The 72,089-nt window shown below is 42.5% G+C and overlaps 1 protein-coding gene across 2 annotated transcripts; it reads left to right on the top strand.

Moving 5' to 3' along the window:
- Positions 1-25,590: 25,590 nt before the first annotated feature.
- Positions 25,591-62,603, top strand: LOC129826567 (secreted frizzled-related protein 1-like). Of its 2 annotated transcripts, XM_055887451.1 has the most exons (3): positions 25,591-26,385; positions 37,789-37,869; positions 60,986-62,603. In XM_055887451.1, exons 1-3 carry the CDS (start codon positions 25,860-25,862, stop codon positions 61,309-61,311), a joined length of 933 nt encoding a protein of 310 aa, XP_055743426.1. In that variant the 5' UTR covers positions 25,591-25,859; the 3' UTR covers positions 61,312-62,603. The 2 variants fall into 2 exon arrangements, with proteins under 2 accessions (XP_055743426.1, XP_055743428.1); XM_055887453.1 differs by lacking the exon at positions 37,789-37,869.
- Positions 62,604-72,089: the final 9,486 nt, after the last annotated feature.

The following is a 72,089-nucleotide window of genomic DNA, read 5'->3' as shown; positions in this document are numbered from 1 at the left end:
CCCTGTACTTACCGTGGAGAGCGAGAGTACGGGCAGACACCGTGTTACGCAGTAGTGCGCACGGTGTCTCCTGTACGTGTGCATAGCCCGGTTCGGTACATTCCAGCTCCATGTATCGGCCGGGCTAGACTGAGCGTTGAGCCGTATGTCATGAAGCCGGCCCAACGCATCTGGTCACCAGTGCGTCTCCTCGAGCCGGCGTACATGGCACCAGCCTTACGCATGGTGTCCCCGGTTCGCCTACATAGCCCGGTGCGGGTTTTTCCACCTCCCCGCACTGGTCAGGCGACGGGGAGCATACAACCAGGTAAGGTTGGGCAGGCTCGGCGCTCAAGGGAGCCAGTACGCATGCACGGTCCGGTATTTCCGGCGCCACCTCCCCGCCTCTACCCAGTACCACCAGTGCCTCCTCCACGCACTAGCCCTATGGTGCGTGTCTCCAGCCCTTTACCACCAGTGCCTAAACCACGCACCAAGCCTCCTGTGTGTCCCCAGAGTCCTGTGCGTCCTGTTGCTGCTCCCCGCACTAGCCCTGAGATGCGTGTCCCCAGCCCGGTACCACCAGTTCCGGCATCACGCACCATGCCTACAGTGCGCCTCAGCCGGCAAGAGTCTGCCGTCTGCACAGCGAGGCCTGAACTGCCCGTCTGCCAAGCGCCATCTGAGCCATCCGTCTACCCAGCGCCATCTGAGCCATCCGTCTACCAAGCGCCATCTGAGCCATCCGTCTACCCAGCGCCATCTGAGCCATCCGTCTGCCCCGAGCCATTAGAGCCGTTCGTCAGTCAGGAGCCGCTAGAGCCATTCGTCAGACAGGATCTGCCAGAGCCGCCAACCAGACAGGATCTGCCAGAGCCGCCAACCAGACAGGATCTGCCAGAGCCGCCAACCAGACAGGATCTGCCAGAGCCGCCAACCAGACAGGATCTGCCAGAGCCGCCAACCAGACAGGATCTGCCAGAGCCGCCAACCAGACAGGATCTGCCAGAGCCGCCAACCAGACAGGATCTGCCAGAGCCGCCAACCAGACAGGATCTGCCAGATCCGTCAGCCAGCCATGAGCAGCCAGATCCGTCAGCCAGCCATGAGCAGCCAGATCCGTCAGCCAGCCATGAGCAGCCAGATCCGTCAGCCAGCCATGAGCAGCCAGATCCGTCAGCCAGCCATGAGCAGCCAGATCCGTCAGCCAGCCATGAGCAGCCAGATCCGTCAGCCAGCCATGAGCAGCCAGATCCGTCAGCCAGCCATGAGCAGCCAGATCCGTCAGCCAGCCATGAGCAGCCAGATCCGTCAGCCAGCCATGAGCAGCCAGATCCGTCAGCCAGCCATGAGCAGCCAGATCCGCCAGCCAGCCATGAGCAGCCAGATCCGTCAGCCAGCCATGAGCAGCCAGATCCGTCAGCCAGCCATGAGCAGCCAGATCCGTCAGCCAGCCATGTGCCGTCCCTCAGTCCGGAGCTGCAGTCTCTCAGTCCGGAGCTGCAGTCTCTCAGTCCGGAGCTGCAGTCTCTCAGTCCGGAGCTGCAGTCTCTCAGTCCGGAGCTGCAGTCTCTCAGTCCGGAGCTGCAGTCTCTCAGTCCGGAGCTGCAGTCTCTCAGTCCGGAGCTGCAGTCTCTCAGTCCGGAGCTGCAGTCTCTCAGTCCGGAGCTGCAGTCTCTCAGTCCGGAGCTGCAGTCCCTCAGTCCGGAGCTGCAGTCCCTCAGTCCGGAGCTGCAGTCCCTCAGTCCGGAGCTGCAGTCCCTCAGTCCGGAGCTGCCGTCCCTCAGTCCGGAGCTGCCGTCCCTCAGTCCGGAGCTGCCGTCCCTCAGTCCGGAGCTGCCGTCCCTCAGTCCGGAGCTGCCGTTCCTCAGTCCGGAGCTGCCGTCCCTCAGTCCGGAGCTGCCGTCCCTCAGTCCGGAGCTGCCGTTCCTCAGTCCGGAGCTGCCGTTCATCAGTCCGGAGCTGCCCCTTATCCTGGTGCTCTCCCTTATCCTGGTGCTGCCTCTTAGTCCGGAGCTGCCCCTCAGTCCGGAGCTGCCGTCCCTCAGTCCGGAGCTGCCGTCCCTCAGTCCGGAGCTGCCGTCCCTCAGTCCGGAGCTGCCGTCCCTCAGTCCGGAGCTGCCGTCCCTCAGTCCGGAGCTGCCGTCCCTCAGTCCGGAGCTGCCGTTCCTCAGTCCGGAGCTGCCGTTCATCAGTCCGGAGCTGCCCCTTATCCTGGTGCTCTCCCTTATCCTGGTGCTGCCTCTTAGTCCGGAGCTGCCCCTCAGTCCGGAGCTGCCCCTCAGTCCGGAGCTGCCCCTCAGTCCGGAGCTGCCCCTCAGTCCGGAGCTGCCCCTCAGTCCGGAGCTGCCCCTCAGTCCGGAGCTGCCCCTCAGTCCGGAGCTGCCCCTCAGTCCGGAGCTGCCCCTCAGTCCGGAGCTGCCCCTCAGTCCGGAGCTGCCCCTCAGTCCGGAGCTGCCCCTCAGTCCGGAGCTGCCCCTCAGTCCGGAGCTGCCCCTCAGTCCGGAGCTGCCCCTTAGTCCGGAGCTGCCCCTTAGTCCGGAGCTGCCCCTTAGTCCGGAGCTGCCCCTTAGTCCGGAACTGCCCCTTAATGCAGTGGGGTTAATGTGGAGGGGGGTCATTTGGAGGAAGCTAAGGAGGCGGTTAGGGACTGTGGTGGGGTGGGGACCACGACCAGTGCCGGAGCCGCCACCGTGGAAGGAAGCCCACCCAGACCCTCCCCTAGACTGTGTAATGGTGCGCCCGGAGTTCGCACCTTAAGGGGGGGGTTATGTCACGCCCTGGCCTTAGTATTCTTTGTTTTCTTTATTTTTTTTGTTAGGTCAGGGTGTGACATGGGGAATGTTTGTGTGTTGTCGGTTTTGGGTGATTATATGGTAAAGGGGGTGTTGGGTGTAGTGTATAGGTTTGTGTTGAGTGCATGTGTCTAGCTGTGTCTATGTTGGTTTAGTTGTCTAGGAGAGTCTATGGTTGCCTGAATGAGTTCCCAATTAGAGACAGCTGATTTCTGTTGTCTCTGATTGGGAGCCATATTTAGGGTAGCCATAGGCTTTCATTTGATGTGGGTAATTGTCTATGTTATACGTTTGTAGCCTGTATGTGCACTTCGTTCATAGCTTCACGGTCGTTTGTTTGTTTTGTTAGTTTTGTAAGAGTGTTTTGTTTTCGGTTCTCCTTCTTCTTAATAAAAAGAAGATGGCTTATTTTCCTACTGCTGCGTTTTGGTCCGTCAATCCTCCACACGATCGTGACATTATTGAACTAGGCAAGTCAGTTAAAAACAAATTCTTATTTACAGTGACAGCCTAGGAACAGTGGGTTAACTGCCTTGGTCAGGGGCAGAACAACAGATTTTTACCTTGTCAGCTCAGGGATTTGATCTAGTGACCTTTCTCTTACTGGCCCAACACTCTAACCACTAGGCTACCTGCCGCCCCATTACATGGTCCTAAATTGAAATCTCCCCTTTCCTCTGGCTACCTTATCATATAGCGCTGTTGGAACCATTGGAATATTGTGCTTTCTGTGCTTAGAAGTATTCCATTCCATCTGATTTCACGCAATGATTACCAAACAATAAGAGGCCCAAGGAGCCAATGGTCAGACTAGTCCTCGGGCAGAGTCATCATCCGTGGCCTCAGCGGCGGTTACAGTATGTTCGCTTTACATGTCAACATTTCCTCTGCTTTGTTTAAAACCTCCCTGAGGTTTTCCATTCTACTTAAAAGCTTTCCAAAAGGTGACGGGACCACCACCTTGAGACAATCAAGTCCAAAGGAACATGCTGACAGCAGTTCATGGTTGCTTGAAATGGTACCCTATTCCCTATGTAGTCCACTACTTTTGACCATGGCACATTTTGGCTCTAGGAAATAAGGAATAGGGAATAGGGTGCAATTTGGGACACATGACATATCATGCAGGAGTTGTTGCAACATGAAGAGCAATTTTCCCATCTTTTTAACTATACTTGTTGTTGTGGGACCTTGGCTGCCAGAGGTTGAGGCTATATAATATATTACAGTATATTGGCTTATCTATACCAGAGTACGGCAAATAGTATGTCAAATAGTGAACTTGAGTGGAGGCCCATCCACCATGAGACATTCGTTGGAAAATGGAGCACAAAATGAATCAGCATGTGTGTTGTGTGTTCTGTCTATTGTACTGTATTGGATAGAGGAACTGCCAAATGGCTCTGTCTGTAAGGATTGTTTGTAGGGCTTAGATCCGTAAGAAGCCAGAGAACTTACCATGAATTCTGCATCAAAGACTTGGCCTTGGATTGAGCCTGTCCATAAGCCGTATTATAGATGAACAGTACGAAGCCTGTGATCAAGCATTTGGAGATAGAAAGGCTTGGCATACTAAAACCGACCGTCATTTTTATGTTCCTTGTTCAACTCTGAAAAGGTCTGGGAGCAAAGGAGGAGGGAGTGTATAACCTCAGTTTGTTATTATGTTAGGTACAGTTTTTGAGGTCAAACTTTTAGGTGTTTATTTTTTAATAGGCCTTCTATGCATGCTACCTATAGAACCTCTATGCTGACTCATAATTTGAAAGTGAGTTGGAAAGGAGAAGGACATCCTTGTTCACACAGCTTACAAATGCATGCCACCCCATGAGTTGCGGGCAAATCAAGAGAAAGGCCTAATTAATTTGTGTATGGTCATGGAAATCCCATGTACAACGACCCTGAGATTAGACTGTTTTAGGCTGTCTCCTAAACAAACCGAGGGAAAAGCCTAAATGTCTAGAGCTGGAGTGAAGGCATGGGTCGAAGAAGAGGGGGCGTATATTCAAGTGAAACCTGCCCAAACAAAGACTCCCTGTTTCTGGGACCAGACATCCCCCACTTCTCCAAGCAAGATAAATAAATAAATACAAATGGAAAAAGAAACCACATACGCCCACTGAAAAGGTTCGTAAGAGAGAGAGTGACAGACAATTGAAAAGACAAATTGTTGCATTGTCTTTCATTGGGGGTTGCAGGAGAGTTGATGCGCAAAGGTAATTAAGAGGAGATGAGAACCAGGGAGCTAAAGGTAGACAATGTGTCTGACCCCAACTTTTAGGCCATCCAGAGGAAAGAAAGAGAGGGGCTGAACTGAACCAATGTCTGTCTTACCTCTTCACTATAGCTTAGCCTATACTGGTCGCCTGGTGACACAAAATGTCTTAGTCTTTTTTTCCCTGAGGGTTCTCTTTCTCACTTTCAATACTCCTTTTTCTTTCAACACCCCTCCTTCAAAAACCCCACAGGCTTTTCTCTGACCGAGCTGAAAAACGCTGACGAGATATTTGTCCTGCAGCCACTCACCCATGTTTGATTTAATTGCTTTTCCAGCCCTCGGTGCCATAGCACTCAGCAGCTGTGTCTTAGGGGACCGTGCTGCCTGCCTGAGGGAGAAGTACTGTTATTTTGACAGTCAGGCGAGGAGACAAGGTTGACCTGACCCATACTCAATTGGCTGGCTTTCCCATGGTGCTCAAGGGCTGGGAATGACTACCCTGGTCCTGTTGTCCCCATAGCTCAGCCAGTCAGTCAATACTGCTTGCATGGTGGAAGCCTCTTGTGTTTGAGAGACACTGCAGAGTGAAATGGAACCAATGCTGTACTTTAGTCATCTCTCTATAGCGCACATGTTGAGCATTTTGACTGTGTGACATTTTATGCGAGACATTACACAGATGCACACAAAGAACTTGTTGATAACATACAGTAGTTACAGGTACAATACATATCAATGGATTCATCTTTGATCTAAGCAATTGACACAAACAACTTTAACTGTGAAGTTACAGTATATGAAATGTGATGGTTGCAATGAGCTGCAGTGGAATTTGCATGTCCAAGAAAATGTTTAAGTGTTTCACACTTTCAACACTGTAACATGATTTCTATCAAGTATAGGGTGGGGAGTGGGGTAGGTAGAAACATCCAGTGGTGGGGATGACTAAACTCAAGGCAACATGCTTTCCTTGTTAACTGCAATGGGTTCCTAATGAAACCACATTGGGGTTGCTATGTAAAGGAAAAAAATAAAAAAAGTTGGAAGGATGAGACGTTCTCAATTTCCTTTGGTGTTACTTACCAGCGTGTGACAAAATGTCCAGTAAAAATCTGCTCTTGATTACTGTCTTAACTCTGCTCATATGTGATGTTGCTGTAGGATGATGAGGGGAATGATGCTATTACCAAACTGGCCTATGACATCATTATTTGCTTCATGTCACCAATTACTGATCACAGTCTGCTGTCCTGATAGAGACACTCATTTTTGAGAGGGGCCAATGTGCTATGTAGGTAATAGGGTGCCCTTTGGGACGTACTCTTGAAGACTGCTTTTTATAGCACTGGAAATTGACTGTTTTCTATATAAAGCAACAGTACTATATATCACATATACTGTGTACAGTTTGGAGCGAATAGTACAACAATACTAACTCTACCCCCTACCAGCAATGCAATCAGTACAGCAATTAATAAAAGTCAGAAATCATTTGTAGTTTTCCGTCAGTGAGAAAACATGATGAAACTCTCTCTCTCTTTGTGTGTGTGTGATTGTGCATGTGTGCGCGTGTGTGCATTAGCATATGCCCCAGCTGATCTTAAACAAACAGTGTAATCGGAGAAAATTAGCCAGATCGTGTTAGTAGGGTGCAGACAGGGCTGGTCGACCGACCTGCAGGATTTAACTGCTGTTTTACTGTTCTCAAGTTGGCAGGGCCATTCACTGTGGCCTGTTTCCTCATCCTATGTGTAGGAAAACTAGTAAAGACACCATACAATCACTTATTGGGGGGGAGCTCAAATAGCCTGGGGCTGGGGGTGAGGGTTGGGGGTGGGCTGGGTTTGCTTATAATTTACAGGGCTGTAGTAGTATTAGACTCATGGTGAAGGATGGGGTATAATCGATTGCATGAAAAATGACACTACATTTGTTTTAGGGGGAGAGTTGTGTTAGCCTTACGCTGTCACAAAAGACCCATTCATGTGAATGTTTATGCATGTTAATGTTAACCAGAGTGCCCTGCAAGCACTGCTTTGTGTCAAACAGACAGCGTGCATGTGACAGAGAGGGGAGCCTAGAGACCAGAACTGTGGTCTAATGTCTTTGCAGAATGCACTGGGCCAAGGAGCCATGGCACATATCTCTCTGGCTCTGTCCACACTCACTCACATCATGATCATGCTCTGTGCATTTTAGTGTTCAGCTGCTTTCTACTCTTACATGGGCCTTTACACTCTTTGACAGTGAGTGAGCATTCCCTGAATTCTGATAAAACTACCTCAAACTCAAAACCTGTATATTTTTTATAGTGAAGAAAATGTTGTAATCTGTATCATTATAACAGTGAGCTGAGCCTGAATGCAACAAATTATTTACACTGAAATCAGTAGTAAGGAAAGGTACAGGAGCTAGGCAGTAAAAATGTCTCTCCTTTATTTATTGGCTGATTTCAACTTAAAGGAATGTAGCAAGATTCAAATTACTAAAAAGTCAATAAATGATAAATATAAATATAATAAATATCAGATGAAAATAAATACATCCAAATATGGCCATGAAGAGCAAAAGTAATTAAATATTGTCACGTTCTGACCATAGTTCTTGTGTGTTTTGCTTGTTTTAGTGTTGGTCAGGACTTGAGCTGGGTGGGCGTTCTATGTTGTGTCTAGTTTGTCTGTTTCTATGTTTGGCCTAATATGATTCTCAATCAGAGGCAGGTGTTTTGTGTTGTCTCTGATTGGGAATCATATATAGGTGGCTTGTTTGTGTTGGGGTTTGTGGGTGGTTGTTTCATGTCTCTGTGTTTTCTCTGCACCAGCTAGGACTGTATCAGTTTGCCACATTTTTGTTATTTTTGTAATTGTTAAGTGTTCACTGTTTATCATTATTAAATATGTTGAGCACCAACTACGCTGCGTCTTGGTCCGATCCCTGCTACACCTCCTCTTCTCATGAAGAGAAGGAAGGCTGCCGTTACACATATAGATGGATGTCAAAAGGTACAGTCACCCCCCCCAAATTACTACCACCACCACACTGTTCTCTGAGGCAGTTAAACCTTTCAATGATACCCATCCCGGATCCGGGATCCTCCTCATCAAAAAAGCTGACTAGCATAGCCTAGCCTAACGGGACAGGGATATCATATAATATAATTTTCATGAAATCACAAGTCCAATACAGCAAATTAAAAATAAACATCTTGTGAACCCAGCCATCATTTCCGATTTTTAAAATGTTTTACAGCGAAAACAATATGTATTTCTATTAGCTAACCACAATAGCCAAAGACTCAACCGCATATTTTCACCATGTTTCTAGCGCATAGGTAGCTATCACAAAACCGACCAAATAGAGATAAAATTAGTCACTAACCAAGAAACAACTCTTATAACATGTTATACAATACATTTATTTTTTGTTTGAAAATGTGCATATTTGAGGTATAAATCATAGTTTTACATTGCAGCTACCATCAAAAATATCACCAAAGCAGCCAGAATAATTACAGAGAGCAACGTGAAATACCTAAATACTCATAAAACATTTATGAAAAATACATGGTGTACAGCAAATGAAAGATAAACATCTTGTGAATCCAGCCAATATTTCCGATTTTTTAAGTGTTTTACAGCGAAAACACAATATAGCATTATATTAGCTTACCACAATAGCCAAACACACAAACACATTTATTCACCGCATAGATAGCATTCGCAAAAACCAGCAAAATATATAAAATGAATCACTAACCTTGAACAACTTCATCAGATGACAGTCTTATAACATCAGGTTATACAATACACTTATGTTTTGTTCGAAAATGTGCATATTTAGAGCTGCAAACCGTGGTTATACATTGTGAAAATGTATGTCAGGAGCTATGTTGTACAGCAAATGAAAGATACACTGGTTCTTAATGCAACCACCGTGTTAGATTTAAAAAAATAACTTTACCATAACAAACAGCTTGCGTTATTGCGAGACAGCGCCCGCCAAAACGGCGGAGAATAGAAATAAAATTTTCCACAGAAATACGAAATAACATCATAAATTGTTCTTACTTTTGCTGAGCTTCCATCAGAATCTTGTACAAGGAGTCCTTGGTCCAGAATAAATCGTTGTTTGGTTTTAGAATGTCCTTTTTTCCTGTCGAATTCGCGCCACAATGCTAGCCAATGTTGATGACGTTCCCGTTTTCTCTCGACGCAAAGAACGGAAAACTCCAAAAGTCCCAATAAACGTTGAATAATCTGATACAACTCGGATTTGAAAAAACATACTTTACGATGTTATTATCACATGTATCAAATAAAATCAGAGCCGGAGATATTAGCCGTGTATACCGAACGCTTATCAGAAGACAAAATTGGAGGTGCTTCGCGCGCCTAGGTAGAGAAAGAAAATTCCTGACCTGCCACTCCAAAAGCTCTTGTTCGATCTCAGATCAAGCTAGACACCCCATTCCACCTTCCACTGCCTGTTGACATCCAGTGGAAGACGTTTGAAGTGCATGCATATCGATAAATATAAGGCAATTGAATAGGCAGGCCCTGAAACAGAGCCTCGTTTTCAGATTTTTCACTTCCTGTCTGGAAGTTTGCTGCAAAATGAGTTCTGTTTTACTCACAGATATAATTCAAACAGTTTTAGAAACTTGAGTGTTTTCTATCCAATAGTAATAATAATATGCATATTGTATGATCTAGAATAGAGTACGAGGCCGTATAAATTGGGCACGATTTTTAAAATAGCGCCCCCCTATTGACAAGAAGTTTTAAGATACTTTATGTGGAGAGGGTTAGATAACCAGTGTCTGGTATTGGCAACCCCTGATAGCATACTGTGCTTTGTGCTCAACTTAAATATATATCACATAAAATGCATGGTCTCAGTGATTTCACCATGAATCAGGATATTGTCACAAATAGCTCAAATTTTCATGCCTAATTAGGCCTAAATGTGGTTACTTTAAATATTTATGTGTGCGGATCAAAAGTACATCCCAAATCAATTATAAGAGCATTTCACTTCAGAAGACGTCATTCAAGCTGACTTTGCAGTGAGGTCAAGGTCATTAATTATTTAAAGTAAAAGAGAATATGTTCGAGAGGATTTTCTTACTCAATAGGCCTACAGTACATCCACTTTATGGTTTCTGTTTCAGAGTGTGATTAGATTTGTTCCAATTAATTCTGTCAATTCGAGTTGTTTCTTTCACATTTATGACTTTAACATGTAAACTAACTTGACCCATCATTTCCACAGAAATTGGGAATTGATATCATAGGGCCTTATCGAGTACCACAGTATGAAGGGTGGAAAAAACGTTTTCCTGTTTGACCGCTAGGTTTTATGGGTATTATGACACCTCCACTGTGGGGCTCCATTGGTGAGTCAATCTACACAACAGGCAGTAAATCCAGCTAGCACATTACGTTCTGAAAACCATATGTTTCTTATAGTTTGGTGAGAGAGGTATTTTTCTTGCTTCTTCTCTTTTGGGGTAAAGTTGATTCAGATCCAAGAACAGAGAATGATGCTTGTTGGCTTCGTCTGCATGCTCTTTTTGTATCTCGTGGCTGTAACGTTAGGGTGTAATTGACTTTCACTTCCTCTCCAGCTCCAGGGCAGCAGGGTCATTCGAGTAGGCTTGATTAGCGCAAACACACACCTTGCCCAGAAGGCCAGCTCAAAGCGGCTCAGGGCTCAACCCAGTTAGCATTTATAGTGCAGGCATTCCGCTAGCGGAACCCCTCGACAACATTCCTGACTTCCAAATACATCCCCATGCAACTTTTCCAGTTGTTTTTCACCTCGGCAGTTGTTGATACCCTGGTGATGAACACAAATAAATATGGCGCTAAGAAACAGGAAGGCAAGACAGAGACATGGAAGGACATTTGTATTTCAGATCTGTTTTGCTACCTTTCTATGGTCATCTACATGGGGGTGGTGAAGTTGAAAAGACTGAAAGACTACTGGAAAACTGCATCTATCAACTGCCTTTCCCATCAACGGTCATGTCTTCCAAAAGGTTTCTGACAATTTCACGGGCTCTTCACATTAGTAACCCAGAAGTTGATAAGGACAACGAGACAAAACGAGGCACGGCAGGGTTTGATAAGCTCTGCAAGATCAAACCTCTCTACCACGATATCGTTGAGGCATGCAAGACCTATTTTCAGCCCGCCCAGAACCTTTCCATAGATGAGAGAATGGTAGTCTCAAAGGCCAGAATTGGCCTAAAACAGTACATGCGCAACAAACCGACAAAATGGGGTTACAAGCTGTGTGTGCGTGTGCATACACGTGCAATGTTTTTGTCTATGAGGGGAAGAACACTTGTGCGAGCGGTAAGGGACTCAGTTATGACTCTGTGATGCAGTTATTAGATTTCCAGCTGCTGGGGAAGGGCTACAAACTATTTGTAGACAACTTCTACACAAGCCCTACCCTGTTCACAGACCTGAGGAAGCTGGAGATGTGGGCCTGTGGCACCATTCGGACCAACAGAGTGGGCTTTCCAAAAACCAGGGTGAACGACATGCCTAAGCGGGCTGAGCGGGGTACCATGAGATGGATCCGTGAAGATGGCCTGCTCTTTGTGAAGTGGATGGACACTCGAGAGGTAGTCATGTGCTCCACTATTCACAAGTCCTTCGGTGGGGATCACGTTGTTCGATGTTTGAAAGGTCCTACAGGCGCTTGGACCGCCAGAAATGTCCCCATTCCAGCTGCTGTGAGAGCATGGGAGGTGTAGACCTATCGGATGCGCTGATAGGATACTACAATGTTCTTCACAAAACCATGAAATGGTACAAAACTTTGTTTTATCATTTTATTGACATTGCTGTGGTGAATTCCTTCATCCTCCAGAAGGAAATGGCCAAGAACTGTGGACAGCCCCCAATCTCACAGCTAGCCTTTAGGGAGCTGCTCATCCAGGAGCTTGCTAACTACAGCAAGAACACTGTAGCACCTTCTGTCCCCTCTACCTCTGTCCCTTCTGCTCCAACCAGTGGTACGCACATGCTGAAATTCATCAATTCAGGCAGGAATGTGCCTCAGGGAAAAGGGGGCGGCTTCGTTGTGCCCTGTGCCATAAGAAGTCCCCTGTCACCTGCACCACCTGTGCTGTGACCCTCTGTTTTCCACCAGAGAGAGACTGCTATGGGATATGGCATCAGGAGCGCAACATTGTGTAGAGGACTGAGAGTCTTCACATGATTGAACATTGACGTGTAAATAGTTACCCTTGTTATTTTTATTTTATTTTAAATATTCATTTTTTTCTTCTTGAATTTTTCAAATATATATTTTTTGTGGTATGTTAGAATAATTGTTTTGTATTTTGTATATAGTTATTTGTATCATTGTATCATTGTACCAATTCGGCCACTTGGGTACATTTGGGAAACTTGTGAGGGACACCTGGTTGACTTCATGCTCAATGGCATGTACCTCACTCATTCCTGAAGGTATCCATCTGAAACTTTGGTCAAATACTGTTGCCTACTTATGTTCTGATTTGAAATGATCCCCAGTATCATAACTGAATGTTTGGCCTTTCTTGTTGATTTTTAAAGATGCAACAACAGTAAAAGAACAAAAAACGTCTGTTGATTTCCTTGTATTTTCTTCTACCAGATCTATTGTGTTATATTCTCCTACATTCCATTCACATTTACACAAACTTCAGAATGTTTCCTTTCAAATGATACCAAGAATATGCATATCCTTCCTTCTAGGCCTGAGCTACAAGCAGTTAGATTAGGGTATGTTTTCAGGCGGACATTGAGTAAAGGGGGGCGGATATCCCAAACAGGTTTTAACCTGTTGAGGCTAGGGGGTGCTGTTGTCACTATTTATGGAAATCGTGTAATTTTTTAAACGGCTTCCTACTAAATTCTTGATCGTACAATATGCATATTATTACTATTATTGGATAGAAAACAGTCTATAGTTTCTATAGGCGTTGGAATTTTGTCTCTGAGTGGAACAGAACTCATTCTACAGCAATTTCCCTGACATGGAGTCAGATTTCACACATTTTGGCCCCTGTTCTGGAGTCAGTTTTAAGGCCACTGTTATTGCTATGAGCATACAGACACTGCTTACGTCTTCCCCTGGATGCCTTTACGTGATGACGATTTGAATGGTGTCGATTGCCCAATCACAGCCACTATAAATAAAAAAAACCTGTAGGTAGGAACTCTTTTCCAGCTGCGTCAGGCGCGCGGTGGCAACCGACCCGCACTTGGTCCAAGCATTAGTGTAGGGAGTAATATTTCTCCGGTCATGTTTCTACTCGTTATAGGAGTTAAAAACATCATAAGGTAGTTAATTTAAACCGTTTTATAGCAATTTATACCCGTTTAGTGCGATTTTGGGACATTTATTTCTGAGACACTGACAATGTGCATTTCTACATGGCAAGAGGACAGCTTTCGACCAAAAGACGATTAGACCCAAGAAAGGATTATTTGCCCAAGATACTGATGGAAGAACAGCTCAAAGTAGGAACAATTGTTTATGATAAATCGTGTTTCTGTCGAAAATTGTTAATCGCTTATGACGCCATTTTGCTAGACGTAGCTTCGCTTGGCGCAAACTGTATTGAAAAGTAAGGATAATTAAAAAAATGTAAATCCGCGATTGTATTAAGAATTAAATTGTCTATCAATCGCTGTCCACCCTATATTTTTTAGTCACGTTTATGAGTATTTATGTATACGACTAGATCACTGTCTAATGTGGCGCAGGACATTTTCTGACCAGCTGGGCTACTTTTCTCATTGTCTAACCATGATTTTGGTGGCTAAATATGCACATTTTCGAACAAACTGTATATGTATGTTGTAATATGATGTTACAGGAGTGTCATCTGAAGAATTCTGAGAAGGTTAGTGAAAAAATTTATATATTTTGGCGATGTTTACGTTATCGCTCTCTTTGGCTAGAATCAATGCTGGTGTAATGTTTGCACATGTGCTATGCTAATATAACGATTTATTGTGTTTTTGCTGTAAGACACTTAGAAAATCTGAAATATTGTCTGTATTCACAGGATCTGTGTCTTTCGATTAGTGTATGCTGTGTATTTTTACGAAATGTTTGATGATTAGTAGTTAGGTAAACACGTTGCTCATTGTATTTATTCTAGTCCATTTGTGACGGTGGGTGCAATTGTAAACTATGACATCTACCTGAAATATGCACATTTTTCTAACAAAACCTATCCTATACCATAAATATGTTATCAGACTGTCATCTGATGAGCTTTTTTCTTGGTTAGTGGCTATCAATATCTTAGTTTAGCCGAATTGGTGATAGCTACTGGTGTTGGTGGACAAAGAAAAGATGGTGGATTATGCTAATGTGTTTAGCTAATAGATTTACATCTTTACATATTGTGTCTTCCCTGTAAAACATTTAAAAAATCGGACATGTTGGCTGGATTCACAAGATCTGTGTCTTTCATTAGCTGTATTGGACTTTAATGTGTGAAAGTTAAATATTTAAAAAAAATAAAAAATTGAATTTTGCGGCTCTGCCTTTTCAGTGGGGGTGGGGGGGGGGTGTGCCGCTAGCGGCACCCCAGTCCTAGACAGGTCTACCCATCGTGTCCGATTTCAAAAAGGCTTTACAGCGAAAGCGCAACATATTATTATTTTAGTTCAGAGCCAAGTCAAAAAAACACACAGCCATTTTTCCAGCAAAAGATAGGAGTCACAAAAAGCAGCAATATAGATCCAATGAATAACTAACCTTTGATGATCTTCATCAGATGACACTCCCAGGAATCCCAGTTCGACAATAAATGACTGATTTATTCCATAAAGTCCATCTTTTATGTCCAAATAGCCACTAGTTATTAGCATGTTCAGCCCAGTAATCCATCTTCATGAGCACTACGTCCAGACAAAAACTTGAAAAGTTCCGTTATAGGACATCATGCTACACAATACATGTATATTTTGTTCGATAATGTGCATATTTATATCCAAAAATCTCAGTTTACATTGGCGCGTTACATGCAGTAATGCTTTGATTCCAAAACATCCGGTGATTTTGCAGATAGCCACATAATCCCAGAAATACTCATAATAAACATTGATAAAAGATACAAATCTTATTCACAGAATTAAAGATAGACTTCTCCTTAATACAGCCGCTGTGTCAGATTATTTTTTTTTTATACGGAAAAAGCATCATCTGAGTACGGCGCTCAGAGCCCAATCCAGCCAAAGAAATATCCGCCATGTTGGAGTCAACAGAAGTTAGAAATAACATTATACATATTCAATTACCTTTGATGATCTTCATCAGAATGCACTCCCAGGAATCCCAGTTCGACAATAAATGACTGATTTGTTCCATGAAGTCCATCATTTATGTCCAAAAAGCCACGAGTTGTTAGCATGTTCAGCCCAGTAATCCATCTTCATGAGCACTACGTCCAGAGAAAAACTTGAAAAGTTCCGTTACAGGTCGTAGAAACATGTCAAACGATGTATGGAATCAATCTTTAGGATGTTTTTAACATAAATCATCCATAATGTTCCAACCGGAGAATTCCATTGTCTGTAGCAAAGCACTGGAACGAGAGCTAACTCTGTCGACAGCATGCGTCACGAGCCTGAAACACTCTGCCAGACCCATGACTCATTCAGCTCCCATTCCCCCCTTCTTTATAGCAGAAGCCTGAAACAAGTTTCTAAAGACGGTTGACATCTAGTGGAAGCTTTAGGAAGTGCAATTTGACCCCATAGACACTGTATTCGGTAGGCCAAGCTTTGAAAAACTACAAACCTCAGATTTCCCACTTCCTGGTTGGATTTCTCAGGTTTTCACCTGCCATAGGAGTTCTGTTATACTCCCAGACATAATTCAAATAGTTTTAGAAACTTCAGAGTGTTTTCTATCCAATACAACTAATAATATGCATATAATAGCATCTGGGACAGAGTAGAAGGCAGTTTACTCTGGGCACGCATTTCATGCAAAAGTGAAAATGCAGCCCCCTATCCCAAACAGGTTAATTTTGTTCAAAATAAAAACACTACACAAGAAGTGGGGCGGCATAGGGTCACCCGCGACCAGCGTATTTCTGCTTTACGGAACTTGACAACAAAAAAAGTTGTTTTTTTGGTGTTTCATTACTTTTTTGCAAATTTCCTCATGGTTCTATTTAAAGTCAGGTTCTCAGAATATTAACACGAATTTAAGCTTTCTGCCAATATAAGATATGTCTATGTCCTGGGAAATGTTCTTGTTACTTACAACCTCATGCTAACTGCATTAGCCTATGTTAGCTCAGCAGTCTCGTGGAAGGGACACCGATCCCGAAGAAGTTAAATAAAGTCCACCTGCGTGCAACCTAAGTGTCACATGATCTGTCACATGATCTCAGTATATATATACACCTGTTCTGAAAGGCCCCAGAGTCTGCAACACCACTAAGCAAGGGGCACCACCAAGCAAGCGGCACCATGAAGACCAAGGAGCTCTCCAAACAGGTCAGGGACAAAGTTGTGGAGAAGTACAGATCAGGGTTAGGTTATAAAAAAAATATCAAACTTTGAACATCCCACGGAGCACCATTAAATCCATTCTAAAAAAAAATTAAGAATATGGCACCACAACAAACCTGCCAAGAGAGGGACGCCAACCAAAACTAGGCATGGAGGGCATTAATCAGAGGCATTAATCAGAGGCAACAAAGAGACCAAAGATAACCCCAAAGGAGCTGCAAAGCTCCACAGCGGAGATTGGAGTATCTGTCCATAGGACCACTTTAAGCCGCACACTCCGCAGAGCTGGGCTTTGCAGAAGAGTGGCCAGAAAAAAGCCATTGCTTAAATAAAAAAATAAGCAAGCACATTTGGTGTTCACCAAAAGGCATGTGGGAGACTCCCCATAAATATGGAAGAAGATATTCTGGTCAGATGAGACTAAAATTGTGTTTTTTGGCCATCAAGGAAAATGCTATGTTTTGCGCTAACCCAACACCTCTCATCACCCTGAGAACACCATCCCCACAGTGAAGCATGGTGGTCGCAGCATCATGCTGTGGGGATGTTTTTCATCAGCAGGGACTGGGAAACTGGTCAGAATTGAAGGAATGATGGATGGCACCAAATACGGGGAAATTCTTGAGGGAAACCTGTTTCAGTCTTCTAGAGATTTGAGACTGTATACATGAAAGTATACATAAAATTTATCAGCTTGAAAAACTCTGGAATGTCCGAGGGGAAGAGGAAAATGAAAATGTTTTGAAACAGCAACCACAAGTGCTTTTTGTCAGGTAGCACTTAAGGGAAAACTCCACCCAAAACCAAATGCTAAAATGTGTCATACAAAATGCATTATGCCGGCTATATTTTGAAAGATCTACATTTTGAAAACTTGATTGCTGACATGCAAAATATTATTGGACTGTATCAACAATGGACTAATAAAACAAATACCAAAACATAGTTTTGGGTTGGAATTTTCCCTTAACGCTGGGAGAGTGTAGCCCTTGCTTATGTCTTACTTTAGAGAGTCAAGTGTTGTCTCTGTCACAGTTAACAACCTTTGTGGGTTGTGCTCATGGGCATTGAGTAGAGTCTGAGATAGTTAACATCTCTGGGATATGTGGGACGCTAGCATCCCGCATGGCCAACATCCAGTGAAAATGCAGAGCGCCAAATTCAAATAAATTACTATTAAAATTAAACTTTCATGAAATCACACATGCAATACACCAAATTAAAGCTAAACTTGTTGTGAATCTAGCAAACGTGTCAGATTCCAAAAAGGCTTTATGACGAAAGCACACCAAACGATTATGTTAGGTCAGTACATAGCCACAGAAAAACACATCCATTTTTCCAGCCAAAGAGAGGCGTCACAAAAAGCAGAAATAGAGATAAAAAACCTTTGATGATCTTCATCAGATGACACTCATAGGACTTCCTGTTACACAATACATGTATGTTTTGTTCGATAAAGTTTATATTTATATCCAAAAATCTCAGTTTACATTGGCGCGTTACGTTCAGTAATGTTTTGCTTCCAAAACATCCCGTGAATTTGCAGAGAGCCACATCAATTTACAGAAATACTCATTATAAATGTTGATGAAAATACATGTGTTATGCATGGAACTTTAGATAAACTTCTCCTTAATGCCACCGCTGTGTTAGATTTCAAAAAACTTTACCGAAAAAGCACACCATGCAATAATCTGAGTACAGCGCTCAGAGCCCAATCGACCCAAAGAGATATCCGCCATGTTGGAGTCAACATAAGTCATAAATATAATTATAAATATTTACTTACCTTTGATGATCTTCATCAGAATGCACTCCCAGGAATCCCAGTTCCACAATAAATGTTTGATTTGTTCGATAAAGTCCATCATTTATGTCCAAACACCTCCTTTTGTCCGCGCGTTTAGTACACAATCCAAACTGACGACGTGCGGGCAGGTCCAGGAGAAAGTTCAGACGAAAAGTCAGACGAACAGTCAGTAGAAACATGTCAAACTAAGTATAGAATCAATCTTTAGGATGTTTTTGTCATAAATTTTCAATAATGTACCAACTGGAGAATTCCTTTGTCTTCAGAAATGCAATGGAACGCAAGCTACCTCTCATGTGAATGTGCGTGACCAGGTCGTGGCACTCTGCCAGACCTCTGACTTAATCCCCTCTCATTCCCCCCTCCTTTATAGTAGAAGCATCAAACAAGGTTCTATAGACTGTTGACATCTAGTGGAAGCCTTAGGAAGTGCAACATTACACCATTTCCACTGTATCTTGGATAGGCAAAGAGTTGAAACACTACAAACCTTAGATTTCCAACTTCCTGGTTGGATTTCTTCTCAGGTTTTTGCCTGCCATACGAGTTCTGTTCTACTCACAGACATCATTCAAACAGTTTTAGAAACTTAAGACTGTTTTCTATCCAAATCTACTAATAATATGCATATATTAGCAGCTAGGACTGAGTAGCAGGCCATTTACTCTGGGCACGCTTTTCATCCAAACGTGAAAATGCTGTCCCCTATCCATAAGAAGTTTTAAGCTAACGTTACTGCATAATACCTGCATTGTGGGTGTTTGACTTATCACAAGACGGAGAACAACCTCTTGATAAGACTCTTGGCTTGACATTAGAATAAACAAAGCTTAACAGCTGGAGGTCCATGCTGATGGTCCATTAATGTTAAAGTAAGGCTATTGTAGGAGTAATGATGAAGATCCTTATCAAATTATGCATATCTTCTCACTAAGAAAACAAAACAATTTATTCTTATCGCAAACAGGATTGACACATAGGAAGCTGGCTCATTGTGAAAGGTCAATTAGGGGGTAAAATGCAGATTGGATCCCTATCTTTACAATGACAAGCTTGTAAAGATAAATATAACCTTTAGCTTGGTATGTGAATGGAGCTGAAATAGATCACAATCCTATCAAAATATGCATTGACATTTTTTTTAAACGTCTGTTTGTGCAGAAGTAGAGGAATACTAAAAACCCCACAAGTTGCCATTGTATTTCCATTCTGCTGCTACTTAAAGGGTTGTGATCGCCAAATCAAAGCACATGTTTCTGTTATACCTTGAGGGAATTTCACAAGACAGTAAGGTAGCATGGCAACGCGGCCTGTGATGGCTTGTCTGGATTCACTGCCCTGTCCATGACTAATGCAGGTGATTTGAGATTTTTGATTGGATACAAAAAAAGGCTGCTCCAGTTACTCAAGGTTACAGAAGCTTCTGTTCTCCTGAAGATTGGGGCCAAAATACCTCTCACATAACTCCAGGATTACTGCTCAGCAGGGGAGAGCACACTGCTTATCTGGCCCACATTGTATAGAGAGGGCCTGGCCACAACATACAGTATCAGGGCTATCCCAGCTAGCACATTTGGTTCCTTGGATGTTGTGGGAATGTAGGTTTTTGGTTTCCCATTGGTTCTGGGAACAAAGCCACAAGTTTCCTGACCGCAAAAACTTTTCTTTACATTCTGAGAACATTTTGGGTGCTCAGGGAACTAACATTTTTTGGGGGTCCTGAGAACATTTTACTATGATTCCCTGAAAGTTTACCTGGGAGGTTTTTATTGTGTTCTCAGAATTTTTTTTTTTATCTAGGCAAGTCAGTTAAGAACAAACTCTTATTTACAATGCCAGTGGGTTAACTGCCTTGTTCAGGGGCAGAACAACAGACCTTTACCTTGTCAGCTCAGGGATTCAATCTAGCAACCTTTTGGATACTGGCCCAACACTCTAACCACTAGGCTACCTGCCACCCATGAAATGCAATGGTAAAATAAATGTAAAGGTTATTTGAATTTGAGGTTTTAGAATTTCTTCCTTAAAACTTATTAAAAGTATTTCAATAAGACTAGCATAGGTTAACTGGTTTGAACTGCAAGCACAGATAGGACAAATGGAAAGCACTTTTATTTTTTATTGTGGCACATCATCAGTGAGATTCTAACTTGCGATTTACTGTATTTGATCCATGTAATTAGCCCACTGCACCACCAGGATGGAGCTAGCATGCCATGTTTTCTTAACTCATACAAAGCTGTTTATTTTTGTCTATTCAAATAGACCCAATTTCAACGGAAACATGCACTCATTAAGATCAGGTGTGGCCAATTAGTGGGCATGACCAACACACCTAATAACATAGAGGATGGAGAGAGTGTTGTTGAAGATGAGAATGGAATGTATGTTTTAAAATAACATTTTTAGAACACTCTTTGATTTTATGTAATTTTTTTAAACAAGTCATTTTTTTTCATTTCACTTCACCAATTTCGACTATTTTGTGTATGTCCATTAAATTATATCCAAGTAAAAATCTATTTCAATTACAGGTTGTGATGCCACAAAATAGGAAAAACGCCAAGGGGGATGAATACTTTTGCATGGCACTGTATAGATTTCACATGACTGGGAATACAGATATGCATCTGTTGGTCATAGATACCTTTAAAAAAAGGTAGGGGTGTGGATCAGAAACCCAGTCAGTATCTGAAGTGACCACCATTTGCCTCATGCAGCGCAACTCATGATCAGGCTGTTGATTGTGGACTGTGGAATGTTGTCTCACTCCTTTTCAATGGCTGTGTGAAGTTGCTTGGTATTGGCGGTAACTGGAAAACGCTGTCGTACACGTTGATGGGTGACATGTCTGGTGAGTATGCAGGCCATGGAAGAAATGGGACATTTTCAGCTTTCAAGAATTGTGTACAGACCTTTGCGACATGGGTGTGTGCATTATAATGCTGAAACATAAGGTGATGAAGGTAGATGAATGGGCCTCGGGATCTCGTCACGTTATCTCTGTGCATTCAAATTGCCATCGTTAAAATGCAATTGTGTTCATTGTCCATAGCTTATGCCTACTCATACCATAACACCACCACCACCAAGGGGCACTCTGTTCACAACATTGACATCAGCAAACCGCTCGGCCCCCACAATGCCATACAAGTGGTCTGCGCTTGTGAGGTCGGTTGGATGTACTGCCAAATTCTCTAAAACAACGTTGGAAGTGGCTTATCGTAGAAAGTTAGCATTTAATTATTTGGCCACAGAAATTGTGCACATTCCTGCAGTCAGCATGCCAATTGCAAGCTCCCTCAACTTGACATCTGTGGCATTGTGTTGTGTAATGAAACTGCACATTTAGAGTGCCCTTTTATTGTCCACAGCACAAGGTGCACCTATGTAATGATCCTGCTGTTTAATCAGCTTCTTGATATGCCACACCTGTCAGGTAGATGGATTATCTTGGCAAAGGAGACATGATCACTAATAGGGATGTAATACAAATTTGTGCTCAATATTTTAGAGAAATAATATTTTTGTGTGTATTAAACATTTCTGGTATCTTTTATTTCAGCTCAATAAACATATATTTTTGTTCAGTGTACATACAACTTGTCACACTTACTAAGACGTTATGGCCTAAAGGAGATCTGGTGTTTAGCTAACAGTCACTACTGACTGATGTTTAGCAACATATATGTTAGCTCTGCTCTACCAAAATGGGTATACTATACATGAACATGTACTGTATGTGAGATTATGTAGTTAAACACTGTTGAATTGAGATGGATGATTGTTAAAGATCTAAAGGCAAACAAATTTTTCTTGGGCCCTGAAAGTTCAAATATTTAGTCTCTCTATTGTTAAAACATATGCAACCCCAATATAAGTGCTCCTTTTGAAGTTCATACAACATGAATATGAATCAGTCTAGCTTTCTAGCTTAACAATGTGCTGCTAACAATGACTTCCACTGGAGAACTAGGCCTATAGTATATTGAATATTCTTTTCTTCTCTGTCAAAAAACAGCATATCTACATCGCAAATGACTGTTGTGGTGTGCCGTAAGATTTTTTTTCTCATAAACGTTGCAAGCCACTTCACAGATGTAATGTCTATTTAAATAATAAGAAAATATACATACAGTACCAGTCAAAAGTTTGCACACACCTACTCATTCAAGGGTTTTTCTTTATTTGTACTCATTTCTAAATTGTAGAGTAATAGGGATGATATTTAAACTACGAAATAACACATATGGAATCATGCAGTAACCAAAAAAGTGTTAAACAAATCAAAATATATTTTATATTTGGCAAAAGGTTTGCCTTTGCCTTGATGACAGCTTTGCACACTCTTGGCATTCTCTCAACCAGCTTCATGAGGTTGTCACCTGGAATGCATTTCAAATAACAGGTGTGCCTTGTTAAAAGTTAATTTGTGGAATTCCTTTCCTTCTTAAAGCGTTTAAGCCAATCAGTTGTGTTGTGACAAGGTAGGGGTGGTATACAGAAGATAGCCCTATTTGGTAAAAGACCAAGTCCACATAATGGAAATAATAGCTTAAATAGCAAAGAGAAACGACAGTCCATCATTACTTTCAGACATGAAGGTCAATCAATGCGAAGAATTTCAAGAAGTTTCTTCAAGTGCAGTCGCAAAAACCATCAAGCGCTATGATGAAACTGGCTCACATGAGGACCGCCTCAGGAAAGGAAGACCCAGAGTTTCCTCTGCTGCAGAGGATAAGTTCATTAGAGTTACCAGCCTCAGAATTTGCAGCCAAAATAAATGCTTCACAGATTTCAAGTAACAGACACATCTCAACATCAACTGTTTAGAGGAGACTGCGCAAATCAGGCCTTCATGGACGAATTGCAGTAAAGAAACCACTACTAAAGGACACCAATAAGAAGAAGAGACTTGCATGGGCCAAGAAACACAAGCAATGGACATCTGTCCTTTGGTCTGATGAGTCCAAATTTGAGATGTTTGATTTCAACTGCCATGTCTTTGTGAGATGCAGAGTAAGTGAATGGATGATCTCCGCATGTGTGGTTCCCACCGTGTAGCTTGGGTGGAGGAGGTGTGATGGTGTGGGGGTGCTTTGCTAGTGATACTGTCAGTGATTTATTTAGAATTCAAGGCACACTTAACCAGCATGACTACCACAGCATTCTGCAGCGATACGCCATCCAATCTGGTTTGCGCTTAGTGGGAATTTCATTTGTTTTTCAACAGGACAATGACCAAACACACCTTCAGGCTGTGTAAGGGATGGTTGACCAAGAAGGAGAGTGATGGAGCACTGCATCAGATGTCCTGGCCACAACCCAATTGAGATGGTTTGGGATGAGTTGGACCGCAGAGTGAAGGAAAAGCAGCCAACAAGTGCTCAGCATATGTGGGAACTCCTTGAAGACTGTTGGAAAAGCATTCCAGGTGAAGCTAGTTGAGAGAATGCCAAGAGTGTGCAAAACTGTCATCAAAGCAAAGGGTGGCTACGGTTACTAAATGATTCTATATGTGTATTTCACAGTTTTGATGTCTTCACTATTATTCAACAATGTAGAAAATAGTAAAAATAAAGAAAAACCCTTGCATGAGAAGGTGTGCCCAAACTTTTGACTGGTACTATATGTTTAGACTCAACATGGTATTATTAGAAATTGTCCAGACTCTGACATCCAATGTCACACAAGCTGACATATTGTTCTGTAGTAATTTTTGCGTGTTTAGTCTTGGCTGTACTCTGAGGTGGTTTTAGGTTGCTGCTACCTAGCTCCATGTATGTGGAACATCCCAGTCACAGACTGTTTTCAGCTGCTGGCTTCACAGTTAGGCACATTATTCCTGACAGACATGGTAGGAATCCCAAATGGCACCCTATTCCCTACATATTGCACTTCCTTTAACCAGAGATTTACAGGCCCTGGTCAAAAGTAGTATACTATTTATAGGGAATAGGGTGCCGTTTGCTATTGCAGCCAAGGAATTCAGTTTTCTCATTCATCTGAGTGAAGCCAGGTCTGGAGAGGAGAGAAGAAAATACATTTTAAAAACTCCCCTCACCTCCACCCCAGTCTTAAATAGTTTGTCCTAGCAATCCCTACTGTGTGCAAACTGTAGTTAGGTGCCTGAACCTCATTAAGCTGTCTATATAGCAGCACTGCTAAACAGACATAGTGTCAGCATAACCCTTATTACATCCCAGTTTATTGGAAATGTACAATCTCTAAAATACTTTTGTTAACCTTCCTATCATATGGCCATGGCACTGGCAGTTCTATGATGATCCTGTAGATTGGAATTGCATTATAAAATGAAAAAGTACATGTCACCTAAAGTAACCACATGTGGCTATAGTTGAAGACCATGGCCTCTGTGATGTCAAATCTAGTTGCACTTTTATTTTATTTTAAAGTTCACAGTACTTCTGCTAAAAGGAAAGACCAAGGCGATTACATTTTTAGGCTGTAGACCTTTGTCTGCTTTGTTTTCTAATGTGGAGTGTTTAATTGGGTTTCGTCATTAACAAGACAATGGCATGGAAATGAATGCACATTTAAATTGGTAGATTTCCCATCTCTTGTCTTAGTCCTGTCTAACCTGGGAAAGCTGTTACGACTTGGAGTGACATGCAGATGGACACTTTTACTTTAACAAAATTGAATTACATCTAAGTAACCTAGACTGAAATAACAATGTATATTTAATTTAACAATATTATCTGTTCTTCACGTCAGGACAATATGACTGTCATTTACATTTAGAATGTGTGACGTTATGTATCTTTCAACACTATTGGTCTGAACTCATTTTGTTTTCAGATATATTTAACATAGTTAAAACTTTGACTTAAAACTTTTGAAAGTTTTTCGCCTAGTTCCTTATATTTCTTGAGCATACTGTATTTCTGCATATTGACATTGGATATAAATACTGTTTCTTGTCAAATATAATTCTCCAAATAACTGTACAAAATCATTAAACAAATGTAGGCTACTGTGCGTAATGGCTGTCAATTGATTGCTCGCGTCCGTTTGACCAACTATTACATATTTTTTTTGTTTGGTGTCAAGGCAAGGTCTTTGTTTTGACAAAGGAAGAGAAAGGCTAATGAAGGGGGTAGGGAAAGTTGAGCTGTGTTCTACGCAGTGGGTAATTGAGCACTTTGATTGACATGTGAGTGCCAAAAGGCGCAGACGCTTTCGGATTGGCCGAAGCACACTTCACAATTTCCTCTTGTTTCCAAGCTGCCATACCCCAGGCAGCTATCTTTACAGGCGGTTGTGTGAGTCAGTCGCAGCAGAAGGGAACAGAACAGCGGGGGTGCAACAAGAGGAGGCAGGAGTGGAGTTACACTGAAACCTGAAACTTTCTATTCAGAGAACATTTATCCACCGGACTCTTGGAGCTTTTCTCCATTTATTTTTTCTCTTGTAGCAAGTCTATTCTATACTGAAAGCTCCAGTGAGTTGCATTTTACTTTTATCCTGTAGACTCTCCTCTGTTGTGAACAATGAGATCCATTGAACCTTTGTGCCGTTGGAGAATCATCCCTCTGGCATTGACCATGGCAGTGGTGTCCATGAGCAGAGCCTCTGAGTATGAATACCTGAGCTGGAAATCGGACTTGTACAATGGTGGCCGCAGCTATGGCAAGCCTCCTCAGTGTGTGGATATCCCAGAGGACCTGCGGCTGTGCCACAATGTGGGCTACAACCAGATGCTGCTGCCTAACCTACTGGAGCATGAGACTATGGCTGAGGTGAAGCAGCAGGCGGGCAGCTGGGTGCCCCTGGTGCATAAGAGCTGCCACCCGGGTACCCAGGTGTTCCTCTGCTCCCTGTTTGCCCCAGTGTGCCTGGAGCGCCCCATATACCCCTGCCGCTGGCTGTGTGAGGCTGTACGGGATGGCTGCACCCCTATCATGGAGTCCTTCGGCTTCCCCTGGCCTGAGATGCTCACCTGTGACAAGTTTCCCCAGGATGACGTGTGCATTGCCATGACTGCACCCAACGCCACTGAAGCTACCAAGCCCACAGGTAAGGTTATACCTACTTACCTACCTTCCTACCTACCTATCAGCAGGCATCATGCCTGTCATCATATCTATATACATAATTACATATAAAATCCCTATGTGATTTCTAAGATCTCTCAGCCTGGTACCAGATCTGAAACTGAGCCATTGCTTGGCATAATGCTTAAATAACTGAGGCGTTGGCTAGGAGTTTGTAAGCTGTATTGTTCAATTGACAGTTTTTATTATGATTTATTTTCAATTTTATAAACATTTTTGAATCAATTTTGTGGATAAAACATGATAATATGTAATAATCCTTATCAAATATCTGGATTGGGCAACACAAACTAATGTGAACACCATATTATGCTATAGGGCAGGCTCAACATATTATGCTATAGGGCAGGCTATATAGAGCTGCAGTACTTGACTGAACACTCAGTCACTGCTTTGACATGGTGTGAGAATCAACACCCATGCAGTTCTACAGGCAGCAGAATGTTGTTTCAGGGGTTCAAATCTGTTTGTTGATCTCAAACCTCATGCAAATGATCATTCCCAACCTTTTGGGATCATTTTTCCCACGACTGCTTAGATTATTTCTCGATTAGATTATCTCAAAGAATATAAGAGTGAGATAGTAAAGCATTTATTTCGTTAGTTCATAGCAATATACGCTTCTCTGTCTGTACCAAGAGATAACCTCTCTTCCGAGCAAATGTTAAGTTGCTCGCTATTGACAAACAAGTTATATTGTAAAACTTCTTAAACAGATGGTAGCAATTTATTTCAAGGTGTTTGTTGAATACTGGGAGTCCAGCCAAATAACTAATACATCTATTAATGACCATTTTGTATTGACCTCTCAACCACTGACCTCTTCCTTTAGAACCCCCAAGAATGTTGCATAGGGCAATTCCACAGTAACAGAGTGAGTGATGCTGAGACTCCAATTTTTCACTTTATAATGTATGTTAAAACCTCTACCGCTTCTCTCTCCCGTATCCGGGATCCTCCTCATCAAATAAACTGACTAGCATAGCCTGGCCTAACGGGACAGGGATATAATATAATTTTCATGAAATCACAAGTCCAATACAGCAAATGAAAGATAAACATCTTGTGAATCCAGCCATCATTTCCGATTTGTAAAATGTTTTACAGCGAAAACACAATATGTATTTCTATTAGCTAACCACAATAGCCAACACACAACCGCATATTTTCTATTTCACACAACCGCATGTTTCTAGCGCATAGGTAGCTTTCACAAAACCGACAAAATAGAGATAAAATTAGTCACTAACCAAGAAACAACTTCATCAGATGACAGTCTTATAACATGTTATACAATACATTTATGTTTTGTTTGAAAATGTGCATATTTGAGGTATAAATCATAGTTTTACATTGCAGCTACCATCAAAAATATCACCAAAGCAGCCAGAATAATTACAGAGAGCGACGTGAAATAACTAAATACTCATCATAAAACATTTATGAAAAATACATGGTGTACAGCAAATGAAAGATAAACATCTTGTGAATCCAGCCAATATTTCCAATTTTTTAAGTGTTTTACAGCGAAAACACAATATAGCATTATATTAGCTTACCACATTAGCCAAACACACGAACACATTTATTCACCGCAAAAGGTAGCTTTCGCAAAAACCAGCAAAAGATATAAAATGAATCACTAAACTTGAACAAATTCATCAGATGAGTCTTATAACATCATGTTATACAATACAATTATGTTTTGTTCGAAAATGTGCATATTTAGAGCTACAAATCCTGATTATACATTGTGAATACGTAGCATCGATTCACCAGAATCTCCAGAGATATTTTGGACACTCACCTAATCTGACCAAAGAACTCATTATAAACTTTACATAAAAATACTTGTTGTATGGCAAACGAAAGATACACTGGTTCTTAATGCAACCGCTGTGTTAGATTATTAAAAATAACTTTACCATAACATACAGCTTGCGTTATTGCGAGACAGTGCTCACCAAAACTGCGGAGAATAGGACTCAACATTTTACACAGAAATACGAAATAACATCATAAATTGTTCTTACTTTTGTTGAGCTTCCATCAGAATGTTGTACAAGGAGTCCTTGGTCCAGAATAAATTGTTGTTTGGTTTTAGAATGTCCATTTCTTCTGTCGAATTAGCAACCTTGGCTAGCCATGTGGAGCGAACATGCCCATCAACTCTTGGCTCAAAGAATGGAAAATTCCAAAAGTCCCAATAAACGTTGAATAAACTGATAAAACTCGGTTGAGAAAACCTACTTTATGATGTTATTATCACATGTATCAAATAAAATCAGAGCCGGAGATATTCGCCGTGTATACGTAACGCTTTTCAGAAGCCAATGTCGAGCTCCGCGGCGCGCCTTGGTAGACAAAGAAAATTCCTGACCCGCCACTCCAAAAGCTCTTGTTCGGCCTCAAATCAAGCTAGACACCCCATTCCACCTTCCACTGCCTGTTGACATCTAGTGGAAGGCGTATGAAGTGCATGCATATCGATAAATATAAGGCAATTGAATAGGCAGGCCCTGAAACAGAGCCTCGTTTTCAGATTTTTCACTTCCTACATGGAAGTTTGCTGCAAAATGAGTTCTGTTTTACTCACAGACATAATTCAAACAGTTTTAGAAACTTGAGAGTGTTTTCTATCCAATAGTAATAATAATATGCATATTGTATGATCTAGAAAAGAGTACGAGGCCGTTTCATTTGGGCACGATTTTTTCCAAAGTGAAAACAGCGCCACCCTATTGACAAGAAGTTTTAACCAATGATTGCAAAGTTAAACAAACCTAGGGACTACTTTTAACAATTTCCACAGAACATTTTACAAAAACACATTTATGGCTAAACTCACCAAAGGTGAGTGTGTCATTTATTTTAGAATGCATTGTTTTGAATTGTAATGACCCAGCTGGGCATGCAGGCGATTGGTGGTCTTTACCATACTGTACATGCTACAGTGCCTTCCAAAAGTATTCATCCCCCTTGGCGTTTTTCCTATTTTGTTGCATTACAACCTGTAATTTGAATTAACTTTTTATTTGGATTGCATGTAATGGACATACACAAAATAGTGCAAATTGGGGATGTGAAATGAAAAAAATAACTTAAAAAATAAAAAATAAAAATAAAAAAAAAGCGGAAAAGTGGTGCGTGCGTTTGTATTCATCCCCTTTGCTATGAAGCCCCTAAATAAGATCTGTTGCACCCAATTACCTTCAGAAGGCACATAATTAGTTAGATTGCACACAGGTGGATTTAAGTGTCACATGATCTGTCACATGATCTCAGTGTATGTATACACCTGTTCTGAAAGGCCCCAGAGTCTGCAACACCACTAAGCAAGGGTCACCACCAAGCAAGCGGCACCATGAAGACCAAGGAGCTCTCCAAACAGGTCAGGGACAAGGTTGTGGAGAAGTACAGAACAGGGTTGGGTTATAAAAAAAGATCAGAAACTTTGAACATCCCACGGAGCACCATTAAATCCATTCTAAAAAAATTGAAAGAGTATGGCACCACAACAAACCTGCCAAGAGAGGGCCGCCAACCAAAACTCACAGACCAGGCATGGAGGGCATTAATCAGAGGCAACAAAGAGACCAAAGATAACCCCGAAGAAGCTGCAAAGCTCCACAGCGGAGATTGGAGTATCTATCCATATGACCAGTTTAAGCCGTACACTCCACAGAGCTGGGCTTTACGGAGGAGTGGCCAGAAAAAAGCCATGGCTTAAAGAAAAAAAGTAAGTAAGCGCATTTGGTGTTCACCAAAAGGCATGTGGGAGACTCCCCAAACATATGGAAGAAGGTACTCTGGTCAGATGAGACTAAAATGTAGCTTTTTGTCCAACAAGGAAAATGTTATGTCTGGCGCAAACCCAACACCATATCACCCCGAGAACACCATGCCCACAGTGAAGCATGGTGGTGGCAGCATCATGCTGTGGGGATGTTTTTCATCGGCAGGGACTGGGAAACTGGTCAGAATTGAAGGAATGATGGATGATGCTAAATAAAGGGAAATTCTTGAGGGAAACGTGTTTCAGTCTTCCAGAGATTTGAGACTGGAACGGAGGTTCACCTTCCAGCAGGACAATGACCCTAAACATACTGCTAAAGCAACACTCAATTGGTTTTAAGGGGAAACATTTAAATGTCTTGGAATGGCCTAGTCAAAGCCCAGACCTCAATCCAATTGAGAATATGTGGTATGACTTAAAGATTGCTGTACACCAGCGAAACCCATCCAACTTGAAGGAGCTGGAGCAGTTTTGCCTTGAAGAATGGGCAAAAATCCCAGTGGCTAGATGTGCCAAGCTTATAGAGACATATCCCAAGAGACTTGCAGCTGTAATTGCTGCAAAAGGTGGCTCTACAAAGTATTGACTTTAGGGGGGTGAATAGTTACGCACCCTCAAGTTTTCTATTTTTTTGTCTTATTTCTTGTTTGTTTCACAACAAAATATATTTTGCATCTTCAAAGTGTTAGGCTTGTTGTGTGAATCAAACGATACAACCCCCCCAAAAATCTATTTTAATTCCAGGTTGTAAGGCATCAAAATAGGAAAAATGCCATGGGCTACTTACTTTTGCAAGCCACTGTAAATTAGACCAGTTCATTCACTTATTGAAACACAACATCACTATAAACAAAGATGATTGGAGATATGGACTATCCATACAGTCACTGCTCTGCCTGTCCCGTCCTTTCCACCGCCTCGCTCTGTTTGCTCTGCCCAGCCGCTTCTGGTGAAGAGCAGTGCAGATGCAAAGCTTGGTAACAGAATGACTGTTTGTGCTGTGATTCTGTTACCAAGAATTTGCACTGTTCTTCAAGTAAAATGTGTTTTTGTCAAATGTTCAGTAGAAATTATTAAAAGTAGTCATTGTGCATATAGTTGTATTGTTTGTTTAACTTTGCAATCATTGGTTTTTGTTTGACATACATTTTAAAGTGAAGAATTTGAGTCTCAGCATCACGTTGTTCATGTGAAATTACCCTATAGCTTAATTTGAAGAGCAGATACAGTGGTATTTCTAAGAGTGAATACCAGAGGGACAATGATGAGAGATAAAAAATACAGGCCATGTCAATTTCGCTAATGTAATAAACGGTGTTTCAAGGTTACAGTGAACTCCAAAAGACCATAGGCCCGTGCTGCCTTTCTGTCTAGGGCTCTGGTCAAAAGTAGTGCACTATAAAGGGAAATGAGTGCCATTTGGGATGCAGATTCAGTTTCTGGACTGAGTTATGGTCAAAAGGACAATATTTACCTAATAGCTTGGTAGTAACAATGGTTTAGATATGTTTTGTAAACAAACAAAAATCACGAAAATACAACAGAAATAGATGCTGCAGAAGGCCTTTCACAATGAAAGGACAAGTTTTGTCTAAAATTCTTGTTCCTGCCATGGGTTGTAGTATTTTATTGCCATAGGAATTAGTAGGATGTCTCTTGGAGCGAGTTGGAAATTCAGCTCTGCTCTTTAAGTAGAGGTGTCCCAGAGAAAGGGAAGTACAACCACCTCATCCAGATTTGCTAATAAATTAAAAGGGACTTTCCATTATCAACCTCCTTACGTTTTGATCTACATTGTATAACATATGCATGCTGCAAAACAGTGTTCAAACATTTCCTCCATTCTGAACATGAATGACTCGTCCGACAGCAGGATTACAGGATTGATATGGTGACTGGTGACTTAACAGTCCAGCACCCGATGGAGAGGTCTTTCTCACTCCATGGTGCTGCAGTTACACCGCACTTACTGTATATCTGAGGTAGTCCCTCTGTTACTGGGACGTGTTGGGTTGAGGGGGGGCCAACATGCTGGTGTTTGTGGAGCCAACATGGTGGTGTGTGTACTGTTCGGGCAGTATCCCAGCAGCATGAGAAAAGTCTCCTGTTGGAGCTTTGGGACCACACAGAGATCCACAATGTGTGCCACAAAGGCTCTCGTCAAAAGCAGTGCACTACATATGGAATAAGGTGCCATTTGGAACGCATGCCCTTACGTTGACGACTTTGTGCAAATCTAATTCGTTTTCCACATTTATTCAACGTCATCCTTGATTTTTTTGTCTTGAAATGATGTGGAAACAACATTGATTCAACCAGGTTTTGCCCAGTGGGTCATGTATTTTTAGAAAGTTATTTAAAGAGCCTCTCCACTGCTGCTGCACATGTATGAAGCAAGCAGTAATTGATTTAGAGTAGAAACAAGATGAAATAGAAAATAGTGACTCTGACTCTGTAAACAGTGCCTGTTTTCACAAGCTCTTTCCACCTGGGTGTAACTTTCACAAGGTTTTGTCAAACACACGTCATGGACAAGTAGCAATCACAACAAAACAGGATAAGTGTGTGTTAATATATTTTGATTTATATTTCACCATCTGTTTCATTTGTTTAGAGTTTAGATGTTAAACCTTGCAGCCTTCCAAATGTTGTTCGAGAAAGAACAGAAAAGTTATCAGAAAATTCATGAACATCACTTGACAAAGACACTACCAATAGTTGTTGCACTATACAGTCACAATCGTTCATTGTTTTAAATCATAATGTCAAAATATTCTAAACATTTCATGTAACTTGGCTCCTGTAACTGAAAATAAATATCGAACCCTGAGTGGAACATCTGCACAGTCAGTGCTTACAGTGGCAAGAAAAAGTATGTGAACCCTTTGGAAATACCTGGATTTCTGCATAAATTGGTCATAAAATTTGATCTGATCTTCACATAGGTCACAACAATAGACAAACACAGTCTACTTAAATTAATAACACACAAACAATGATACGTTTTCATGTCTTTATTGAACACACCATGTAAACATTCACAGTGCAGGGTCGAAAAAGTACGTGAACCCTTGGATTTAATAACTGCTTGACCCTCCTTTGGCGGCAATAACCTCAACCAAACGTTTTCTGTAGTTGCGGATCAGGCCTTCACAATGGTCAGGAAGAATTTTGGACCATTCCTCCTTTACAAAACTGTTTCAGTTCAGCAATATTCTTAGAATGTCTGGTGTGAACTGCTCTCTTGAGGTCATGCCACAGCATCTCAATTGGGTTGAGGTCAAGACTCTGACTGGGCCACTCGAGAAGGAATATTTTCTTCTGTTGAATCCATTCTGTTGTTGATTTACTTCTGTGTTTTGGGTCGTTGTCTTGTTGCATCACCCAACTTCTGAGCTTCAATTGGCGGATAGATAGCCTAACATTCTCCTGAAAAATGTCTTGATACACTTGGGAATTAATTTTTCCGCCGATGATAGCAAGCTGTCCAGGCCCTGAGGAAGCAAAGCAGCCCCAAACCATGATGCTGTCACGGCCGTCGAAAGAACTGGACCAAGGTGCAGCGTGGTGAGCGTACATATTCCTTTTATTTAGAATGACGCCGACAAAACAATAAACAATACCAAAACAACCGTGACGCTTAAGGGCATATAGTGCCACAAACAAAGACAACTTACCACACAGAAAGGAGGGAAAAGGGCTACCTAAGTATGGTTCTCAATCAGAGACAACGATAGACAGCTGTCCCTGATTGAGAACCATACCCGACCAAAACAAAGAAATACAAAAACTTAGAAAATAGAACAGAATGCCCACCCAAATCACACCCCGACCAAACCCAAAATAGAGACATAAAAGCCTCTCTAAAGTCAGGGTGTGACAGATTCTCCCTCCACCATACTTTACAGTTGGGATGAGGTTTTGATGGTGGTGTTCTGTGCCTTTTTTTCTCCACACATAGTGTTATGTGTTTCTTCCAAACAACTCAACTGTAGTTTAATCTGTCCACAGAATATTTTGCCAGTAGCGCTGTGGAACATCCAGGTGCACTTTTGCAAACTTCAGATGTGCAGCAATGTTTTTGTTTCATGGGTTGGGTCCCAAGAACACCATTCTTGTTTAGTGTTTTACGTATCGTAGACTCGTCAACAGAGATGTTAGGATATTCAAGAGATTTCTGTAAGTCTTTAGCTGACACTCTAGGATTTTTCTTAGCCTCATTGAGCATTCTGCGCTGTGCTCTTGCAGTCATCGTTGCAGGACAGCTACTCCTAGGGAGAATAGCAACAGTGCTGAGCTTTCTCCATTTATAGACAATTTATCTTACTGTGGACTGATGAACATCAAGGCTTTAAGAGATACTTGTGTAACCCTTTCCAGATTTATGCAGGTCAACAATGCTTAACCTTAGGTCTTCTGAGATTTATTTTGTTTGTTTGGCAATGGCAATGAATAGCAAACTCAAATTTTGTGAGTTTTTTTATAGGGAAAGGCAGCTCTAACCAACATCTCCAATCTCGTCTCATTGATTGGTCTCCAGGTTAGCTGGCTCCTGACTCCAATTAGCTGTTGGAGAAGTCATTAGCCTAGGGGTTCACATACTTTTTCCAACCTACACTGTGAATGTTTAAATTATGTATTCAATATAGACAAGACAAATACAATAATTTGTGTGTAATTTGTTTAAGCACACTATGTTTGTCTATTACTGTGGCTGAGATTCAGATCAGATAAAATTTGATGACCAATCCAGAAATCCAGGTAATTCCAAAGGGTTCACATACTTTTTCTTCGGAATCTGTTCTGACAATGAAGGCCTAATCTTCCTTAAAAGCCTCAAGTAACAGGGAATGTGTATGTACAGTTGAAGTCGGAAGTTTACATACACCTTAGCCAAATACATTTAAACTCAGTTTTTCACAATTCCTGACATTTAATCCTAGTAAAAATTCCCTGTCTTAGGTCAGTTAGGATCACCACTTTATTTTAAGAATGTGAAATGTCAGAATGTTAGTAGAGAGAATTATTTGTTTCAGCTTTAATATCTTTCATCACATTCCCAGTGGGTCAGAAGTTTACATACACTCAATTTGTATTTGGTAGCATTGCTTTAAATTGTTTAACGTGGGTCAAACGTTTCGGGTAGCCTTCCACAAGCTGCCCACACACAATAAGTTGGGTGAATTTTGTCCCACCTCTCCTGACAGAGCTGTTGTAACTGAGTCAGATTTGTAGGCCTCCTTGCTCGCAAACGCTTTTTCAGTTCTGCCCACACATTTTCTATAGGATTGAGGTCAGGGCTTTGTGATGGCCACTCCAATACCTTGACTTTGTTGTCCTTAAACAATTTTGCCACAACTTTGGAAGTATGCTTGGGGTCATTGTACATTTGGAAGACCCATTTGCGACCAAGCTTTAACTTCCTGACTGATGTCTTGAGATGTTGCTTCAAAATATCCACATAATTTTCTTCCCTCATGATGCCATCTATTTTGTGAAGTGCACCAGTCCCTCCTGCAGCAAAACACCCCCACAACATGATGCTGCCACCGCCGTGCTTCACGGTTGGGATGGTGTTCTTCGGCTTGCAAGCTTCCCCCTTTTTCCTCCAAACATAACGATGGTCATTATGACCAAACAGTTCTATTTTTGTTTCATAAGACCAGAGGACATTTCTCCAAAAAGTACGATCTTTGTCCCCGTGTGCAGTTGCAAACCGTAGTCTGTCTTTTTTATGGCGGTTTTGGAGCAGTGGCTTCTTCCTTGCTGAGCGGCCTTTCAGGTTATGTCGATATAGGACTCGTTTTACTGTTGATATATATACTTTTGTACCTGTTTCCTCCAGCATCTTCACAAAGTCCATTGCTGTTGTTCTGGGATTGATTTGCCCTTTTCGCACCAAAGTACGTTCATCTCTAGGAGACGCGTGAGCGGTATGTCCCATGGTGTTTATACTTGCGTACTATTGTTTGTACAGATGAACGTGGTACTTTCAGGCATTTGGAAATTGCTCCCAAGGATGAAAGAGACTTGTAGTGGTCTACAATTTTTTTTCTGAGGTCTTGGCTGATTTCTTTTGATTTTCCCTTGATGTCAAGCAAAGAGGCACTGAGTTTGAAGGTAGGCCTTGAAATACATCTACAGGTACATCTCCAATAGGCCAATTTACATAATTTGAGTCAATCAGAAGCTTCTAAAGCCATGACATAATTTTCTGGAATTTTCCAAGCTGTTTAAAGACACAGTCAACTTAGTTAATGTTAACTTCTGATCCTCTGGAATTGTGATATAGTGAATTATAAGTGAAATAATCTGTCTGTAAACAAAAAAAAATGAAAATAATTACCTGTGTTACGCACAAAGTAGATGTCCTAACCGACTTGCCAAATCTTTAGTTTGTTAACAAGAAATTTGTGTAGTGGTTGAAAAATCTATTTTTATGACCTAAGTGTATGTAAACTTCCGACTTCAACTGTATGTGTATCTGCGTGTGTGCGTGGCTGTGTGCGCGTTAGGGCTGTGACAGTCATAGAATTTGGAATGATGATAATTGGCCACTCAAATGACCACATTTTCTCCTGTCCTCTGCATGTGCTGCCATAGAAATATAAAGGGGTGGCCCGATTTCAAGTCAATGGTGGCATAATGGGTGGACTGGCGGCCATTGCGAGTGTACCCGTAGGAGCAAAGCAGGAAGTAAAAGCAGGAAGTGTACCCATGAATACAGTATGTGCTGTGATTTGTTGATTCAACTCAACTGACATTACAAAAAATACATTCTATTGCATGAGCCACATCAGTTAGCATAATTTGAATGAACAGTCTAAATTATCATGTACATTTTTGCATACCACAATACCAGTCTTCAGTCAGCTGTTTTTCCCAAAAACGAAAGACTGTTGATGATGGTGATTTTATTTTCATGACGGCGGTCTTCATCCATAACCGTAAGTTATTATTATGAATTAGCCTTTTAAAATGATAAACTTGGATTAGCTAACACAACATGCCATTGGGACACAGGAGTGATGGTTGCTGATAATGGGCCTCTGTACGCCTATGCAGATATTCCATTAAAAATCAGCCGTTTCCAGCTGCAGTAGTCATTTATAACATTAACAATGTTTACACTGTATTTCTGATCATTTTGATGTTATTTTAATGGACAAAAAAAGTGGTTTTCTTTTAAAACAAGGACATTTCTAAGTGACCCTAAACTTTTGAACTGTACTGTAGGTGTTTACATAAGATTTTGTCTGCAAGACTGATGTGAAGCACAGGCAGGGAGATAGGTGGTAAAGCAGTGTTACTACCATGGGAAATGAGCTGATGTTGAAGTAAATAGAGGTGTGAACAATGCAAGGGTCTGTTAGGGATTCAGTTGTATTGCCTGACAGCTGTTTGGATTGGTAGGTATTCTAGAATCCTGTTTGGAGGATACTGGATTTCCTGCTTATCCTTTCAGTTTTGGTAAATTTTTGTCAGAGCTATGTTAACTGGTAGATTACTGTATCAGTGCTACATGTCTTACCCTCTAAATAGACTGTCTCTCCTCCCTCCCTTTCACAGGTTATTCCCCCATATGTCCCCCATGTGACAATGAAATGAAAACAGACATCATTCTAGAGCACATGTGTGCCAGCGAGTTTGGTAAGCTTCTCCTAACCGTAACACTACCATTTACATACCGAGGATACACATGCACACACACGTTTTGTCATGACATGTTTTCCTATGGGCAACCATACCTGTGGATCATGTTTGCCAACACCACAGGATAGTAGCCTATACACCTGGAACCACATACAGTAGGCTACAGCAGTATGTTTATCCTTACAGCTCTGGAATATATGTCCCAGACAGACCTAATGATCCCTTCCTCCCACCCACCTTATGTCGACAAAGTACATAGTAAAATATTTACATATCAAGCTTAGAGAAGTTAAAGTGACACTCTTGTCACTAGGTTTGCTTACTTACATGCATTCCCGACTGCATTCCCGACAGTAATGAGCTTGGAGCTTTATCCCAGCTATAGATGATGGCCCATAGCACCGCACAGTCATCTCTTTGTATGATCTTAAAAGTGAGGTCTTTAGTGGGGTCAACCAGTCTATTGGAAATAGAAGGGTTCTGTAAGAAAAACAGAAAAAGGGATCAGTTCGACATTAAGTATCATAGAGGCTCATGGATTTAGTTCCAGCTGACTGTACAAGGTGAAGAAAGAAAACAAAACCACCTTCTTCCACTACTCTATAGCATAAAAATGCGTTACTAGCCTAGCGATGAACAAGCATAAACATGCTTTACTAGCATAGCGATGAACGAGCATTAACATGCTTTACTAGCATAGTGATGAATGAGCATAAACTTGCTTTACTAGCATAGCGATGAACGAGCATAAACATGCTTTACTAGCATAGTGGTGAATGAGCATAAACATGCTTTACTAGCATAGTGATGAATGAGCATAAACATGCTTTACTAGCATAGTGATGAATGAGCATAAACATGCTTTACTAGCATAGTGATGATTGAGCATAAACATGCTTTACTAGGATAGTGATGAATGAGCATAAACATGCTTTACTAGCATAGTGATGAATGAGCATAAACATGCTTTACTAGCATAGTGATGAATGAGCATAAACATGCTTTACTAGCATAGTGATGAATGAGCATAAACATGCTTTACTAGCATAGTGATGAATGAGTATAAACATGCTTTACTAGCATAGTGATGATTGAGCATAAACATGCTTTACTAGCATATTGATGAATGAGCATAAACATGCTTTACTAGCATAGTGATGATTGAGCATAAACATGCTTTACTAGCATATTGATGAATGAGCATAAACATGCTTTACTAGGATAGCGATGAACGAGCATTAACATGCTTTACTAGCATAGCGATGAACGAGCATTAACATGCTTTACTAGCATAGTGATGAATGAGCATAAACTTGCTTTACTAGCATAGCGATGAACGAGCATAAACATGCTTTACTAGCATAGTGGTGAATGAGCATAAACATGCTTTACTAGCATAGTGATGAATGAGCATAAACATGCTTTACTAGCATAGTGATGAATGAGCATAAACATGCTTTACTAGCATATTGATGAATGAGCATAAACATGCTTTACTAGCATAGTGATGATTGAGCATAAACATGCTTTACTAGGATAGTGATGAATGAGCATAAACATGCTTTACTAGCATAGTGGTGAATGAGCATAAACATGCTTTACTAGCATAGTGATGATTGAGCATAAACATGCTTTACTAGCATAGTGATGATTGAGCATAAACATGCTTTACTAGGATAGTGATGAATGAGCATAAACATGCTTTACGTTTCAAAGGTCATAGCATATTTTTACAAAGAATAGTTTCATTTTCAAGAAGATTTGCTCAATTTCATGCTTGTTGGATGGATGGGACATTGTTTCATTATCGGAGAAATTATGTGGCTTTGACCAACATTTCACAGAGCCTACTCTCAGACAGTGCTCAGAGTAGTTGTTCTGTCTGAGTATTTTATTTATTTCACCTTTATTTAACCAGGTAGGCCAGTTGAGAACAAAGTTCTCATTTACAACTGCGACCTGGCCAAGATAAAGCAAAGCAGAGCGACACAAACAACAACACAGTGTTACACATGGAATAAACAAACGTACAGTCAATAACACAATAGAAAAGTCTATATACAGTGTGTGCAAATGAGGTAAGATTAGGGAGGTAAGGCAATAAATAGGCTATAGTGGCGAAATAATTACAATTTAGCAATTAAACACCGGAGTGACAGATGTGCAGAAGATGAATGTGCAAGTAGAGATACTGGGGTGCAAAGGAGCAAAAAAATAAATAACAATATGGGGAAGAGGTAGTTGGGCTATGTACAGGTGCAATGATCCTGTAAGCTGCTCTGACAGCTGATGCTTAAAGTTAGTGAGGGAGATATGAGTCTCCAGCTTCAGTGATTTTTGCATTTCGTTCCAGTCATTGGCAGCAGAGAACTGGAAGGAAAGGCGGCTAAAGGAGGAATTGGCTTTGGGGGTGACCAGTGAAATATACCTGCTGGAGCACGTGCTACGGGTGGGTGCTGCTATGGTGACCAGTGAGCTGAGATAAGGTGGGCTTTACCTAGGAAATACTTATAGATGACCTGGAGCCAGTGGGTTTGGTGACGAATATGAAGCAAGGGCCAGCCAACGAGAGCATACAAGTCGCAGTGGTGGGTAATATATTGGGCTTTGGTGACAAAACGGATGGCACTGTGATAGACTGCATCCAATTGCGTGTTGGAGTGTTGGAGGCTATTTTGTAAATGACATCGCCGAAGTCAAGGATTGGTAGGATAGTCAGTTTTACGAGGGTAGGTTTGGCAGCATGAGTGAAGGATGCTTTGTTGCGAAATAGGAAGCCGATTCTAGATTTAAGTGAAATTGAAAAGATTGACAATTTCTATACTTCTGGGGATCATTCCTTAAGATGTAACAGATTGACGCGCCAACTGACCACCAAGTAAACTGATGTGAAAGATTTCTTGAGAAAGTACAGTTAAACTTGTTTTCTTGCTCATACAACTGATGCTTAATTCTCATAGCTTTACATATGTATTACCACGGATATAACTTGCCTAGTTAAATAAAGGTTAAATAAAAACATTTAAAGGCTAATATTCTGTAACTATTGAATTGGGGCCCTAAAGTCTTTATTTGGCAGATATTTAAAGCTGTAAATCGGTATGTTTGTTTCGCTGTCTGGCATTCTGGAGGTGTCAGTAGAGTTGTGCTTTAAAACTTAATTCCTATTGGTCCATATCACAGACCGTCTGATGTCACATGGGACTGATGTCACATGTCTTTATGCCATTCTATCCACAGGGTGTCAATGCAGAGTAGCAACAGCTGTTTGAATGTTTTGTTTTTGAATGCAATTCAAATGCATTGATAGTTTCTCACATGCAGGGACACTGTAAATTCAACCCACCTTGAGACATTGATTGTGTGCAGTGAGAATGTGCACAAGTTTACATAATGCTGTGCCTTATTTTTTATTGCTTGTAGCTGGCCTCTCACATTTTTAGTGGTTTCCAAATCAATTCCAAGCAGCAGACGTTGGGAAGACAGACTTTGTGCATTAAAAACAAGTTTTCTCTCAGGAACAGCTAATACAAAGTTAAGTCTTTTAAATGAAGTGGCCCATTGTTACACTGTAATGATGGGCCTCCCTTTTCTGTCCTCAGAAACCGTCCCTGGTTTGCCAAGAGAGAGTGGCACATTATTGGTCTGCTTCATCTATGATTAAGATAGATGTTGTTTTGATTTCTTGTCATAATCTCTTTAACGCTTGATGCCTGAGCTTATCCAGGCAGACTGAGCATGGCCGCTGACAATGGCGGTTAAATGAGACTGTTATTGCAGCCATGAGACCTAATCACAGCAGGAGTGGCCCACAAAGGGAGAGTCCCAACTCCCATGAGAAAAAACAGGGCTTATGTCCCAAATGGCTCACTATTCCCTATAAAGTGCACTACTTTTGACCAGGGCACAAAAGGCTCTGTTAAAAAGTAGTGCACTATGTAGGTAATAGGGTGCCATTTGGGACACTGTCAGGAGCTGATGAGCTGATCTTCTTGCAGTGTGGCAATGCCATGGGCTATATGGTGGTTAGTTTCCTTTGCTTTGCTCTACCGGTTGGGCAACATGTAAACAAGCAATGTTTATGCTCCCTAGAGATGTTCTAATTGAATAAAGAAAAGAGAAAGCAGGCTGTTAAGATGGCTGCCACAGGTTAATCAATAATGTAAGCAGTAACCTAGGGTTTAGCTTGATTAAACTTCTGGAGGGACAAACATTAGGTCATGTTTTTTTAAAGCATTAACATTGTGCAGATTTAGATGATTTTCATTATAATTTGTCTGACGTGATGTTCCTCCGAACTGGCATGAGCCCTTCTTACTTTGCCCTAAAACTGATGCAAGGATGGGCTTGACTCGAAAACAACTATTATATGGTGTGAAAGATCTGTCATTCATTTTTGTCAGAAGAGGGAGATATGAGTAAAATGTGGAAGCAATTATGACATAATTTGATCTGTTTTGACGTCAACAAAGCATCTGGTCATGTCAGTCGTAACTTGTGAGCTAATCTATTACTACGCTTTCATCAAGCCACTTTTGGTCAGACCAAAATGGATCATAGGTGGGATAGTTTATAATAGACACAGATTGATCATTTAAGTGCACTACTCTAGACTTTCACTATGAAATATCCTGCCTGCCTGGCAAGCAGGGATGCTGAATGTATCACTTTTTATCACATAAAGGGTACTTGTATACACACATATTTCCATGTACTGTAGAGACAACAGCGTAACCTTAGGCCTGGTATAGGTACATTTTGACTAACTTCAGAGTGTGTAGTTGACAGGTTACCTCAGTCAAGGCAGCAAGCTGGAGGAATCTGAGACTTACATCGAGGTCAGTTTTATTAATCTGCATGGACTAATCATGTCAAAAAAATGCCTCCACTGGCACAGAATGAGCATTTTTGCTCACTGAAGCACTCAGTTCCTGGAAACATCTCATTGCGAAAGGTCTGTTTTCATTTAACATGAAAGTTAAGTGTGAACGAGAGGCTTATTAATATTGTGTGCCATTGTTTGAAGTCATGAATAATTGCCTCCTTCCAATCTCACAATCAGTTTTGACATTCTCAGGAGAGTTTAACTTGATGAAGTTGGAGTATTTTGAGATGAGGCAAGAGTTGTTTTATGCTTTGTGGTTGGATACAAGACAATCTGGCAGAGGAAGAATACATGTGTTTAAAAAAGTCATGGAGGAATAGATAAAAAAATATATATATATATATAAGTAGAAGGGGATGTTTCTTGAAGGTCTGTGTGACCATGCTTTATGTACTATAATATATGCCATTTAGCAGTGACCTGAGTAGTAACCGCAGTTTGTCTGAGTAACTGAACTTCATTTTCAACTCCAACTGAAGAGTGAAGATGCACAGACAAACAACAAAATCAACAGTTCAGTTAACCAAATGTTACGTGTTGGTGACCATGATCAACCATGAGGAAATAACAATCTAGCTAGTTAAACCCCTCCCAGTCCCTGGTCCCTCAGAGATCATGATTAATTTGTTTATTTTTATTGTATGTATGTGTGTATATATATTTTCCTTTATTATTGTCCCCTAACCCTACCACCCCTTCCCTAATTGGAGTAAACTAATGGACGACAACAACACTTAGGCTTCTACTTCCAGCTTATACTTACATTTTATAGACAGTATATTTTACAATAGTTATATTTTGTTTGTTTTTAGTCCCATCCTTCAGCTACCTTCAACCCCTCCGATCTATCTCTGAAGACCATCCAGTTTTGATTTCAATTTGACATATATTTTTCAACTGTGCTGTTTCACAAAAGTTATGAACCTACAGTGCATTCGGACAGCATTCAGACCCCTTGACTTTTTCCACATTTGCTAGGTTACAGCCTTATTCTGAAATGGATTAAAGTGTTTTTTCCCTTCATCAATGTACACACAATACCCCATAATGACAAAGCAAAAACGTTTTTTTATACATTTCTGCATATGTATAAAATCTGAAAAAGCACATTTTACATAAGTACTCAGACCCTTTACTTAGTACTTTATTAAAGCACCTTTGGCAGTGATTACAACCTCGAGTCTTCGTGGGAATGACGCTACAAGCTTGCCACACCTGTATTTGGGGAGTTTATCCCATTCTTCTCTGCAGATCCTCTCAAGCTCTGTTAGGTTGGATGGGGAGCGTCGCTGCACAGCTGATTGCAGGTCTCTCCAGAGATATTTGATCGGGTTTAAGTCCAGGCTCTGGCTGGGCCACTCAAGGACATTCAGAGACTTGTCTCGAAGCCACTCTTGCATTGTCTTGGCTGCGTGCTAAGGGTTGTTGTCCTGTTGGAAGGTGAACCTTTGCCCCCAGTCTGAGGTCCTGAGCGCTCTGGAGCAGGTTTTCATCAAGGATCTCTCTGTACTTTGCTCCGTTCATCTTTCCCTTGATCGTGACTAGTCTCCCAGTCCCTGCCGCCGAAAAACATCCCCACGGCATGATGCTGCCACCACCATGCTTCACCGTAGGGATGGTGCCAGGTTTCCTCCAGACGTGATGCTTGGCATTCAGGCCATAGAGTTCAATCTTGGTTTCATCAGACCATAGAATCATGCTTCTCATGGTCTGAGAGTCCTTCAGGTGCCTTTTGGCAAACTCCAAGCAGGCTGTCGTGCCTTTTAATGAGGAGTGGCTTCCGTCTGGCCACTCTACCGTAAAGGCCTGATTGGTGGAGTGCTGCAGAGATTGTCCTTCTGGAAGGTTCTCCCATCTCCACAGAGGAACTCTGGAGTTCTGTCAGAGTGACCCTCGGGTCTTTGTCACCTCTATGACCAAGGCCCTTCTCCCTTGATTGCTCAGTTTGGCCGAGCTGCCAACTCTAGAAAGAGTCTCGGTGGTTCCAAACTTTTTCCATTTAAGAAGGATGGAGGCCACTGTGTTCTTGGGGATCTTCAATGCTGCAGACATTTTTTTGGTACCCTTCCCCATATCAGTTTCTCGACACAATCCTGCCTCGGCGCTCTAGGGATAATTCCTTCGACCTCATGGCTTGGTTTTTGCTCTGACATGCACTGTCAACTGTAACACCTTATATCACAGGTGTCAAACTCATTCCACGGGGGGCCGAGTTTCTGCGGGTTTTCGCTCCTCCCTTATACTTGATTGATGAATTAACATCACTAATTAGTTAGGAACTCCCCACACCTGGTTGTTTAGGGCTTTATTGAAAGGAAGAACCAAAAACCTGCAGACACTAGGCCCTCCGTGGAATGAGTTTGACACCCCTGCCTTATATAGACAGGAGTGTGCCTTTCTAAATGATGTCCAGTCAATTGAATTTACCACAGGTGGACTCCAATCAAGTTGTAAAAACATCTCAAGGATGATCAATGGAAACAGGATGCACCTGAGCTCAATTTAGAGTCTCATAGCAAAGGGTCTGAATACTCATCTAAATAAGGTATTTCAGTTTAAAAATATATATATATTTGCAAACATTTATAAAAACCTGTTTTTCACTGCCATTATGGGGTATTGTGTGTAGATTGATTAAAAACTTTTTTTCATCAATTTTAGAATAAGGCTGTAACATAAGAAAATGCACTGGATATACATTTTACGGACACAGTATATTTTACATGAGTTATCTTGTCATTTTTAGTCCCACCATTCAGCTCCACATAACCCCTCCCATCTATCTCTGAACACCAACCAGTTTTGATTTAATGAATCTGTTTCTTAACAGAGCAATTGGTGCTTTCTGACCTGCTGATGGTTTTATGGTACATCCAACTCAACACTTTTTCCCCACTGTGATTTATCTCCATACTTAAGCTGTTATTACTGCAGCTCTTTGTTACAGTGTCAGAACACTTAAATTCAAACCCACCCTGCTCTACTTCAGACAGATTACTTTCTCTCTGGTAGTATAGGCAATTGCACCATCCATCCCTCCCCATTCTAATGTGTTAAATAAAAGTGCAGCAGCCCTGGCCCTGCTATAAACTGATGACATAGATTGCTTCCCAAATGGCACCCTGTTCCCTATATAGTGCACTACTTTTGACCAGGGAACATAGTGCACTACTTTTTACCAGGCTTCTATGTAGGGAATAGGTTGCCATTTGGGACGCAGACATTGGGTCATGGGGGCAGACAGGTTCCATGGTTGTGAATGGGCCAGAGCGGTGTTATTCCATGGTTGTTTTCCTGCTGGGTTTATGACACCATCTGAGCTGGCTGAATGCCTGTCTTGCTTTCTAAACCAGGAGAGGAAATTAGGTGGAGATTCGGAGACAAAGTTTGCTGCCTAGATGTCCACAAAATGTACAGCATTGCCGATTGATGGAGAGAGTTTGAGTGCTCTGAATTTGTCCAAACCTGAGACCTCTGACAGATGGAGATGTTGAATATATAATGACAGTTGAAGCTTGCTGTTTTTGCATTATTTTCTATTTTCGCTCTGGTAACGTTGAAAGGAAAATTGTGAAATTATTATAACTCTAATGTCAGATGATAGTTTGGGGAGAATAGTTTTCCAAAACACATGCCCAGAATGTGTTAGATTAACTTTGTTCTGAAGTGTCTGTGCTATATCTGAGAGATTTAAGATCAATAAGTAATTCCCCCCCCCCACATATATTTAACCCCTTATGTCTGGCACTAAACGTCTCGATATACAGTGTACTTCTATACATTTTTTCAACTGGTACTGGGGGACCTTCAAACGTGTCTTGTGAGGCCCGTGGGCAACACAACCGACATGTACATGTTCGTGAGTCTCACCTTTCATATTAGTGTGTAGCCCGAACTGTTTGAACGCTACAGACAGAAGTTGTCAAATTGGCTGTACTGACTTCAGATGAGTCCCAAGACGCTTATAGGGGTCGTAGAGCAAAACGGAGAACACCATCATGTTCGTGAGAGTCTTCTTTCCATAATAGTTTGTAGGCCTAACCGTTCAGATGCTACAGACGATTTTGTGAGAACACCGATTTTCGGGATGTATCATGGTCTGACAAGCACCACTCTATCTCTGTCACCTTTCACCGTATCCTCCCCTTCCTCTACACTGATTGATGTGGATTTATCAAGTGACATCAATAAGGGATCATAGTCTGACGAGGTGAATCTAGGTGAAGACTATGTCATGGAAAGAGCAGGTGTTCTTAGTGTTTTGTACACTTTAGAAAAACTAAAAACTGCTATGAGCCCGTACAAACACATTGAATAACATTCACTACAGGGAACAACAGATAGTCCTCCCCCAGATGCGGAAGTGCGACATCGGTGGATGCGGTGGATTGAGACACATCCAATGCAAGAAAACATATCTCTAGCTTAAACTGACAGATTTTTATGAGGCCTCGGAAATTGACTCTTAAAATGTAGCTAGCAATTATAAAGCTAGTTCTTTTATAGAAACCAATAGAAACCACTTAGCTAGCTAAGGTGAACTTAACGCCGACTGATGGTGGAAATTAACGTTGGCTAGCATTCCCTCAGCAGTTTCAATCTAGTGAACTAGTTAAGTGCATTTTCTCAACTTCATCTACCAGATGGATAGTTGGCAAATATATTTGTTTTCCCTCACATCTAAAGCTGCCTGATACAGCTGGCCAGTTGATGGTGAAGTAGGATGAATGATAGAGGTAGCTAGCTGAAATGGCAATGGCTAGCCAGGAGTTTGTCTGAAATGTGGACTTACCAGTGATAGCCGGTTGGCAAGCATTCTAAAACATACCCTTTGTCAGTCGAAATGTTTAAGCACAACTGTTACAGTGGATAAGATTGGAAATAGGTGTGTTGAAAACATCCTCACTCACTTCTTCCATGTTTACTGCTTCGCACGTGTCCACACGGATCAAAAACACGGGTGAAAATAGCAGAAGGGACGGATTTGGCCGAGAGTTTCCTTTTGAGAGGGAGGAGACTTCGCTTCCTTCCTTCACACAACAGAAATCACAATTGTGAGTGTCATTCCCCCCAGAAGTTAAATGCAAAGTGACAACTTTTTCAATAATTTTACTTCTGGGCAACCGAGATTACCACTACTATAACGTTTTTCAAAACCATAAATAATTGAAAACTGCTTTGATTTAAATAGTAAAGTACATTTTTTTAAATTTTTACTACTACCACAAAAATACTTTTAAAGAGTTAAAGAAAGAACCATCAATTGTATTTAATTTACAATTATCATTTAGTCATTATTATTATTCTTGAGCATGCTACTCAACTTTCAAACGTGCAGACTGGTCTCACTTGAGTTGTTTGTATACAACTTCTGATATATTTTATGCTTTTTAAAGCTAAGACACACTGGAAGGATTGTCAAACGTTTGCCTGACAGTGCTTAGCACCTCTGAACAGAGTGTCAGCAGTTCATCTCTTTTGTGTTCACTCAGCCACTCAGGGTTGTTAAAATACTCCAAACCAGATGGTGGTAGTAGCGTTGTTTGCCAAGTGTTAATTATGGTATAGAGTCAAAGCTACATATTCATTCGCTAGCATAACATAGCTAGCTTGCAAAGGTCACTGCACTAACTCGGTAACTAACACAGGCAGATATTTCATGGAAGCTAGCTAATACGTTGTAATTTAGTTATAATGTCAATACTAGCTACAGTGGTTAGCTAGCTTGGAGGAAGTATTTAGTGTTGTGTGCATTGTGTCTGTGCACTTGGCTAGAAAATGCTATTTTTTTAATAATTTTTTTTGTTTGCTTTTCCACGTACAATCGGTAGGTTCTTCACTACCGAGTCAGCACGGAGCAGGTACCGCTTTTTTTCTTGCAAGAGAAGGAACGGCCTCCCACTGTGATAGGTATCTATCGGTAGTCTATTGGCAGTGAGATGCTCGGTGTGTTTCATGCTTTAGCTATTCAAGTCTTTATAGAGAACCATGTTGCATTTTAAGTAGGGGCCTATTTAGTTCAGATATAGTAGCCTATATTTCTTGTACCAGTCTTTACCCCTACCTGTTAGCTACACTGATAATGCAATTTATTTTAGTTACATGTAAGCCTATGAATATATATTTTTTTAATCAGATATTCAAAGACAGATCAGTCAGAACTAAAATCTCAAGCAGCAGTCATTTTACTAAGTGCAGGTACAAATTTCTGTATTAATAGATCACAAGGTGGTCACTAATCTGGTCATCACAGCAACCTACCAAATGTTTTCCTTGTATTACCGTGTATCACGTTCACCTTCACTCGTGTAGTAGTATACTTTACTACCACACAGTAGCCTACATTACATTTGCGTGGGGAGATGAAGAGGTTGGCCTATACCCATAATGGCTGTGTCTGCATCTCAAAATTCATTTTATGCTCGCTTCGAGGCAAGCAACACTGCATGCATGAGAGCCGTTCTGGACGGCTGTGTGATCACGGTATCGGTAGCCGATGTGAGCAAGACTTTTAAACAGGTCAACATTCACAAAGCCGCAGGGCCAGACGAATTACCAGGACGTGTACTCAGAGCATGCGCTGACCAACTGGCAAGTGTCTTCACTGACATTTTCAACCTCTCCCTGACCGAGTCTGAATATCTACATGTTTCAAGCAGACCACCTTAGTCCCTGTGCCTAAGGAAGCGAAGGTAACCTGCCCAAATGATTACCGTCCCGTAGCACTCACGTCGGTAGCCATGAAGTGCTTTGAAAGGCTGGTCATCATCCCGGAAACCCTCGACCCACTCCAATTCACATTCCACCCCAACAGATCCACAGATGACACAATCTCAATCATGCTACTGGATAAAAGGAACACCTTTGTGAGAATGCTGTTCATTGACTACAGCTCAACGTTCAACACCATAGTGCCCACAAAGCTCATCACTAAGCTAAGGACTTATGGGACTAAACACCTCCCTCTGCAACTGGATCCTGGACTTCATGACGGGCCGCACCCAGGTGGTAAGGGTAGGTTACAACACATCCGCCACGCTGATCCTCAACACTGGGGCCCCTCGGGTGCATGCTTAGTCCCCTCCTGTACTCCCAGTTCACCGACAACTGCGTGGCCAAACACGACTCCAACACCATCAAGTTTCCTGATGACACAACAGTGGTAGGCCCGATCATCGACAACGATGAGACTATAGGGAGGAGGTCAGAGACCTGGCAGTGTGGTGCCAGGACAACAACCTCTCCCTCAATGTAGGCAAGACAAAGGAGCTGATCGTGGACTACAGGAAAAGGCGGGCCGAACAGGCCCCCATTAACCTCCCTGGGATCGTTCGGGACGCTAGCGTCCCACCTCGCCAACAGCCACTGAAATTGCAGGGCGCCAAATTCAAACAACAGAAATCTCATAATTGAAATTCCTCAAACATACAAGTATTTTACACCATTTTAAAGATACACTTCTCGTTAATCCAACCACAGTGTACGATTTCAAAAAGGCTTTACGGCTAAAGCACAACATATCATTTGTAACAGTCCTGACCTATTTATGTTAGTTTTTATGTGTTTTTGGTCAGGGCATGTGTTTTGGGTGGGCAGTCTATGTTACCTGTTTCTATGTTGGTTTCGGTTTGCCTGGTATGGCTCTTGATTAGAGGCAGGTGGTTTGCATTTTCCTCTAATCAAGAGTCATATTTAGGTAGGGCATTATCACTGTGTGTTTGTGGGTGATTGTCTCCTGTGATGTCTTCGTCGTTGTCGATGTGTTTCACTTACGGGACTGTTTGGCTGTTCGTGTGTTTCGATGTAACGTTCCTGTCCGTGAGTTTACGTTTGTTATGTGAGTTTATGTTCAGGTTCCGTTCTACGTCGTTTGTTATTTTGTAAGTTTTGAAAGTGTTTGTTTTCGTTGTCATCGGTGTTCGTTATAAAATAAAGATGGCATATTTCCCAGACTCCGCATTTTGGTCAGAAGATCCTTCTCTCCTCACCTCATCTGAGGATGAGGAAAGCGACAGCTATGACAGAATCACCCACCAAAATACAGAGACCAAGCGGTATGGGAAAAATGCTCGACGGAGCAACAAGGACTTTTGGACTTGGGAGGAGATCCTGTCTGGTAGAGGACCCTGGGCGCAAACTGGAGGAAATCGCTGCTCTCGTGAGAAGAGTGAGGCAGCCACAGCCCAGGAGCGCTGGTATGAGGAGGCAGCTAGGAGACGTGGATGGAAGCCGGAGATTCAAGCTCGTAACCGGAATTATGAGGGGACACGTCTTGCACGGAAGCCCGAAAAGCCCGTGAGTAACTCCCAAAAATTTCTTGGGGGGGGGCTAAGGGGTTGTGGGCCAAGGGCAGGTAGGAGACCTGCGCCCACTTCCCAGGCTAACCGTGGAGAGCGGGAGTACGGGCAGACACCGTGTTACGCAGTAGAGCGCACGGTGTCTCCTGTACGTGTGCATAGCCCAGTGCGGGTTATTCCACCTCCCCGCACTGGTAGGGCTAGATTGGGCATTGAGCCAGGTGTCATGAGGCCGGCTCAACGCGTCTGGTCTCCAGTGCGTCTCCTCGGGCCGGCATACATGGCACCTGCCTTACGCATGGTTTCCCCGGTTCGCCTGCATAGCCCAGTGCGGGCTATTCCACCTCGCCGCACTGGCAGGGCGACCGGGAGCATTCAACCAGGTAAGGTTGGGCAGGCTCAATGCTCAAGAGAGCCAGTACGCCTGCACGGTCCGGTATTTCCGGCGCCACCTCCCCGCCCCAGCCTAGTACCTACAGTGCCTATATTACGCACTAGGCTACCAGTGCATTTCCAGAGCCCTGTTCCTCCTCCACGCACTCTCCTTATAGTGCGTGTATCCAGTTCGGTGCCTCCAGTTCCGGCCCCACGCACTAAGCCACCTGTGCGTCTCCCAAGTCCTGTACACACTGTCACTTCTCCCCGTACTAGTCCTGAGGTGCGTGCCCTCAGCCAGGTGCCACCAGTGCCGGTACCACGCACCAGGTATAGAGTACGCTTTGAGAGTTCAGTGTGCCCTGTCTCTGCTCCCCGCACTAGTAGGAAGGTGCTTATCATTAGCACGGTGCCTCCAGTTCCGGCACCACGCACCAGGTCTACAGTGCGCCATATCCGGCCAGAGCCATCCGTCTCCCCAGCGCCATCTGAGCCATCCGTCTCCCCAGCGCCATCTGAGCCATCCGTCTCCCCAGCGCCATCTGAGCCATCTGTCTTCCCAGCGCCATCTGAGCCATCCGTCTTCCCAGCGCCATCTGAGCCATCCGTCTGCCAGGAGCCTGCAAAGCCGCCCGTCTGCCATGAGCCTGCAAAGCCGCCCGTCTGCCATGAGCCTACAGAGCCGTCAGCCAGACAGGAGCCGCTAGAGCCATCAGCCAGACAGGAGCCGCTAGAGCCGTCAGCCAGACAGGATCTGCCAGAGCCGCCAACCAGACAGGATCTGCCAGAGCCGCCAACCAGACAGGATCTGCCAGAGCCGCCAACCAGACAGGATCTGCCAGAGCCGCCAACCAGACAGGATCTGCCAGAGCCGCTAACCAGACAGGATCTGCCAGAGCCGTCAGTGAGCCATGAGCAGCCAGAGCCGTCAGTGAGCCATGAGCAGCCAGAGCCGTCAGTGAGCCATGAGCAGCCAGAGCCGTCAAAGAGCCATGAGCAGCCAGAGCCGTCAGTGAGCCATGAGCAGCCAGAGCCGTCAGAGAGCCATGAGCAGCCAGAGCCGTCAGAGCGCCATGAGCGTCGTGAGCCGTCAGCCTGCCATGAGCGTCGAGAGCCGTCAGCCTGCCATGAGCGTCGAGAGCCGTCAGCCTGCCATGAGCGTCGAGAGCCGTCAGCCTGCCATGAGCGTCGAGAGCCGTCAGCCTGCCATGAGCGTCGAGAGCCGTCAGCCTGCCATGAGCGTAGAGAGCCGTCAGTCTGCCATGAGCGTCGAGAGCCGTCAGCCAGCATGGACCTGCCAGAGCCGTCCAAACAGGACCTGCCAGAGTCCTTCAGCCGGGATCTGCCCCTTGTCCCGGTGTTGCCCCTTGTCCCGGTGCTGCCCCTTGTCCCGGTGCTGCCCCTTGTCCCGGTGCTGCCCCTTGTCCCGGTGCTGCCCCTTGTCCCGGTGCTGCCCCTTGTCCCGGTGCTGCCCCTTGTCCCGGTGCTGCCCCTTGTCCCGGTGCTGCCCCTTGTCCCGGTGCTGCCCCTTGTCCCGGTGCTGCCCCTTGTCCCGGTGCTGCCCCTTGTCCCGGTGCTGCCCCTTATTCCAGTGATGGTCCTTATCCTGGTGCTGCCCCTTGTTTTTGTGCTGCCCCTTGTCCCGGTGCTACCCCTTGTCCCGGTGCTGCCCCTTGTTCCGGTGCTAGCTGATTATTTAGGGGAAGGTAATGTTTGGGTGGTCAGTGGTAGGGGTAGACAGAAGAGGGGAGTGACTATGGTGGTATGGGGACAGCGTCCGGAACCGGAACCACCACCGTGGTCAACTGCCCACCCGGACCCTCCCCTGGACTTTGTGCTGGTGCGCCCGGCGTTCGCACCTTGGGGGGGGGGTACTGTAACAGTCCTGACCTATTTATGTTAGTTTTTATGTGTTTTTGGTCAGGGCATGTGTTTTGGGTGGGCAGTCTATGTTACCTGTTTCTATGTTGGTTTCGGTTTGCCTGGTATGGCTCTTGATTAGAGGCAGGTGGTTTGCATTTTCCTCTAATCAAGAGTCATATTTAGGTAGGGCATTATCACTGTGTGTTTGTGGGTGATTGTCTCCTGTGATGTCTTCGTCGTTGTCGATGTGTTTCACTTACGGGACTGTTTGGCTGTTCGTGTGTTTCGATGTAACGTTCCTGTCCGTGAGTTTACGTTTGTTATGTGAGTTTATGTTCAGGTTCCGTTCTACGTCGTTTGTTATTTTGTAAGTTTTGAAAGTGTTTGTTTTCGTTGTCATCGGTGTTCGTTATAAAATAAAGATGGCATATTTCCCAGACTCCGCATTTTGGTCAGAAGATCCTTCTCTCCTCACCTCATCTGAGGATGAGGAAAGCGACAGCTATGACATCATTATGTTAGGACAGCGCCTAGTCACAGAAAGCATTCAGCCATTTTCCAATGAAAGAGGGGTGTCACAAAAAGCAGAAATATAGATAAAATGAATCACTAACCTTTGAACGATCTTCATCAGATGACACTCCCAGGACTCAATGTTACACAATACATGTATGTTTTGTTCGATGAAGTTCATATTTATATCCAAAAACCTCAGTTTACATTGGCGCCTCCAAAACATCTGGAGAAATTGCAGAGAGCCACATCAAATAACAGAAATACTCATCATAAACTTTGATGAAAGATACATGTTTTACATAGAATTAAAGATAAACTTGTTCTTAATGCAACCGCTGTGTCAGATTTCAAGCTTTACGGCAAAAGCACAATATTCAATAATCTGAGTACAGCGTTCAGCCACCAAAGCAAGTCATACAGTTACCCGCCAAATTGTGGAGTCAACAAAAGTCAGAAATAGCATTATAAATCTTCACTTACCTTTGCTGATCTTTGTTGGAATGCACTCCCAGGACTCCCACTTCCACAATAAATGTTTGTTTTGTTTGATTACGTCCATATTTATGTCCAAATACCTCAGTTTTGTCCGCGCGTTTAGTTCACTATTCCAAAGGCACAATGCGCGAGCGCAAAATCCAGACGAAAGGTCAAAAGAGTTCCATTACAGTTTGTAGAAACATGTCAAATGATGTTTACAATCAATCCTTAGGGTCTTTTATAATACATCTTCAATATTATTCCAACCGGACAATAGCGTATTCATTACAGAGGAAAAAGAAGGAACGGCGCGCCCGCGTGACCGTGCAGTAAACAACTCATTGGCCTCAGCCTAGTCCACTTGTTGAAACAGCTCTTATTCAACCCCCTTCCACAATAGAAGCCTCAAACAACTTTCTAAAGACTGTTGACATCTGCTGGAAGCCTTGGATAGTGCAATCTGGTCCCATAGACACAGCATATTGGATAGGCAATCACTTAAATGAAACTACAAACCTCAGATTTCCCACTTCCTGGTTGGATTTGTCTCAGGTTTTCGCCTGCCATATGAGTTCTGTTATACTTACAGACATTATTTTAACAGAGTGTTTTCTATCCAAATCTACTACTTATAAGCATATCATAGCTTCTGGGCCTGGGTAACAAGCAGTTTACTCTGGGCACCTTATTCATCGAAGCTACTCAATACTGCCCCCCTTTCCCAAAGAAGTTTTCACATCGACGGGGCTGTAGTGGAGCAGGTCGAGAGTTTCAAGGTTCTTGGTGTTCACATCACCAACAAACTAACATGATCCAAACACACCAAGACAGTCGTGAAGAGGGCACGAAAGCACCTTTTCCCCCTCAGGAGACTGAAAATATCCTACAGCTGCACTATCGAGAGCATCCTGACCGGTTACATCACCGCCTGGTATGGCAACTGCTTGGCCTCCAAACACAAGGCACTACAGAGGGTAGTGCTCACGGCCCAGTACATCACTGGGACCAAGCTTCCTACAATCCATAACCTATATAATAGGAGGTGTCAGAGGAAGGGCCAAAAAATTGTCAAAGACTCCCGAGTCATACACTGTTCTCTCTGCTACCGCACAGCAAGCTGTACCGGAGCGGCAAGTCTAGGACCAAAAGGGTCCTTAACAGTTTCTACCCCCAAGCCATAAGACTGCTGAACATCAAATGGCCACTGGGACTATTTACATTGACACCCCCCCCCTTTGTTTCTACACTGCTGCTACTCGCTGTTTAATATCTACCTACATGTTCAAAATAACTCAACTAACCTGTTCCCCCGCACATTGACTCGGTACCGATACCCCCTGTATATACCCTCGTTATTGTTATTTTGTATTGTATTACTTTCTATTTTTACTTTAGTTTATTTAGTAAATATTTTTATCTTTCTTGAACTGCATTGTTGGTTAAGGGCTTGTAGGTAAGCATTTCACGGTAAGGTCTACTACACCTGTTGTATTCAGAGCATGTGACAAATACAATTTGATTTGAAATGACACCCTATTCCCTATATTGTAAACTACTTTTGACTCGGGCCCTGGTCAAGAGTAGTGCAATATGTAAGGAATAGGGTGTCATTTGGGACTCATCCATGGAGGCTGAGATTTGGACCACCATGGGGATGACTCGTGTACCATTTCAAGAGGTGAGGTGGAGGAACCAAGGAGATTAGGAGGTTAAATTGAGTTTAGTGAAAGATCAGACTGATTTAAGACAATTCAGAGGCTGGTGTAAGATTTGGAGAGATATAAGTGAATAAAAACAGATTTATTATTCAGACATTTGGTGGGTTTAAAATTGTGGCAATACTTGGCCTTATAATCAAGGGACAATGAGAGTCAGAGTTATAATGTACTGTAGCATCAAAGGTTCCACTGTCTTTCAGTAACCAATCAGTGGTGGTATTGAAGTAGTAGTAGTGGTATAGACGGGTGGCAGTGGAGCCTGCTGAGGCGAGGACCGCTCATAATAATGGCTGGAATGAAGTGTAATGGCTGGAATGGAGTGAATGGTATCAAACACAACCATGCATTTGATTCCATTTACTCCATTCTGACCATTATTATGAGCCATCCTCCCCTCAGCAGCCTCCACTGACGGGTGGGTTGTTTGCCAATTAACGAATTTTATCCATATTGTGACCGTTCAGAATCCTAACAACACTCAGCCTCCAAGATGTGTGCGCATAATTTTTGTTGTCATCCCACCCATCCATTGAACTTAAAGGTACGGTATGGTTGCAAAATGGTAACTTTCCCAACATGTCCAGGTTTTCCAGAAAGCCTGGTTGGAAGATTCCTGGAACCAGAAGAGATAAGCAGGAAATCCGGAATCCTCCAACCAGGATTTGTGGAAAACCCTAGGAATTTGGGGGAAGTTACCAGAATTTTCCTACTCTAGGTGGTGCATTTCACAAATAGATCATTAATCTCACTCAATATCTTTGCAGTCTAGCTCACTGAGGTACAGGGCCACTTCCCTAAAAGCCTATGAGACAGAGAGAGGAGGTACTCAAGGGGGAAAAAAACAAGTCCTGTTACAGCTGGAGGGGCACAGGGCAGACAGGCAGTAATTTGAACATTCCTGTCCATGGAAAAGGACAGCAAATGTAAACTGATCAGTTTCCCATAGAGATGAATACGTCTGGATGCTGTCTCTTAGTTATCATATCCATGAAAGACATAAATACTTTTCATATCATAACTACCCCCATGTCACGTCCTGACCATAGAAAGCCTATATTTTCTATGGTAGAGTAGGTCAGGGCTTGACTAGGGGTTTTAGTCTAGTTTATTATTTCTATGTGGGTTTCTAGGTTTAATTTTCTATGTTGGGGTTTGTGTGTGATTCCCAATTAGAGGCAGCTGGTAATCGCCGTCTCGAATTGTAGAGATGGACCATCTCTACAAACGAACGTGACACCCCAAGACCTTGCAGGGTGAGGTTGATATAGAAGAGCCATACCTCTGGCAATGTCACCCTATTTCCTTTATAGTGCACTACTTTTGACCAGGACCTATAAGGCTTAGATTAAAAGTAGTGCCGTATATAGGGAATAGGGTTCCATTTGAGATGCAGATGCAGTCACTGTGTAATCCCTCTTATCTTTCCTTAATGGTCCTGGGCATCTGGGGCCTAGCTATCTAACCACTGATACCCTCTGCAACCCAACCCTTCTGCCTGCCATCTTTCCTCAAAACCCCAGGCTCTGGCACAATGCATACACAATGTTTATATGACTGTCATTCTGTTCTGACATGAAATATTAACACAGCTAAAAGGAAAAGTGGCTAACCACAGTCTTCAGGCTAACCATAGTCCTCAGTAGGGGTGTGCCGACATGGCCATACTCGTATTCTTAATCGTATCCGTAAGTTGACAGTCGGATCGGATGATACTCCACTACAAATACCTAGGTGTCTGGTTAGACTGTAAACTCTTCTTCCAGACTCACATTAAGCATCTCCAAAATTAAATCTAGAATCGGCTTCCTATATCGCAACAAAGCATCCTTCACTCATGCTGCCAAACATACCCTCGTAAAACTGACCATCCTACCGATCCTCGACTTCGGTGATGTCATCTATAAAATAGCCTCCAACACTCTACTCAACAAACTGGATGCAGTCTATCACAGTGCCATCCATTTTGTCACCAAAGCCCCATACACTACCCACCATTGCGACCTGTACGCTCTCGTTGGTTGGCCCTCGCTTCATACTCGTCGCCAAACCCACTGGCTAAAGGTTATCTACAAGTCTCTGCTAGGTATAGCCTCACTGGTCACCATAGCAGCACCCACTCGTAGCACTCGCTTCAGCAGGTATATCTCACTGGTCACCCCCAAAGCCAATTCCTCCTTTGGTCGTATTTCCTTCCAGTTCTCTGCTGCCAATGACTGGAACGAACTGCAAAAATCTCTAAAGCTGGAAACACTTATCTCCCTCACTAGCTTTAAGCACCAGCTGTCTGAGCAGCTCACAGATTACTGCACCTGTACATAGCCCATCTATAATTTAGCCCAAACAACTACTTCTTCCCCTACTGTATTTATTTATTTATTTTGCTCCTTTGCACCCCATTATTTCTATTTCTACTTTGTACATTCTTCCACTGCAAATCTACCATTCCAGTGTTTTACTTGCTATATTGTATTTACCTCACCACCATGGCCTTTTTTTGCCTTCACCTCCCTTATCTCACCTCATTTGCTCACATTGTATATAGACTTATTTTTCTACTGTATTATTGACTTTATGTTTTTTTTATTCCATGTGTAACTTTGTGTTGTTGTATGTGTCGAATTGCTATGCCTTTTCTTGGCCAGGTTGCAGATGCAAATGAGAACTTGTTCTCAACCAGCCTACCTGGTTAAATAAAGGTTAAATAAATACTCGTGATCAGAAAAAAACGGAAGTGTTTTAATATGGCTAAATAGATTTTGGCAAAATACCTCCCTGCATATTCTCACTGCAAAACATCTACAGATTAGGAGCAGCGTGGGGAGGGGTGTGTGTGTGTGTGTGTGTGTGTGTGTGTGTGTGTGTGTGTGTGTGTGTGTGTGTGTGTGTATGTATTTATGTATGACTGTGTACTCAACTTGCAGCGGACAGCCAAATTTCCTGTCACTAAGTCAGATTGCACATCAGCATTTCATCCGTTTTCCCTGCCCTTGCCCCGCTAGTTAGATATTATGCACATTGATCGCTTGATAACAATTGTCCTCGCCATGTGATTCATATAGCAGCAGCAATCTAAATGATCAGACCGAAAACATGCAGGAAAAAGTGATTGGATGAAATTATGAAGCGAGTGGATGGAGAAATACAGCATCACTATCCAATCAGAGCAGCGTTCAGTGTACAGCCCACCCTTCTCTTTACAGACCGGCAAACTAGCCATTTTTTCCCCCGATCAAGGGTAATAAAAAAATACTCGGATCATAATCGCATCCAGAAAATTGCCCAAATTCGTTAAGATACTTGTGTTGTCCGACTATTCCGCACACTCCTAGTCCTCAGGCTAAACATAGATATGATTCAACATGCTGAACTTGCCCACAAGCTACATATTTACCGCAACACACAGTGTCTTCATAAAGTATTCATACCCCTTGACTTATTCCACATTTTGTAGTGTTAAAGCCTGATTTCAAAATGGATGTTTTTCTCACCCATCTACAGTACACACAATACCCAATGATGACAAAGTTAAATAATGTGTGTTTCTCAATATGCATACTACCGTGCTCCACAATCTCATGCTCCCCCTAATGTATTACATCACGCTTCACCTCCCCATTCACTGAAATAATTTCTAGAGTGTTGAAAGAGAACAGTGGTCTCCATCATTTGGAAATTGAAGAAAATATGGAACTATCCAGACTCTCCCTAGTTCTGCCCATCCAACCAAACTGAGCATCTGGCAAGAAGGACCTTGGTCAGGGAGGTGACCAACAACCCAATGACCATTCTGACAGAACTACAGAGTTCCTTGGCTGAGATGGGAGAACCTGCTAGAAGGAGAAGTCTCTACAGCACTTCACCAATTTGGGCTTTATGGGAGAGTGGCCAGACGGAAGCCACTCCTGAGAAAAAGGCACATGACTCTGAGATCGTAAGGCAAAATATTATGTTGTCTGATGAGACAAAAATGTAACTCTTTGGCTGAATGCAAATCACTATGTCTGGAGAAAACCAGGCACAGCTCATCACCCATTTAACACCATCCCAACGGTGGAGGCAGCATCCTATGGGGAGGATTTTCAGCGGCAGGGACTGGGACACTGGTAAGGATAGAGGGAACAATGAATGGAGCAAAATACAAGCAAATTCTTGACGAGAATCTGCTTCAGAGTGCAAATGACCTCCAACAGGACAATGACCCTGAGCATAGAGCCAATGCAACACTGAAATGGCTTCAGATCAAGAATGTGAAAGTCCTTGAGTGGCCCAGCCAAAGCTCAGACTTGAATCCCATTGAAAATCTGTAAAAAGACTTGAAGACTGCTGTTGACCGCCGCTCCCCATCTAACTTAACAGTGCTTGAGAAAATCTGCGAGGAAGAGTGGGAGAAAATCACCAAATCCAGATGTGCAAAGCTGATACAGACGACTCAAAGCAGTAATCAAAGCTAAAGGTGCTTCTACAAAGTATTGAGTCAGGGGTGTGAATACTTACGTAAATTAGATATTTCTGTATTTCGTTTTCAATACATTTGCTAAAATGTCTAAAAACACGTTTTCATTTTGTCATGATGGGTTATTGTGTTTAGATGGGTGAGAAAATATATTTAATCAATGTTGAATTCAGGCTTTAACACAAGAAAATGTGAAATAAGGGGTATGAATACTTTCTAAAGGTGCATCCCACTAGGCAAGAACTGGTTGAATCAGCATTGTCATTTCAATAACAAAACAATCTGAGATAATGTTGAATCAACGTGAAAAATTGATTGGATTTGTAAAAAGTCATCAACATAAGGGAATTTTGTCTTTCACGGTACTTTTAACCTAAATCCATTGTCATGGTGTTCTTTTTTGTTGAATTCACGTTACTTGACAACTCAACCAATTGTAAATTAAAATAGACGTTGAACTGATGTCTGTGCCCATATATTATTGTTTTTAACAACCACCTTCTTTCTTTTGATGTCTCTTTGATCTTAGCTATCAGGACCAAGATCAAGGAGGTAAGACGGGAAGGCACGGACCGCAAGGTAATTCTGCAGAAGAGGAAGAAGAAATTGAAACTGGGCAACCTAAAGAAGAATGACCTAAAAAAGCTGGTTCTGTACCTGAAGAACGGAGCCGACTGCCCCTGCCAGCAGCTGGATAACTTGGGCAGCACTTACCTGATCATGGGGCGCAAGGTGGACACGCAGTTCCTCCTGACAGGGATCCACAAGTGGGACAAGTCCAGCAAAGAGTTCAAAAAGGCCATCAAGAAACTCAAGACCCACAAGTGTCCAGCTTTTGAGAATGTCTTTAAATAATCAGACCCAACTTTTTTAGAAGCATCTCATCATCATGATACACAATAACCTGCACAACCAACAATCCACATGTTGTTTTTGTTCATATATCTATATAAACTGTATATCTTTCTATATTTACAGTCCTGCTTTAAATTTTTCCATCATCCATTTTGCAGTGGAGCGTTGTGATCATTGAGACCTCCTGCTATAGTGGTTTCCAGTTATCTGAAAAAGTTAATGACACTGCACCCTCTTCCTCCTCTATTGAAACCATTTCCACTTTGTGTATGTAGATACTTGTGTTACACACTCCCTGAATGTGCAGTAAAAATACCACAATTCAGTGAGTTCTGCTGAAGTGGATGGACTTGCTTCTTTTGCTCTGAACATGAATAAGTAGATCATAGAATCATCAATTAGATCATATTGAATAGATTATACAGAATCAATAATAACGTGTATTTTTAGCTTTAAAAGGCACGGATAGGGTCATTGAATAACTTATTGACGATATTATGATAGCGTGCCTTCACCTGATTGTCTCATCAAAATAATGACTGCACTACAGTTGATATTAAGAATGTCGTCCTCTTTTCAGTTGCCTCATTTGTTTGACATTTTCTTTGACTTTAAAAAATATATACAAATGTCAATCCTATCAATTCCAGTACATCAACTGCATCATCTGAGTGAAAATACCTTTTGCCTAATGGTACAGTATATGAAATATACTGTGTGCCAAACACTGTATGTTATAATGCATGCAATGTTTGGTGTTTCAATTCAATTGCACAACAGCCTCTTGAGTGGCCACTGGTATAGAATAATTAAATACATCCCTTGCATTTGTATATGATGTCAGATAATATTTTACCAAAAGTTTTCTTAATTTTTTTGTTAATGCAGTATTCAATTGCTGTCCATCCAGATTGATGTTTATTAAGTTTGTGACAACTTTGAAAGTGCAAATCTGTATTTTTAATTGTTTTGTTCAGTATTGCTGGTACATCTTAGCACTATCACGTTAAATTACAGATTTTTTATGGCTGCAGTGCATTGCTGCCCGTTGTTATGTACATACACATTTTACATAAATATAGAAAACAATGACATGTTGTCTGGAATGTTCTTTCCATTTCAGATTGTGTAACCTATACCATTTCTGTAGAGATATTACTCGCAGTACTGCTTGCTCTCAAGCAGTTAAAGCTGGAATGAAATATCAAGTGTGGCTTGTATTTCAATGATACCCACAGTTTATACTCATACAACACAGTAATAAAATGGGAAACCACATACATGGCACAGTACTATACAGTTTATTTTATGGAATATCAGCTTCCTGCATGTAATGTCCATAATGATTTTCAACCTCCAAACTATTTGCACATGTTGAGAATTCTTGGCTATGCTTGTACGGCTTGAGATTTTTTCAGTTCTAAGATTTAAGCATACAGTGGATATCACCCATCTTGGATCTTTTTCACATTGTTGCGTTACAATGTGGGATTGAAATAGATTTAATTGTGATTTATTTTGTCATTGATCTACACAAAATACTCCATAATGTCAAAGTGAAAAGGAAATTCTAAAAAAATTTACAAAACAAATTATAAATAAAATATAGTCATTGCATAAATAATCACCCCCTTTGCTTAGGCAAGCCTAAATTAGTTCAGGAGTAACATTTGACTTAACAAATCACATAATTTACATGGACTCCCTCACTCTGTGTGAAATAATATGGGTTGGCATAATTTTTGAATGACTACCCCTTCCTCTGTCCCCCATACATACAGCATATATAAGGTCCTTCAGTCAAGTATTGCATTTCAAGCAAAGATTCAACTACAAAGACCAGGGATCTTTTCGAAAGCCTCATAAAAAGGGCAGTGATTGGTAGATGGTTAACAATAACAAATCAGACATTGAATATCTCTTTAGCATGTTCAAGTTAAGAATTGTGCTGTGGATTATGTATTAAAACACACAGACACATCATTTCAGCAGGACAATAACGTATATCACAAGGCCAAATCTACACTGGTTGCTTGCCAAGAAGACAGTGAACGTTCCAGTGAGTGGCCAAGTTACAATTTTGACTTAAATGTGCTTGAAAATCTATGGCAATACTTGGAAATTGCTGTCTTGCCATGATCCCCAACACCATGACAGAGCTTGAAGAATTTTGAAAAAAATAAAGGGCAAATATTGCACAGTCCAGGTGTGCAAAGCTCTTAGAGACTTACCTAATAAGACTTGCAGCTGTAATCGCTGCTAAAGGTGTTTCTAACATGTATTGACTCTAACATGTATTGGTGAATTCTTATCTAATGAAGGTACTGTATATTAGTGTTTTATTTGTCATTAATCTTTCACTTTGACAAATGACAATTTGTGTTGACAAATGACAATTAAATACATTTTCATCCCACTTTGTAACACAATAAAATGTGAAGAAATCCAAGTGGGGTGAATACTTCTGATAGGTACTGTATATGTAGACCATGGTACAATCTAGACCTTCCAAAGGGCTCTGCTCCGTGGCGACCTGAGGCTTGTGTGTGCCGTTTTGTTAAAGTATTCACCGAGCCATAAACAACATTTCCCCATGGGATGGTAAAGTCATTATCTTATCTTAAAGAACTGACACGCTGATACAAACCTGAGCCCTCACACATACTGTATGCATCATGTACGCAATGGGTTAACATACTGAACTAATGCTGACCTATGCTGACCTAATTGTCAAGGGATTTACAGCTTCCGTATAATTAGTTCCACTTCATGAGGAGGACCTCAGTTGTAGCTTGCAGCTATGTATGAAGAGACTTATGGCATTGAACCTGCTGTTAAGAGTAGCCTAGCAGTATATCTTAAAATAACAGTGTGAAGTCTTAACGTTCAGTAAACTTTAATTTTCCGCTTTGCTAATGATGTGATGCACATTATCTGATGCTGTAAAGACAGAAACAGGAGATCCTGTGACAGACAGAATAACTTGTGGGAGTTGAAAGTCAGTCTTCCTCATGGCATGCAGGACTGTCATGGCTGTCAAACAGATTGAAGTTGTTCTTGGTGAAGTCGTTTTTACATCTCCATATTTATAGAAAGAGTTGATCTCTCATGCGTGCTGTTTTGATTTATTTTCTTCAGACCTTGTTTTTCAAAGTATACAGATTCTTGTCTCTTCCACTAACATTCAGTGTGGTTTCACAGGCTGTTGGTTGCCTGGTATGTTGTGTATATTATACAACATTAATTGAGATATACATCATTAACAACTCATGTTGACAGTGAAATGCTGAGGGAATAAGGCAACACTGTCTAATCAAATGTCAAAATGAAATTATTTGTTTGCAGAAGATTGTGCAGATTTTGCATGTTTCTTGGTGCACATGGTTTTAAAATGGGCGAGATCATTCCACTCAACACTGGAACAATAATATAACATCTTTACACATACACACTACACTGTTAATATAAAAATAAGACAGGTGAAAAAAAAGTATGGAAATGAATGCGCTCTATTGTAAGTTGCTCTGGATAAGGGCGTCTGCTAAATGACTAAAATGTAAATGTTATCTTCACGCTAAGACGTGACGTGGGTTAGATGAGTCTTACAGATACATCCACTGTGAATTAAATAAAAGGTTGGGGAAGAATGTATTTTTCATGGTATGGAATTGTTCTGTTTATAGAGGTGCCCAGGCTGCACATTTGGGAGACAATCTGCCCTCCTCGCCACATCTGTACCCTTATGGTAATTACTATCTGTTGTTTTCAGGATGCAACTCCACGCCCTTACATTAACTGGAGGAAACCGTAAAGTGTTATTTAGACATTTTTTGGCAGCAAATGGGTCGTTGTAACCTAAGAGTGTTTTCTCTTTTCTTTACCAGGGCTGAGCCTGCAGGTTTTTAAAAGTAAGGCAGTTAGTTCTCTGTTCTTAATCCACGTAAGGGCCTTCAAAGACATCAAAACCATTCCTCGAACTCCAGTAAAAAACATTCTTTGTGTTTAATGGTATAGCTGTATTCTCTTGTTTTATGGAGCCCCATCAGTAACCAACAACATAAAAGGGTCATTTTAGGTGTTTGGAGTAGGCACCCATCCATGATATAAGCAGCCGTAAAATAAACTACACCAAGACATGTGAGACGAGAGGGAATCATGCTGAACGGTAAATCATGCACATGACTTCCACAGTACTTCCATTTCAAATAAATGTTGGTTAGCAGTATTAATTTGGTGCTCATATATGTCTTTTTTTCACAAATGTTCAAGTGTGTATTAATACACATACTGTCACGTTCCTGACCTTATTTCCTTTGTTTAGTCTTTGTTTAGTTGGTCAGTGTCACGTTCCTGACCTGTTTTCTGTTAAATTTGTATGTGTTTAGTTGGTCAGGGCGTGAGTTGGGGTGGGCATTCTATGTTTTGTGTTTCTATGTTTAGGTTAGTGGTAATTAGCCTTATATGGTTCTCAATCAGGGACAGGTGTTTGACGTTTCCTCTGATTGAGAATCATATAAAGGTAGGCTGTTCACACTGTTTGTTTGTGGGTGATTGTCTTCCGTGTCTGTGTACGTTGCACCACACGGGACTGTTTCGGTTTGTTCGTTCGTTCGTTAGTTGTAGTCTGTACCTGTTCGTGCGTTCTTCATGTTATATGTAAGTTCTCATGTTTTAGGTCAGTCTACGTCGTTTCGTTGTTTTGTAATTTTCCAAGTGTTTTTCGTGTTCGTCTTCGTCTTTCAATAAATTCATTATGTATTCACAACCCGCTGCATTTTGGTCCTCCGATCCTTCTCTCCTCTCCTCGTCCGAGGAGGAGGAAGAATTAGACGATCGTTACAGAATCACCCACCAACCTAGGACCAAGCGGCGTGGGAGAGCGCAACAAAGTAACCAGGACTCGTGGACATGGGAGGAAATATTGGACGGAAAAGGACCCTGGGCTCAGACAGGGGAATATCGCCGCTCTGTTGAAGAGAGGGAGGCAGCTAAAGCCCAGGAGCGGTGGTATGAGGAGGCAGCAAGGAGACGTGGCTGGAAGCCCAAAAAGCCTGTGAGTAAACCCCAAAAATTTCTTGGGGGGGGGGGGGGGCTTAAAGGGAGAATGGCGAAGTCAGGTAGGAGACCTGCGCCCACTCCCTGTACTTACCGTGGAGAGCGAGAGTACGGGCAGACACCGTGTTACGCAGTAGAGCGCATGTTGTCTCCTGTACGTGTGCACAGCCCGGTGCGGTACATACCAGCTCCTCGTATCGGCCGGGCCAGATTGAGTATTGAGCCGGATGTCATGAAGCCGGACCTACATATCTGGTCTCCAGTGCGTCTCCTCGTGCCGGTGCACATGGCACCAGCCTTACGCATGGTGTCTCCGGTTCGCCAGCACAGCCCAGTGCGGGTTATTCCACCTCCCAGCACTGGCCTGGCTACGGAGAGCATTCAACCAGGTAAGGTTGGGCAGGCTCGGTGCTCAAGAGCTCCAGTACGCCTTCATGGTCCGGTCCATCCGGTGCCACCTCCTCGCCCCAGCCCAGCCCATTACCACCAGTGCCAACACCACGCACCAGGCTTCCAGTGTGTCTCCAGAGCCCTGTTCCTCCTCCACGCACTCGCCCTGTGGTGCGTGTCTCCAGCCCGGTACCACCAGTTCCGGCACCACGCATCAAGCCTCCTGTGCGTCTCCAGAGCCCTGTACGTCCTGTTGCTGCTCCCCGCACTAGCCTTGAGGTGCGTGTCCTTAGCCCGGTACCACCAGTTCCGGCACCACGCACCAGGCCTACTGTGCGCCTCAGCAGGCCAGAATCTGCTGTCTGCCCAGCGCCGCCTGCGCTGGCCGTCTGCCCAGCGCCGCCTGCACTGCCCGTCTGCCCAGCGCCACCTGCGCTGCCCGTCTGCCCAGCACCGTCTGCCCAGCGCCGCCTGCGCCGCTCGTCTGCCCAGCGCCGCTCGTCTGCCCAGCGCCGCCTGCGCCGCCCGTCTGCCCAGCGCCGTCAGAGCCGCCGTCTGTCCGGAGCCGCCAGAGCCGCCCGTCTGTCCTGAGCCGTCAAAGCCGCCCGTCTGTCCTGAGCCGTCAAAGCCGCCCATCTGTCCTGAGTCATCCGTCAGTCAGGAGCCGCTAGAGCCATCCGTCAGTCAGGAGCCGCCAGAGCCGTCCGTCAGTCAGGAGCTTCCAGAACCGCCCGCCAGTCAGCAGCTGCCAGAGCCGCCCGCCAGTCTGGAGCTCCCAGAGCCGCCCGCCAGTCAGGAGCTGCCAGAGCCGCCCGCCAGTCAGGAGCTGCCAGAGCCGCCCGCCAGTCAGGAGCTGCCAGAGCCGCCCGCCAGTCAGGAGCTGCTAAAGCCGCCCGCCAGTCAGGAGCTGCCCCTCAGTCCGGAGCTGCCCCTCAGTCCGGAGCTGCCCCTCAGTCCGGACTGATTGGGAACCATATTAAGGTAGCCTGTTTTCACTGTTGGTTTGTGGGTGATTGTCTATGTCTAAGTTGCCTGTGTCTGCACTTATTGTTTATATAGCTTCATGTTCGTCGGTTTGTCGTTTTGCTTCGTTTCGTTTCGTTTTCGTCTTCAATAAAGGAAGATGTAGTGTTATCACGCTGCGCCTTTGTCCTCCTCTCTTCCACAATATGACGATCGTGACACATACAGTTGAAGTCGGAAGTTTACATACACCTTAGCCAAATACATTTAAACTCAGTTTTTCACAATTCCTGACATTTAATCCTAGTAAAAATTCCCTGTCTTAGGTCAGTTAGGATCACCACTTCATTCTAGGAATGTGAAATGTCAGAATAATAGTAGAGAAAATGATTTATTTCAGCTTTTATTTCTTTCAACACATTCCCAGTGGGTCAGAAGTTTACATACACTCAATCCCATAGAGATTTTGTGGGCAGAACTGAAAAAGCGTGTGCGAGCAAGGAGGCCTACAGACCTGACTCAGTTACACCAGCTCTGTCAGGAGGAATGGGACAAAATTCACCCAACTTATTTTGGGAAGATTGTGGAAGTCTACCTGAAACGTTTGACCCAAGTAAAAAAAATGTAAAGGCAATGCTACCAAATACTAATTGAGGTCAGGGCTTTGTGACGGCCCCTCAATACCTTGACTTTGTTGTCATTTAGCCATTTGCCACAAGTTTGGAAGGTATGCTTGGGGTCATTGTCCATTTGGAAGACCCATTTGCGACCAAGCTTTAACTTCCTGACTGATGTCTTGAGATGTTGCTTCAGTATATCCACATTTTTTTCCTCTCTCATGATGCCATCTATTATGTGAAGTACACCAGTCCCTCCTGCAGCAAAGCACCCCCACAACATGATGCTGCCACCCCCGTGCTTCACGGTTGGGATGGTGTTCTTCGGCTTGCAAACCTCCCCCTTTTTTCCTCCAAACATAACGATGGTGATTATGGCCTAACAGTTCTATTTTTGTTTCATCAGACCAGAGGACATTTCTCCAAAAAGTTTGATCTTTGTCCCCATGTTTAGTTGCAAACTGTAGTCTGTCTTTTTTATGGCGATTTTGGAGTAGTGGCTTCTTCCTTGCTGAGCGGCCTTTCAGGTTATGTCGATATAAGACTCGTTTAACTGTGGATATAGATACTTTTGTAGCTGTTTCCTCCAGCATCTTCACAAGGTCCTTTGCTGTTATTCTGATATTGATTTGCACTTTTCGCACCAAAGTACGTTAATCTCTAGGAGACAGAACACGTCTCCTTCCTGAGTGATATGCCGGCTGCGTGGTCCCATGGTGTTTATACTTGCGTACTATTGTTTGTACAGATGAACGTGTTACCTTCAGGCGTTTGGAAATTGCTCCCAAGGATGAACCAGACTTGTGGAGTTCTACAAAACAAATATGGACGTCTTGGATGATTTCTTTTGATTTTCTCATGATGTCAAGCAAAGAGGCATTGAGTTTGAAGGTAGGCCTTGAAATACATCCACAGGTACACCTCCAATTGTCTCAAATTATGTCAATTAGCCTATCAGAAGCTTCTAAAGCCATGACATAATTTTCTGGAATTTTCCAAGCTGTTTAAAGGCACGGTCAACTTAGTGTGTGTAAACATCTGACCCACTGGAATTGTGATACAGTGAATTATATGTGAAATAATTTGTCTGTAAACAATTGTAGATGTAGAAAAGTAGATGTCCTAATCGACTTGCCAAAACTATTGTTTGTTAACAAGAAATGTGTGGAGTTGTTGAAAAACAAGTTTTAATGACTCCAACCTAAGTGTACTTAATCTTCCGACTTCAACTGTATGTGAATTGAGTTTGTTTGTATATCCCAACTCTTCCTGAGACACCCTCAGAGAGTGGGGTCACAGCCAGCCATTTTAAATGGCAACCTTGGAGCAATTAGGATTAAGTGTCTTGCTCTAAGGGAAATAGACACATTTTTCACCTTGTCAGCTCGAGGATTCGAACGAGCAACTTTTGGGTTGCTGGCCCAATGCTCTAACCGCTAGTCTACCTGCCGCCCAGTAAGCTTTTGGTGTTCTTTTCTTGCAGTTGAACAACACCTTTTTACAGCCATGAACCGACCGTATACAATATACATGTTCCAATGAACAATGAAGCTTCAATAGAGGTGGTCTGCTCTCCACTGTGTACTCTGCTTTGCCCATCTGGCATGCAAACCTCTCACGAGAACCATGTTGCACAATCCAAAACATTGTCATACAAACACAATGTAATAGATATGTAATAGGTAGTATCTGTATCCTAGTTTCAAACAGCTATTTTGATGTTGTTTTCCTGGGATTGTCTACAGCATTCTAACATGGGAGGAATGGGTTAATACAGGCTACATTTGGGTCCAGTCGTAGAATTCTTGGAATGGAGTAAATTTGGCAGATCATTCATATTAATCTCACTACTTTTGACCAACTCAGGCCTCCAAGGCACTTTCTTTTCTGGACTTGTAATAGTTTTAAATGTTTCCTTGTTGTTCTCAGAAGCATCTAATCATGCCTTTAAACTTCTGCATTTGCTCAAGCAGACAGCAACGAATGGCCCTCTGTTAAAACACGGGAGGTGTTTTTCTCAAACATGAGGCTAGTATTTGAGATGGTTCACAGCGAGAAGGGGGATGTTGAAGCACACTCACTGCACCAACTGCCATGTGTTTTTCAGTAATAGCCTTTCAGTTTAAGAGTATGATGTCATGGTAGGTTTGCTGTTCCAGTAACTATATTCCTTCATTCCATCCTGTTTCTGCTCTCTCATTTGATAGGATTCCCGAAATACATGAAAGATTGTTACATTGCCATGTCATTTACAGGGAAGGAAATATTAGCAGTAAAAATATAAAACATTAGGTCAGTGTAAGCTACACACTCCACCACTCCAGTTGAAGTTAAAATGGTTGGCTCTGAAGAATCTGTATCCTCGTGAAGTAAAACATTAGCACCTCATTTCGACACTGTGAAGTTTGATTAATTTATAGAACTCCTATTTGTCAGCTTTCAACATGAAGTTACCCGTAACAATCTCTCAGTGATTATTTTCCTCACTGTCACTGAGCACTGGGCAAGGCAAATGCAAATAAGCACCTCTGAGTAAAGTGCGGTGATGCCAATGTCAACCCAGTCATTTTATTTTTGGAAGCTCTTCTATATTTGTCACCAGTGTGACCAAACACCCCCAACATTCCAGACTGACTTGTTCAAATATTTGGGTAAAAATATGAGACTGAATAATTTGTCAGTGAAAAATGCATCATACTGGTCTAAACTACAGCAATGAAAATCTGAATAATTCCTTTGCAGCTGCAGTGTCAGATGGTATGATATTGGTGGGAGATTCTATTTATGTAATTGTGTGCAAATGTAATAGCCTGGTCCCAGATCTGTTTACGCAATTTTATTCTTCTTCTTCTTCTATTTCTTCTCCATTGTCACTCCTTGTCACTTCTTGTCACTCCTTGTCATGCGTTTGGCGTGACAATTCCACTAGGAGTTTGCAAGAGAGCAGAAACAGACTGGTATCCAGGCTTCAAATGTAAACATTGCTGCAGCCAACGTGACTCAAGACCTAGACTTGAGTCTAGCACACCTGAGTGCGTGTTGTCTTCAATGACCACTGATCTGAAAAGGACTGGGTAGGTTGAGGCATTGTAGGCAAAACTAAATTCTGATAGCTGTAGCATATTACATAGCAGGTGATAGAATTCAAGGATCACTTTTGTATTCTGGAATCTTTTATTTTTTAATAAGTACTGTATTCCGAGTAGGCATGTTCATTTTACACACTAGATAAATTAATTCCTTTACATTTTGCAATATGACTTTTTGTGTTCAGGGACACAGCAGACACTTTGACCACACCAAACTATTGCCTTACATATAGCCAGTTATTTGAGATTACATTAGCCCACATGAAGTTGATGAATGCAGCTACATGTAGAAGACATGTTTATAATCTCCTATAAGTCTTCTATGTTTTGTCCAGAGAGCACAGTAGCCACATGAGGAAATTCATTACTTTCAAGCAGCCTACCCCATGTTGACATCATAAAGTTCAGTTATTGCTCAAATGTGTTCCGCAGCTTTGCATGTCAACAATTTTAAGGAAATTTCCTAAACAATCTTCCAACAGAGAAACCACCAACAGCTGTTGCATTATGGGGAGAGCAGAGCCATCTTACATCTTTATTGATACTAAACCTAATACTCATACTAAAAGTGAAGATAAAAAAGGGCATTTTTATGGGTGTAGTTCGATGTGCAGTCTCATTCATCCGTAAATTACCTTGCATATATTTCCTGTTTCCATAAACA

The sequence above is a fragment of the Salvelinus fontinalis genome, chromosome 28 (genome assembly GCF_029448725.1).
Source record: "Salvelinus fontinalis isolate EN_2023a chromosome 28, ASM2944872v1, whole genome shotgun sequence".
Taxonomy (NCBI): domain Eukaryota; kingdom Metazoa; phylum Chordata; class Actinopteri; order Salmoniformes; family Salmonidae; genus Salvelinus; species Salvelinus fontinalis.
Note: the sequence above shows the minus strand (reverse complement) of the source record. Positions and strands in the feature narration are given on the sequence as shown.

Excerpts from the sequence above, each read along its gene's own strand:
- LOC129826567 (XM_055887451.1), top strand. The coding sequence starts at position 25,860 with ATGAGATCCATTGAACCTTTGTGCCGTTGGAGAATCATCCCTCTGGCA. Across the intron at positions 26,386-37,788 it reads TGAAGCTACCAAGCCCACAG|GTTATTCCCCCATATGTCCC; the intron begins GTAAGGTTATAC and ends TCCCTTTCACAG. Across the intron at positions 37,870-60,985 it reads CATGTGTGCCAGCGAGTTTG|CTATCAGGACCAAGATCAAG; the intron begins GTAAGCTTCTCC and ends CTTTGATCTTAG.